Raw genomic sequence first — 72,089 nt, 5'->3', positions numbered from 1 at the left:
TTTGGCTGAAATTCAGAATGGAGATAGATAATATCCGTGATTAGCACATAGGCTACTTTTTATCCCGGAAAATCAAAGAGTTCCCACGGGATTTCGAAAAACCTGAAACCTAGCGGAAGGAGTCGCGGACGTCAGCTAGTTTAAGATAATAGTTTATTTTGATTAACTTTTTTAGGGTTCCGTACCTCAAAAGGAAAAAATTAACCCTTATAGGATCACTTGGTTGTCTGTCTGCCCGTCTGTCCGTCTGACGTGCATGTATTTTTATGCAATAATAGTTTTTGATTTATCGTGCAACATACTTCGTGCGCGAGGCTGACTCGCACTTGGCCAGTTTTTTGGGATCACGGCTGGTTTCACGTTTTGCTAAAGTTGCGCGTAAAGGCGTGTCTATTGAAAAAGTCACATTGCGGCTTTAGTTTCTGGTTTTATTCTATGACCTAAAAATTTGTACTGCCTAATAAGAATCTCATTGGAAATCTAACTCGTGAAAGATAGATTCGTGTTTACGAAAATATTGGCGAAATGTTAAACCTATTTCGTAGACGAAATTACAGGCATCTTGATTTGATGTTAAGGATCGTTGAAGAGACGTGAACGTTTCACATAACAATCTTATTAACAAAATATAAAGGTGATCGTATACCACGATACACCAATATGCACAAGAGTTGCAAGAGACGCCTGCAACATACATATACCAATGTATTTCATACAAGAACAAAGAATCCATTAAAACAGACAAATCTTATATAAGTGCAACACATAGTAATCGATAAGCAGCCCTCCTACTACTAAATACGATAGAAAAGCAACCAAACTAAGTGGTAGGCTAGTGATTAAGACATTGGCCTCCGATTCGGGGGATTTGGAGGCATGCACCTCTACCTTTTCGGAGTTATGGCAATCCTAATCTTTCTGAGAGGAGACTCGTTCCTAGTGACAATGGGTTCAGATAACGATGATGTTGAGGCAAGCAATATGCACCACCACCACTCAATACCACACAAACTTTTAAAACACTCAATTTTCAATTACTCGTATAACAAATACAATAAATTGACGGCGCGACACGTATTTGCGGGTAGGATGATAACTAGCCATGCCCGAAGCCTGCCATCAGACCAAACCAAACACCGATGACAAATTATTGTTTAGAAATTTTGGGTTCCCAAGTTGTCACTGCCGAGAATCGAACTCGGGTATTTCACCATTGAGCTCACAACTGTGCCACATGGAGGTTGTCCTACGCTGATAGTTCTTGTGCCTTCTGAGGGTCTCGTGGAGTTAGCAGCCATGTGCGATCTCCTTAACAAACACAAGTATCATTCCGTAGGTACTAGAGATTCCATTACACAGTTTCCATTGTGTAACTGGATTGATTATATCTCGCTCACTCTTGTAATTGACAAGCGTACGTTATTAGGGTAAATTAAGGCTTGCTGGGAAAATACCTTCCAGGTATGTAGAACTTACATCGTTACCCTAGTAACGAGGTAGATATAATATATTAAATTAATTATTTGCGAACAACAACCTAAACTGAGTTAGCTGAATTTATGGAACGGTTGTTTTGTATAGAAGCACCAAGTACCTTTTTGACCGCCTCCCTGGCGCTAAGTGATAAGTGCTGGCGATCTTAATAGTGGGAAGCCCGGGTTCGATTCTCGGCAGGGGTTTGGTATTATATAATTTCTAAATTTCTGGTCTGGTTTGTTGGGAGGTTTCGGCCGTGGCCAGTTACCACCCTACCGGCAAAGCCGTGCCGCCAAGCGATTTAGCGCTTCGGTACGATGCCGTGTAGAAACCAAAGAAGTATGGGCTTAAAAACCTGCCATACCCCTTTGGTTAACTGGCTGTCATCTTAGACTGCATCATCACTTACCACCAGGTGATATTGCAGTCAAGGGCTAACTTGTACCTGAATTACAAAAAACCTACTAATAATGTGGTCTGACCCTGTAGACTGGAATGTAAAGGATTCACAGGAAGACCAAAATAAAGCCCTTGATGTGATTTGTAGAAATTGCAAATTGTACAGACTGATTGGATCTCTACCGAGGCTTGTAATTGACATGCGAATGTGATTAAGTGATTTCAGACATCACGGAACGGGATACGTGAAGGATGTTATATGAACTGATAGACGTCTGGACATAATGTCTTGTAGGGACTTCATACGCCACGGTCTTAAGCCACCTGAATCCAGTGACTCGTTGGATGTCATCTGTCCACCTAGTCACTAGTGGGGACCCCAAAGTTTCTCTACGAGATATAAACCGGTCAAGTGCGAGTCGGATTCGCACACGAAGGGTTCCGTACCATCGTACAAGATATACCTAACACCTTTATCTAGAACTCTGCAAGTTAATAACGGTCTACGCCATCTTTATGTTTTTTAGTGAATTAAATTTTTTGTAAACACATTTTTTTGTATGATATAACCACAATTCACAGTTTTCGGATTTATTCCTTTACTAGCCGATGCCCGCGACTTCGCCCGCGTGGATTTAGCTTTTTTGAAATCCCGTGGGAACTCTTTAATTTTCCGGGATAAAAAGTAGCCTATGTGCTAAACCAGGATATCATCTATCTTCATTCCAAATTTCAGCCACATCCATCCAGTAGTTTTTGCGTGAAGGAGGAACAAACATACACACACACACACACACACACACACACACACACACACACACACACACACACACACACATACAAACTTTCGCCTTTATAATATTAGTGTGACTTGTGCAATAAGACCTACCTACTTGTCTTTCATGATTCTAGATCAACGGGAAGTACCCCATAGGTTTTCTTGACATACACGACAGACGGACAGACATACAGACAACAATGTGATCCTATTTAAGGGCTCCGTTCTTCCTTTTGAGGTACGGAGAGAAATAAGGAGATTATTAGAAGAACTAAAATAACAATGACGTGCATTATATAATAGGTAAGTTACAGATGTACAGTATATTGATTGTATCTCCACGGGGCTTGTAATTAACATGCGAATGTAAGTGATTTCAGACATCGGGGACCTGAACAGCCTTTATGTGGAAAATCAAACATGGCGGCAGCTACAAGTCAATAACGCTCGTAATACACATGGAATGGCCGTAATTAATATTTTGACTGTACAAATACGTCGCCCTCGTAACAAAGAGCTAATTGTTTTACCACTAGCTGTTACCTGTGACTGTCACCGTCAAATTTTATTTTAAGAGGGCTCTCTCCGTCACTCGTTTCATACAATCGTAGTTCCAATTTCATTTGAATATTAAGCGACCAAAGTCCATAAAATTTTGCAGACATATTCTAAAAACTAATATCTATGTCTGTGGTTTTCCAGATTTCTGTTAAAATATTCGGTTTCAAAGTTACGCGGTCTTAAAAATTTACATAGAAATCTTTGAGCCCATGTAATTTTAAAAATACATATTTTTAGAAAAATCTAAAACACCACAGACACAGATATTAGTTTCTAGAATATGTCTGCAAAATTTCATGGACTTTGGTTGCTTAATATTCAAATGAAATTGGAACTACGATTGTATGAAACGAGTGACGGAGAGAGCCCTGTTAACCTAGTAACATAAACAAGGACGCTTAAGGGTTCAAACTTCAAATCCTATCCCTCCTACCCGAGACTCCAGACAGAAAAAATATTTTTATAGTGTATACTTGCCTACTCATTCTTGAATTTCTCATTTTGTTGTCAAAACTTTAGTCAGAGTCCTTTCACGTTTCGCTTTTGAAACCTTTTTTTGTACCTAGTAAAACAAAAAAAAAATTGCACTCATGTCGCTCGCACTCCTATTTGTTTTACTGAGCCGAAAATTTTACTCCGCCCAAACGGACCAAATGGCTAAAATTTTGACCCTGAACTCTCTTCTGCTCCATTTGAAATCGATTCCTGGTTACGGCCTTGATTTCAACATACTTTTGGTTTTCTTTGAGACGATACCTAATCTTGAAAAAAATTGGCCTTTGGGATCGATTCAAATCGATTTGAGTCGAAGCGAATCACACACACAAAAGAACTGTCGTGAATATACATACTTACTATTGTTTCACGGCTTACTTCATGTAAGTGAAATACGGGCTATAATTTCAGTAGACTCAAAATGTATTAACTTACTTTCGGAACTATGTTAGTTTAAGCCTGATTTCCATTGAGAATATCTTGTCTAGAACGAAGAGCTAGTAAAAGCATGATGTATAAAAGTCTACCTAAATTCTGAATAAATAATATTTTCAAAGTATGGGTTACCGTGATCTCGTCAACATAATCTTCAAGAAATTCTTCTCGTACATGTAGCGTTTATACCTCTCGCAGACGTCGGATAAAAGTTGGTCTGAATTCGGAAGAATCGGTATTTTCTATTTTGAAGAAGAAAAACAGCCTTGCAAAAATTTGAGCAAATATTATGATCAATTCTGCCAACTCGATACGAGTTTTTGATGAATAATTGGACAGAATGGAACATAATATGAGTGATAATCATTCATTCAGTAATAGTAGGCGATAATACGGCCTCGGCCCGTTCACACATTGGAGTCCGTTTTACTGGTACGTTTTTAACGGATACGAATTTATGCTCTGTTCACACATAGGCACCGTATAACGTTCAACTGATCCGTCATTACTGGATGCGATGTGTGAACAGAAAACTCGCAGTATACCGCCGCCTACACCTCGCACACACCGCCCGCCACGCACATAGTATCTATCCGTTAAAATTCTACGTATCCGTATATAGCTAGTGGAAAAGGCGCATTTTGTATTCTAGCAGTGCTGATTAGAAAGCGAACGAGAAGTATAGCAAAAGTCAAAATCAAAGACATTTGTTCAAAAAAAAAAAAAAGATTCCGACGAATTGAGAACCTCCTCCTTTTTTCGAAGTCGGTTAAAAATAGGTAATAATTATGTTTATAGATTTTATATATTAGCGTATTACACTAAAACAAGTTTGTTGATCTGTGTGCATCATGGTTTTACACGAAGTAGCATCTGCTTCCAACGTTCGGACAAAATCTAACTCCGACAAAACTCGATCGTCTGCGTTATACCTAATACCAAGCTTCCATCAATCATGTCTGAAGATGCGTCAAGATGCATTAAGTTTGAATAATCCGAATTCTAGCGTTGTGAATCACATTTTATCAAAAGATTGTGAAAGAAATTAGACCAAGAGCAGGTAAATTTTGAGGTGATACAGTTTGATAACGCTTGAAGGTTTGTACCATAAGGTGGACTCTCGAGTCGAGGGTCTATGTCGTCAGTGGCGCCACGACACGAGAGCGGCAGATTAATGTACAGACCTTCTATGCAAATAATAGGGAACATCATTCAAGTGCAGCGGCACTGACGCTGGGCGTCAAACACTAATTGACTAAAAAGTCCACCTTTACAACAACTATAAAACAAATAAATAAAAATGAACCGTTACATTGTCTTGCTAAGAAATACCCATTGTGTATTTTGTGATAGAAAGCAGTCGAAGCATTCCAAAATACCGAAAATATCAATTTTTCAAGTACTTATTTTTCATTTCTTTAGGGCTTACAGACTACACGCATTCAAGGAAATCATTTATATACCTAAAAGAAAAACTGACTGCCTCACTGTCAACGTAGTAACGTATTTTTAAAAAAAAAACCTAATTCTACGCAAACCAAGTCAAGAGGTTTCCCTTGATTTAGTTCTAAAGGTCTAAAGTTCTTGAAATTCGCTAGTTTCGCTGATGAGTAGGTATGTAGTTTCGGAGATCACCTCGTACACCTAAACTTACAAACTTTAATAACATTTTCTCTCCAATTTCCCACATGCTCTCATCAGGGATTATGTGGGAATCCATTGTTGAGTAACGTTCTTTCTACGAGGATATTAATATAACCCGGTTATTTGTTATTCCGGAAAAGCAATTGTACTTTATCCATCTGAAACGCAAAAGGTTTTACTGACAGCCTGATATATCGTAGGGCTGGGAAATGTGAATCTTTAGGCTGTGCGCATACGGGCCACTCACCACAGCCACAAAAATGGGTGATGAGCTGCGGATTACAATTTCAATACATTTCGTAAGCAATATGTTCTGGTGACGGCCACTGGCTACACCACCAGTCGCTACGTAGGTACTATTTGTGGACTCCATAGTCTACAAAACCCACCACCAAAACACCAAATTTTGGCAACTATAGTTCGACGATTACTATCTCTTCTGATGCTGATACTTACTTATTAATGGCTATGATGCATTATTTTAAAAATAGTACCATGAATCTAGCCAATCATAACAATTTGCATTAATAATTTCAACGAGATAATCACAGCACAGCCCTCTGGAGACTGGATACTTGCCACTAAGGTGCCATTCTATATCCATAACTATGTGGTACAAGTGTAAGAGCAGCAGTAAAAGATACAAGTTCACAACGCCACTCAACTGGAAACTCGCGCGGTTCCGACTCTCTGAAACCGCATGTGGCCCGTATGTGCAGAGCTTTAAATTGTAAAATATATGTTTTCTCGAAGAATTCAATACTCATGCAGAAACAACCAAATGATACAAAGCTCTTAAAGTTTCGAAAAGTCTCGCTAAGCGCCGCAATCAGGCAGATTCCTCAGACATCGACGGCCTTGATATTTGTCATGAATTACCTATATTATGACACAAGCTTTATACTTGTTTGAAGTTTGTACTTATGTCTGCTTATGCTGTATGCCTTCTTAGTCGACCAAAAATCACAAAACAAAAACAAAAGTAAATCAAATTTTCACTAAGGCTTTGAATTTTTTAATGTAGGTATTTTGTATGTCTTGTAAGCAAAAATAGCTAGTTAGCCCGCTTCCATCTTAGACTATATCGTCGTCATATTCGTCAGTTACCACCACAATAAAAAAAATTATACAGAAGTAACCGATCTTAGTGATATGGGTTTAACTTTGCGATTGCCTTTGATAAATAAATTAATTACACTATTTATCGAAAGAGAAGACTGTTTATTAACCCCCGACCCAAAAGGAGTGATGTTATAAGTTTGACGTGTGTATCTGTCTGTGGCATCGAAGTTCCTAAACGAATGAACCGATTTTAAATAATCGAAGAAAATCGGTTCAGCCGTTTGAAAGTTATCAATCAGCTCTTTTCTAGTTTTCTTATAAAGTTTTTTGTGTCGGGGGTTTTTTTAATTTTAAGTTATGTTGATACACATTACACATAAAGTAATTGTAATTCAAAAGAAAAGAAAACCGGGAAACTGAATATATATATTATATTTATTCCCTGATCAATTAAGAACAGGTGTATATGACACACTTCTATAGTTATCCGAAAAAGATTTCATCAAATGTAACAAACAGTCATTCGTCTATAAATAAAGCTTTTTATCGCTATGAATGTGCCTGAGGCGCAACAAAAGCTGCGCTATAATTTGTTATGTTGAACTATTTCTGAAGCCGCATCCACGCCAGTCAAAAATTGCGTTTACGTCGTTTTATATTTTTCTCAGAGTAGACGACGTATAATGCAACTACGCTAGTTTGATTGGTTCATATTCAAATTAAACTACGTTTGCAAGGAGGGATCACCGTTGCACATTTTCATTTAATCGAGAATTAAGAGCAAGTTGAAACGAAAGTGCCTTGCTCTGTGTTTTTTACCATTTGTTCATTCAAAATATATACTCACCTCAAAATATTGTTTTAAATTCAATTCATTTGTGTGTAATCATTCATTAGTGCTAAGGCAATTCTGTGGTAATAGAGGAGATTTCAAGGGCTTTATCACTATTAGAATTTCTTACGAACAAAAGCTCCTATCATAATTTTATTGGGTGAGACTTTTCTTACTATCTTATAAAAATCTTGTATTGTTAGGCCATCGCTATTTTTAATTTTAATAATGTTGTTTTCCATAGTTAAAAGTGTATCGAAAGTTGACGCTTCATAATCTTTAATACGCATGATAATATACTATTACGATATATTATAGCTTAGCATAACTGTGGAGCGTCTGCTTTAAAAGCATCGCTCAGAGAATGATAATATCGTGGGAGGCGTTATTGAAAACACGATAATTTTCGATGACAAAAATGATTATGAGATCATTTTTTAGATTTGACCTATTAGGCACTATACACACATATTTTATTAAATGCAAAATAATTTATTTCTTCAATTAGGGTTTACGCCAATAAACTGTAAAATATTAGTTTAACAAAAATTACAAATATAGGTACTTACAATTTATTGTACTTACTATATAAGGTAATAAACAATTAAGTATAAAACTAACAAGTTTCGGTACGATTTCGTATAGAAACCGATAGTAGGTAGCTTTGTATTTTATAAAACTGCCATACTCCTTCAAAGTTAGCCCCCTCCCATCTTAGGCTGCATCGTCACTTACCACCAGATGAGATTGCTGTCAAGGAAATAAAAAAAAATGAATATAATATCCTTACAGTGTGTTATTAGCTTTAAATAATGCGAGGTCACATCGGACCACATAAGAATTGTTTTAAATGCGGTTTCATTGTTTTCTAGCAAGATGATGTCATACTGTGGTCGTTTATAGCAAGAATAAAATATTTCTAGGTAAGACAATAAAAATATTTCATCAAAATAATATTGCCTCTCTGGCGGAGGCGGCGGGTTATATATTTTTTGAATAATATTCATTTTTAAATAGGATTTATAAATAATATTACTTACTTATTTTTAAAAACGGCGTCTACTTTCCCCTACAACTAACCTTCTAGCAACTAATGTCTTGGACAGCCTCTGAATGGTCACTTCATGTAAATAATATGTTAACCGGTACGTTGGTAAACAAGTCTACATAATTTTCCTAAACCTCAATTAATAAAATCAACGTTACGTCTTTCAAACAGCTGAAACGATTTTCTTGGATTATAGCTAAGGACACTCTCAATCAAGCCACCTTTCAAACAAAAAAAACTAAATTAAAATCGGTTCATTAGTTTAGGAGCTACGATGCCACACACAGATACAGAGATACATACGTCAAACTTATAACACCCCTCTTTTTGGGTCGGGGGTTAATTAATATAACTTGTGTAATTAGGGTCTAGCCTGGCAACAACAGGCATGAGGTAAATAAATCATATCATATTCCAATTTCAAACAACTCAGCGCGATTTCGCACGAGTTCACTGATTATTATAATTATGTATGCTTACGCCGCGAATTACTGAATTGATATGTAATCGTATTAATACCTATACTTTATTATATTATAATTTAAAAAAAAAATTATAGTAACACTTGTATGCCCGCGACTTCATTCGCGTTGCCTACACAAATTTCAAACCCCTATTTTACTTGCTTAGGGGTTAAATTTTCAAAAATCCTTTCTTAGCGAATGTCTACGTAATAAGCCAAATGTTAGACCAATCGGTAATCAGTCAGCCATTCAGATTACATATTATACATTATACATACTAATATTATTAATGCGAAAGTGTGCGTCAGTCTGTCTGCTAGTTTTTCACTGCCCATTCTTTCAATTGAATTTGACGAAAGGTACTTACAGAGATAGCTTGTATGTGTATGCTATGGACGGACGTAAGTTACTTTTTGCCCCGGAAAATTAAGGGGGAACTCCTTAATTTTTACGGGATTTTTAAAGCCCTAAATCGTTTACGAACTTACGGGCATCACACAATAAAACAGAACTTAATAATTTTATAAACTTATAACTAGCTATTAAAGAGCTTTGGTGAAAATCAGTTCACCAGAACCAAGACTGAGCGAAATTAAATAGTCACGGACGAATCTGAGATCAAAAACAAGTGTTTGCTACGAATTATAGTTTTCAAGTACTTATCTAAATATTCTCAATGAGTATTAAATAGGCCTTTCTTCTCAAAATTGAAGAAGTTTTAAAAACTCTCAGTTTGTTTTAAAGTTCGGTGAAGTATTCCAAACTCTACCGTTGTTGAATGAGCGCGTTTGAGATTCTTTGGAATTGTTTTAAGCTCCCTCTAACTTTTGAGTTATTTCTTTATAGATAGGCATAACTTTCCAAACATTTCGTATACTTTACTGGCTAGCTATAAAACTTTTATTGATCGGTATTCCACTGATGCAAAAAGGGTCCATTTATGATTTTTGAAAGGGTCCATTAGAATTTTTATTCATATTATATGAGGGCCAATAGACTCATCAACTTCATTAATTCGGAGTTTAAAATGAGCGATGAAGTAGAGAATTATTCAATTCATGTAAAAGAAAGGGTGTCAGACTGACTGACAGGGTAAAATAGAGGTTTGAAATTTGTGTAGTCCACGTGGACGAAGCTGCGAGCCTAAACTAGTTATAATTATATAGAAGTAAGCCGGAACATGAAAGAAATAAATAGGTTTATGCGTAGAAGAATTATTGCATTTTTACAGTGTTTACCACTTTATAGTGTTCTATTTCAATCTGCATCATAACTTACGACAAAACTGTCATCAATAATCACAATACTCCCCGAAATGTTGCGTACGTGACCTGCAGCCTGTAAAGTGATTCATTCACGACTTGAAATAGTATGCTTCGAACTATGACACTATTTATTATTAGAATAATTATTATTATTGGCGTTGCATTAATATTAATACGAAGCTAATATAAACGACACATAATCACTGCAACTCGCCAAAAGCTCATTGAATGCATTATTGATTTTTAAATGTTTAAAAGCGTGTGATACTGGAGTAACGTTAATTTACCAAAATTGTGTGGAGATATCAAATAACGACATTTCACGTTTTGCCATCCATATTCATTGATTTACCTCTAACAAAATGTGTGGCGTGTGCCTCATCTCAAGTTTACTAGAGCCTCAACAGTTATGTCTAATAGATAGTCAGCTATGTAATACCCGGCGCTAAACTGTAAAGATTTTGGTACTATCTGTACAGTATCCTCTTCACCTCCCCTTTCATTTGATACTCATACCCATATTATCAATATAAATGCATTAGTTATAAATTATTTCAATAATTTTTCTTCTTGTTACAGGAACTCCACTAGAAGAATTGAAAATGGCGTCTTGGGGAATCCTCACGCTAATATGCGTTGCGTTCATCTTTGTCGATGCCAGACGGTTTCATCAAAAACGCGAAACCAAAACTCACCTCTGCGATCAGATCTACAACAGCACAAGTAAAATTCAGTGTTTTTGCATCAAGGACTCCCACCATCACGATTTAATACGCAGTGCTGATTGCTATTTGACAGTTGATGGAGTGACAAATGAAGATCCAATATGGAACTCATTTGAAGATCTAAAAAATGCTACCAAAATATCGCTAAGCAATACAAGAGGGATCGTAATAAAATACATCCCTAAAACTGCTCTGCAGCACACGAAAGCATTAACAAAAATTGAAGTGAAGTATGGAAATATTGAGGTCATTGAACCGTTTGCCTTCGCGAATTTGAGTTCCATAAAAGGTATCACACTGACAGACAACCAGATTAAAGTATTAAAACCCAATGCATTTGCTCATCTAAGAAACTTACTGACCATTGGTTTGGACACAAATATGATCATAGAAATAAACAGAGACGTGTTCATAGATTTACCATCGCTCGAAAAGATTTATCTCACAAGTAATAAGATAACAACCATTCACGACAAAGCGTTTGTACATCTGTCAAACTTAAGAGAACTAGAAATTGATCGAAATAATTTGTTCAGTTTGAACAGTGAAACGTTTTCAGGATTGGAAAAGTTGGAAAAGCTTGATATGAGTGGTAACAGTTTAGAAGTTATTGGCGATAACACATTTGCGCCATTGAAAAATTTACGTTTGCTAAATTTAGAGGGGAACAAAATACAAATGCTCGACGAAAAAGCTTTCAACGGACTTGCTAAATTACAGTTTTTGACCTTAGCCCACAATGGACTCATAGATATAGATAATGTAAAGACATTTAAAGGCTTAAAATCTTTAGTTCAATTAAATTTGAAAGGAAATAAGTTGAAAGCACTTAAAGCGGAAGTAATGGCGCCAATATTGCACAATTTTCACAGTAACATCAGCAGTTTAAACGTTGAAGGTAATGTTGATTAAAGTTGTTTATTCGTTTAAAATCAGTTTATTTATCCAACAGGTATCAATATTTTGTGGTTGAAAATAATCCAATTATTATATTTTATGTTTCAGATAATAACTTCACGTGCGATTGCCGTCTTGATTGGTTTGTTTCTCTTATGAACAAAACGCAAAGCGCTAATCTGAAGCTAGCTGTTGAAAACCTGAAATGTACACCTAGTGCTGAGCTAAAAGAAAAATGGATGAAAGCTACAGAAACAGAGAAGACTCCAGCCCAGGATACAGATTACGTGGAACCTAACGCAGCCGGTGGCGACTACGAATACTATGATGAAACGCAGCTAAATGGACAACTATTCTATACAGACATAAGACTTCTTCTCAATTGTGACAAAAGCTTAAATAATATGCCTATGATGACAACAATTGCAACATTGACCAGTCTAAAACCTAGTACAAAAGAATTAGCAGAAATCATGAAAGTCAGCACAATTAAAGTATCAACGACAAGGCCAATGGAATTAACTGACGGCACCACTCATAAAGTAACAAACAAAGGCCTTTTAGATTTATCGATTGAATCGTCTACTGTTGGATTAGAAACATCTCAAAGAACTGGCAATGAAGTTGTTCAGAATAAGGAGAAAAAGGCTAATTTGTATACAACGAGTCGTTTAGCTACAGTATCAGCTAAACCGATAGAAAATAAAGTATTTTACGACCAACACATGGCGTCAGATGAGGCCCAACCGGAAAAAGTTAAGGCACAAAGAAGTGTAGATGAAATTAAGGATTCTAGAGATAACACTACTAGTAACGCACATAGAAACGTAGGCTATTTCTTTATGCTTTTAATGTTATGTATTAGATACATCTTCTAAACTAAGCTACTAATAAATAAGTTATTTTTAATTAATACTCTAATTTTATCTCTTGCAGTCATTAATATATTAAATAAAAAATAAGTTATAAGATGTTGCGTTGATTTATTTACCTTCATAGCACCAACGACACCCCCTTTCAAATTACACATGCCTCTAATTTAGACTGCATCGTCACTTACAACCAGGTGAGATTGCAGTTAAGGGCTAATTTTATTTTTCAACGAATAAAATTCTTTCTATGCGTAGAAAAACATATTATTATCAAGACAGAATTAAAAACTAAACTTTCTCAACTTTACTATCCTTGTTCTTTTCCCATATTTTTCTCACCAGCTTTTCAGTTTTTATCAGGGAAAACTTATGTTAAGTATTGCCATCTATGCAGAAATATTAAAACTATCTTGCCAGTTACTAACACGTGCTTTCCAAGTTATAACATAGATGGCACTTTGTAGGACAAAATTTGAAACACGGATCGGTCTGAATTTTCAAGAAGTAATTTTATTGAATGGTTAGCAGCCAAAGCAGCTAAATAATTTGCGAGCAATTTTGCACTGACAATAAAATTGTTTTCTATGTAGACACTAGACTGTAGTGTACCATACCAGTGCACCAGCTTTAATTTACTTAAATTTAACTATTAACTAAAAGCCAGAAAAATTTAAAGTACTACATAATAATTATTTAATTTTATATTGAAGGAACTTTAATTTTTTCTCCATCCATCTACCAGCGCCATCTATTGGTTAGGTCGAAAATTTCGCAGGCCATCGTCAAATAGAAAAGGCGTGTCACAACAAAGACAGCGTCGTAAAAGCTACCGGTAAAAGATGGCGCTGAAAAGCATTAGATGCGTTTAAAAATGACAACGGGGACATCGATAGGAAAGGAAGGCAAAAGGAAGGAAGCTGTGAGTTTAACATTGGTTTAACATGATTGCTCGCAGGTTAGCGGGTGCCTTAATAAAGAAATTTATATCAATTTTATTTTATTTCCTCCCTCTTTTTATACGTGTAGTCTGGTGGAGTCACTACGCAAAAGACACACATTGCTTTGTTATATCCATGGCCGCAGGTAAGATGTGGGGTTTGGTGGTTTAAACCCTTCCTGCAATTCCAGCATCAAGCGAAAATATTTAAAAAAGTTAGATACCTTAACATCTGTTCTTAAAATGTCGCTTTTATTCGCCCATCTAGGGCTCTTCGGATTTCTTATGAATAAAAAAAATTAAGCTCTTAATGTACGGATAATTTTAATATTTAGGTTAATAGGTACTTTTTGAATAATTACTTAAAACTCCAATTCAATCTAGCCTATATTTTAATAATATTACCTACCTGTCTCCATTAAAAGTTAATTTTTTCCAAGCGTTTTCATAATTTAATTATTTCATAGGCTTTTTAAAATTAGCCACGACATCTTCAATATTATTTTCTTAGCTTGGTAACCTCTAAAAAATACTTAAGATCATTACGGATAATAAAATTTCATAAGGTAAGTATTCATTTTGAATTAGTTAAGGTTGTTATAACAATTTAAAAAGAAAATAGCTAGGGCGGAATTGGAAACCTCTTCTGTTTGGAAGTCATTTAAAAAAGATGGATTATATCTTTTTTTACTTTCTAGGGATGAAAAAAATCACGTCGATAGCTGTTGCGACGTGATCGAAGGCCAAACCAAGAAACCAATAATAAACCAACAAACAAACATACTTTCGCATTTATAATATTATTATTTTTTATTTTTATTTATTGTATTTACATAATTCTTACAGCTATTTACATTGTATTCTTAGCGCCCTGAGGTCTTGGCGACTTGTCTGGGCGCTGCACATTCCTCTAAAAATTAATTATATGAAATACGGGTGAGACTACACAGTACACTCAATACAATATTATGTCGGTATAAGATATGAGTATTGATATAAAATATTATTTTGATATATTAATAAAATACATTAAAAATCACTTAAACCGGAGTACATTTCGCTATATCAATAGATAAGTAATTAAGTACATAAGAAAGACTCATTTTTTTACATAAGATGACAATACCGAAGAGAAGGAATTTAATTTATTCCACATGGAAATGTCGGAAAATGAAATCAATTATGTATCGAAGACAATGGCGTATCAGCTGGCTCGAACGTATTTTATCTTGTTATTTTGTTTACTAGATGATTGATGTTATATGTGGCGTTCCTACATTTTTTAGAGTTCTGTAGTCCGTGCCGTGAACCGCAAGGCCTCATCGCACGAGAGCTTTTTTAACGTCCGTTAAAAAAGCGTTCAAATAGAACAAATGCATTCCCAAGTAGGATCTGTTCACGCGTCAACGCTTTTTTAACGCGCAGTTTGTATTATCAGCCAACGCCGGGTTTTAACGCAACGCTTTTTTAACACTCGTGCGAATTAGGGCTAAGCCTGTCCTGTCGTGGCCCGGTGTGGCAGTGTTTATGGCCTATCAAAAAATTATCCTAGCACGCTCCATGCCACTACGCTACGCGTCGAACCTGTGTTCTTCGCGTAGGTTTTGGGAGAACTTCCAATTAATTAAATATGTAAAACCTGCTTTTCTGACTGACGCTTATAATAGGATACGTAGAGTTATGGTGGTTTATATCATGGAAGTATGGTAAATCAATGGTACAGTGAAGCGCTAAATCCAGACTATACCTGACACAATTTAAATAAAAATTTAATTAAAAAAATAATTAAAAATTTATAACACCCCCGACAAATGAAGGTTACAGTAATAACTAGAAACGAGCTGATAACTTTCAAACGGCTGAACCGATTTAATTGGATTAGGTATAGCTAAGAACATTCTCGATCAAGTCACCTTTCAAACAAAAAAAAACTAAATTAAAATCAGTTCATTAGTTTAGGAGTTACGATGCTACAGACAGGTACACAAATACACACGTCAAACTTATAACACCCCTCTTTTTGGGTCGGGGGCTAGTTATAAATTCCGAATTCCTCCTGCCGGGAATTGAACCCAGTACCTTCCAGGCAGGTCATCGATATCAATGTCCATAATATAAAAGTGTTCCCGAAAGGCTCTTAACGTTTATTTGCTTTAAAAACTTTTGATCTCGTAAAATTCGATCCAACCATACCCGACATGTTTCGGCGGGGCTAAATTAACTTTTATCGCTTAAACGAGTTTTAAGAGCAAGCAGGTTTTATGGCGTTTCCGAAATTAAAATTTCACCTGGCGAAATTTATTGAAAAAGTTCAAGTGAAAAATTTATTAAAGGAATAAATGTTCAGTGTTGCAGGCGTTATGCGAATTTCCGTTACAATGTCGCATCAATCCGTTAAGGGTTACCTTTAAAGTATCCTTCCTACTGATATTACAAAATATGTGAAAGTGAGTTTGTTTGCTGGTTTGTTTTTTAGTCAAGCCGCAACAGAGCAGTGGATGGACTTGTTTTTTAAGGTTCCGTACCTCAAAAAGAAAAACGGAACCCTTATAGGATCACTTTGCTATCTGTCTGTCTGTCCGTCCGTCCGTCCGTTGTGTCCGTTATGTATATGTTGTGTACTTCCCGTTGACCTAGAATCATGAAATTTGGCAGGTAGGTAGGTCTTATAGCACAAGTACAGGAATAAATCTGAAAACCGCGAATTTGTGGTTACATCATTTAAAAAAAATATTTAAATGTGTTATAATTTTCAAAGTATACCAAGTGGGTTATCATATGAAATGGCTTTACCTGTACATTCTAAAACAGATTTTTATTTATTTTGATTTATCGTGCAAAATGCCGAAAAAATACCCGAGTACGGAACCCTCAGTGCGCGAGTTTGTCTCGTACTTGGCTGGTTTTTTGACTACAGGTCGATTTCGAAAAACCTGCATCAATCATTATTACAATCGCAATTTTTATGATTGGCTGAATTTATACTATTCTTATTGCAACAAAGCATTGTCGCCAAAAGTGAGCGAGCGTCAACGAATCAGAGGGCCTAGACAAAGTGACATTCTATTAGCGATATCGCTAGTAGAAAAGTCCAAAAATGTATGGGGTTGACATTAGCTAGAGAAATGTCACGTGGTCTAATAGAAACGAATCGGCTAGACAATGTTAATTTAATCGATTCCATCGTACGAATCGACAACTGTCGAACGACAATTCGACAATGTTGCGATCGTGACATTGTGGCTGTCATTCTTCAGCAAAGCCGCGAGACTAGAGAGTGGCATGATGATCATGATGATAAAAGATAGAAAAAAATAATTACTAATAGAGATAAAACACTTGTATGTACTTCAATATACTTTTATTTGACTGTTTCCTTATTTTATTAATTTACAACTATAGCACACCAGCCACTCCCATTCTACGCGTCACCAGAGAGTGTGTAGAGCACAGAGTACCATAGACTCTTGTAGAACGTCAGAGGGAGCTAGGCCACGCATAGACTATCAACAACTCCACCTAACATTACCTACGTAAGGGGCAAGCGACGGGTCTGCACGCGAAATTCAAATTTTATTTGGTTTTTCGCAATTTGTAAACTAATACGACAAAGTAGGCTTATGACATTCTAGTTGCGACAATTGCAGTATCATTTCCAGGTGTTTATATAAAAATCTTTACTTGATGAGGTCCAGTTATAGCTCTTGTATCGACTAATTTGTGACTTGCAGTCGATACTAGAGCTTATTTCTTAAACTGGACCCTTTCAAGTAAAGATTTTTATATTAATTGGTGGCGATGATACTGTTATTGTCGCAAATAGAATGCCATAAGCCTACTTTGTCGTATTAGTTTACAAATTGCGAAAAACCAAATAAAATTTGAATTTCGCGGGCAGACCTGTCGCATCTACCTTAAGTACTAAAAAGTGAAACTAAAAAAGTATGCGAATATTTTTTCAATCTCCGACGGCGATACGATTTTATAGGTTCAAAGATTTTACTGGTCCAATCGCACTTGCCAGTTTTATTGTCATTTATCAGCGAATGAAAAATGCATTGCAAACGTTTTTACGTTCTTAATCAAATACTTAATACCGTGAAAAGCTTTGAAAATCTATTTCGCTTTAACATTTTCTTTTAAAAGATTAGATAAGAATTCAGCAGTAGGTACTTTCCATCTAATTAAAGATCTTTGAACTACGACCTCAGTATAGAAAGAGACACAGTCTAATGCTTTTGATTTTGTGGTAAACAAGTGTAAATTAAAAATTTATAACATTCCCGACAAGCGAAGGTTACAGTAACTAGAAAAGAGCTGATAACTTTCAAACGGTTGAACCGATTTTCTTGGATTATAGCTAAGAACACTCTTGATCAAACCACCTTTCAAATAAAAAAAACTAAATTAAAAACGGTTCATTAATTTAGGAGCTACGATGCCACAGACAGATACACAGACACACACGTCAAACTTATAACACCCCTCTTTTTAGGTCGGGGGTTAATAAAGACCTTCAACATACTAGGGCACTAATTAAGCACCTAGGTCAGTTCGGGTAGCTCCTTCATCCCAATCTGTCTTATTTATCGACTGCTTCGTCGAACCTCTGTATGTAATATATCCTTCTTTATTCTGTGTTACGACTAACAAATGCTGTCTCGTATCAGAAAATAGATTTTTTTAAAGAGTGACGATTTTCTTTCTGGTTCTTCTTGTAAGGAAGGTTAAAATATCAACGCTAAAATAATTAATCATTTCACGCCTTTTATCTCTAATAAACTAACAAATCCCTATTTAGGTTTATTTATCAAATGCACTTGTTAAAGTTTATGACAATTATTTTTTCAATGTTTTAGGTATTACAAAGTTAGGTATTTCATTTTCTGAAAACATTAATTAAACACAGTAAGTAAAAGGAAAAACAAAATTCCATTTGAAAACACGATATTCAGGCTACGCAGTTACCAGTAATAAGGCAAAAAAAATATCGGGTACGAAAAAATTGGCTGTAAATTGACGAATCCAGGCTGAACGGCCAATATCTGTAATAACCAATCTGCATGAACTTCGGCGGAAACATAAAAATATATTGAAAACACCGCCCGAAATGGTTCCATCACAAACAATTTATATCCTCAGACTCCAGAATGAAGAGAGATGCCGTAAACTAGAGGGAGAGACGTCACACAAAATGACGGCCGACAGTGTCGGTTACACGGATAGACCTTTAAGAATCCCTTGGAAACTCTTTGATTTTCCCGGATAAAAGGTAGCCTATGTCCTTCCCCGAGATGTAAGCTAACTCTGTACCAAACATCAAAATCGGTTAAACTGTTAAGCTGTGAAAAGGTAGCAGACAGACAGACAGACACACTTTCGCATTTGTAATATTACCTAAGTATTGATTAAGTATTTATATAGGAGTTCTGATATACCTATAATATTAATTAATTACCTACCTATAATATTAATTATAATAATAATATTAGTATGGATGACTCACGATAGTTTAAATAAATATTTTTAGTTCCATTATGTCTATGTCTGATAAAGTGGGGGCGCTGTTTTGACGCCTATTATAATAATTAGTATAAAGTCTACATCTCCATGGCTCCATCACACACGATTGATAACCTCCAAGCTGCAAAAGGCATACATCAAGGGGAACGTGACGAATTTCCCCGGATCATTTATTTATCAGTGCAATTGGAATTTTACGACGCTACGCAAGGAATCGCCGGGTTCGATCCTGAAGAGCTTTTACAGTCAGTTTACGACAGACGCAGGCGATGGCAGTGAAGCTTTAGTACTAATACCGCTGTAGGATTTTTTCTTCCTTCGTTGATTTCAGTCGTTTATGGGATGAAGACCTTTCTGGCGCCACGGTGTGACAAATTGCCACTGTCAAGAAGACTTGGACCTGATTCAGTTTCTTAGATTAAATTTAGAATACTAAGTAATTAACAGGGCTCTCTCCGTCACTCGTTTCATACAAACGTAGTTCCAAACTCTTATGAATACTAAGCAACCAAAGTCCATGAAATTTTGCAGACATATTCTAGAAACTAATATCTGTGTCTGTGGTGTTTTAGATTTTTCTAAAAATATGTAGTTTTAAAATTACAGTGGCTCAAAGATTTGTATGTAAATTTTTAAGAAAGCGTAACTTTGAAACCGAATATTTTAACAGAAATCTGGAAAACCACAGACATAGATATTAGTTTCTAGAATATGTCTGCAAAATTTCATGGACTTTGGTTGCTTAATATTCAAATGAAATTGGAACTACGTTTGTATGAAGCGAGTGACGGAGAGACTCCTCTTAATATTAGTTAGGTTTAATTGCCCTGATTTTATAACCGACTTCAGAAAAAGGAGGAGGTTCTAAATTCGACTGCATATTTTTTTTTTATGTTTGTTACGCGGTTATTCTGCCGAATATGAACCGATTTAGATAATTCTTTTTTTTTGGTAGGTCATCCTTCAGATGGGGCTCACCATTTCAATTTGGTGATGATCTGATGAATATCTTGGTGATGGAGTACAGAACTCCTCAATGGATAGAGTAAATTGTTCGCGATCGCGGTGTTATTAATGTTATAATAACATTTTTTGGAGTCGGTCCCAATGAGGTGCCAATGTGGAGTCACAAACAATATTAAATGTATTCATTCAGCTAATTGGCACCGGCTCCAAAAAATGTTATTCTAACATTACCTCTTATATTGCATAATATATTCGGTAATAAATATTTTTTTTTACTTGAGTTTTTATGTTTATTGAAGTCGGTTTTTCTATATTCTGTGCAAATATATCAGTAACAGAATTTTCAGAACCGGATCATTGGTTCCCAAGATCGCCCCCAAAATCTAAACTAACAAACTTTCCCTATTTATAATATCAGTGTAGATCGTATATTTGTTCGTGCAGTAAAATAAAATCGAACTAGCCTCCAGTTAGCAGTTTACAGAGCCCCTTTAATGCTTCCCACAGGAATCCGTTTACTGCTCAGCAGTTTTATCACCAGTGGGTCACATCGACCTCTCGTTATCTTGACTTCATTTAGAGAATCTTATTTTGGACTGAAATTGTTTTATTTTTGTCTCTGATTCAAAATTCGTAAGCTTAAGGTAGCCTAATTCGTTTTGTTTATTCCTTATCTAATTCAAAAGTTCAGGTGTCTTTAACTAATGTCTTTCTTACAGTTACTTCCCCCTCTGGAATACGGACTGTTATTACAATCAGAGAAATAAAATAAAATGAAAGTGCTTTTTATTTAATTATACTTTTACAAGTACTTTTTAATCGTGAAATGCATATAACCACTGATTCGGAATGCTTTTTGTGACGTATCTATGCCTATCGGTATAAGCGGCGATGATAGACCTAGTATTTAACAGGGCTCTCTCCGTCACTCGTTTCATACAATCGTAGTTCCAATTTCATTTGAATATTAAGCAACCAAAGTCCATTAAGTTTTGCAGACATATTCTAGAAACTAATATCTGTGTCTGTGGTGTTTTAGATTTTTCTAAAAATATGTAGTTTTAAAATTACAGGAGCTCAAAGATTTGTATGAAAATTTTTAAGACCGCGTAACTTTGAAACCGAATATTAACAGAAATCTGGAAAACCACAGACATAGGATATTAGTTTCTAGAATATGTCTGCAAAATATCATGGACTTTGGTTGCTTAATATTCAAATGAAATTGGAACTACGATTGTATGAAACGAGTGACGGAGAGAGCCCTCTTACAATAATTTGGACTGGGGATAGCTTATACTCTGACTTACAGCTGTTAACACATAGGCTACTTTTTATCCCGGAAAACCAGAGTTCCTGTGGAATTTGTAAGATCCTATTTGTATAATTTCCGAGGATAAAGTCGCGGCCATTGTATGGTTGTGTAATAAATAAAGCCGGTCAAGTGCGAGTTGGACTAGCATACGAAGGATTCCGTATCATCGTCCAAGATATAAATAACACTGCAAGTTAATGACGGACTGCACCATCTATGTGATTAAGTATTTTTTTGATACTTAACCACAAATTCCTTCCACTAAGGCTTTCGGTTTCTTTTACTTGTGCCTATCTTCCTTTCATGATTCTAGGTCAAAGGAAACTACTCTATAGGTTTTGATTCTTTTGCTGTACAAACACGACAGACAGAAAGACAACAAAGTGATCCTATTATGGGTCTCTTTTTTCCTTTAGCCCTACGGAACCCTAAAAGCTGATTTAAGTGTATTAAAATATATAAATTCCGTCACAATTGCTCAAATATTTCAGAGATTACTCCTAATCTGTTCCCCGACGCAAACTTTTCCATCGGATTTAACTCGAGTTTTATACAAACAGCTTACGATACTTAAAGGAGAGCTTATGCTATCGAACAGGGAATCGGCATCACTTTGAAAGGCAAAGTAAAAGGGTGAGAAGATAACTTTATTAAAAGTATAATAACACCTGAGCTATTAGGTTTTATTTTATTAATTGTGATATAGGATTGCATTTGACGACAATCATGCCTGAGAAACAGCAATGATGAGGTCTAAGATGGAGCGCGCTTGCCTAGAAGATGCCTATTCATTTTGAAAGTATTCAAGTACCTTACTATACATATAGTATAAGAAAAGAAGAAGATATACTATAGGTATACTTGGCAGGAAACACGGACGCCGGAAGGGCATTCCTCACCTTAAGAGGAAAACCTATGCGAATGACATTGACGATTTCCCCTTCAAACTAGCAATTTCGACATGTCATGACCCTCTATTGACAATTAATCAAGCAGACATTTCAATCTGCGAAATTTACGCGGACTTTTAGTATTTTGACGTAGGAGGGTAAAAGATCCAGTAAATGAATGACTACCCTGACTTTGACCTAAAATTAAGATATATGAGAATCGTTCTATATATAATTTTTATATTTTTTTTTATCTGTGTCTATACACAGTAGGTATACACTCTTAAATTATTTAAATATCAAAAACGCAAAAAAATGCGTGGTATTAATTATTATAAATTATTTTATTTAACAAAAGGATAAATTGCCAGTAAATGAACTGGGAATTTCAGTGAATGAACAAACTCTATCTAGTGCATAAACTCTCGATTCCTATTAATAAATTCTTAAGTATATTTTCGGCTTGGAATTTAAAAAAAATGTCAGATTTTCAGTTTTTGACTTATTGTATATTTTTTTCTACATTTTGCGCGATAAATCAAAAACTCTTTTACATAATAATAATAAATAAAACCTGTTTTAGAATGTATAATAGAGCCCTTTCATATGATATTATCCCCTTTGGTATAGTTATCTTAGTTTGAAAGTCACCTAAATTTTCTGGAAAACAGTCCAAATGACTACAGAGAAAATGAAACTTAACGCTCTTGTTGCATCCAAGTCGCTGGAAGTGCAACATCAGCTACTGAATGTGTTAAGAGTAGTGAGAATAATATACCGTAACACAAGTGTCTGATGTTATCAGATTTGTTCCTTTGAGCCACATGTTCTGATGCTTTTTAGACAATCTAAGATCTCTCATTAAGTGATCCAAATAATTTTGATTGAATGGTCTAAGTTGAGATGTAAAAAAGTCACTACATTGTCACTACCTTCTGAAAGTTCTTGAAATGGTAGATTAGAGGTACTGGGTTGGGGCTGAGGTACAGATTTATCACCAGAAGTCAGAATCGTTCAAATTGCAGACTGCAAGTTACAATAGAGCCGCTTGGAACAATTTTTTTTGCTGTTTCTTCTGGTAATATTCACAACGCAGAAATAATAATCATCATGGTGTTTAGATGGTTCGCGCCAAATAATAAAATTTTTTTTTAGTAAAAGTAGTTAACTATTCTTATTTGCTCATAAACGCAACGAGGAAATACAGCTTCCACATATAAAAATTGGAGTCCAGGCCTTGCTGTTAGCTGCTAATGGGTTCTCAAAGTAGCCCGAGTATGCTTGTTTTACTGGGCACAAAAGGAAAGAATGAAAGGAGCTTACCCAGTACATCTTAAAAGATCCGTTATAGATACATGCATCCTGCCATGCCTTACCTATGCCAGCCAAACATGGGTCCAGACAAAGAATATAAAAAGAAATAGTGACTTGCTAAAGGGCGATGGCAAGGTGCATAAATTAAGCAAAAAATATTCAAAGTGAGAATTGAAGACATAAGAAAAAAGACAAAGCCTACAGACACCTTGAGACATGCCCTAAAACTGAAATGCAAATGGTCATATTGTATCGATTTTTACAGATGAAAGAAGAACAGGTAGGTAGACCGAAGACGCGTTGGTCTAATGCTATTGTGCAAATCGCGAGAGAAAATTAGCTTGATAGTACCAAAGACAGAGAGAAATGGGGATACCCAAGAGGGATCCATATCCAAGAAAGAAGAATACCAGAATAAATATGAAAAAAATTCAAAAGAAAAATAAAACCGACTTCAAAATCACAAACACTAAAAAGTAAAAAATAATTTAAGTTATTGTGGTTTTTGAAGTCGGTTTTATTTTTCTTATGAAATTTTTTTATTTCAAAATTTTTAGTGGCCCCACTGTACTATAATAATGTGCCATGCCCAGCTAAAACCCTACTGTTTACTAAGCAATTACACTGATCGCGAGCAATTTGCTCTTATCCATTGAGGAGTTCTGTTCTCCATGTCAGAAGATATTCATCAGAACTTCATCAAATTTATATGGGACCACCTGCAAAATATACCTAGCTTTTCAAAAAAAAAAAATCCAAATCGGTCCAGGCGTCTTTGAGCAATCGGTGAACATACATTAAAAAAAAAATTGAATTTGCTCTTATCCATTGAGGAGTTCTGTTCTCCATCTTCAAAGATATTCATCAGATCTTTACCTTTATATGGGACCACTTGCAAAGTATACCCTATCAAACAAAAAAAAAATCCAAATCGGTCCAGGCGTCTTTGAGTAATCGGGGAACATACATAAAAAAAAAGATACCGACGAATTCAGAACCTCTTCCTTTTTTTAAAGTCGGTTAAAAATATACTAAGATTTACTAACATGGTGTTATACCACAGAGTAGCAAACAGAGGCAAAATTTATAACTATTTTGGTAGGGTTGGCACTGGAGGATACAATTTAATTAACAATAGTTATTTGTTCAACAAGATGGTAAAGTTTGTTTTTGTTGTGATTGCCTAGTTTAAATATCGATCTTTAAATATCGATCGATAGATCTAAATATCGATTTTGAACGAAATCAGTCAATTTAGAAAGAATTATAAATGGTGCCAACTTTTTTAAATTTTGGTTACAGTTTCCTATTTTGTGATCCCAGGGAGCTCTAAATATCGATTTTGAACGAAATCGGTCAATTAACAAAGAATTTCAAAATGGCGTCGACTTTTTTAAATTTTGGTAACAGTTTCTTATTTCGTGATCCCAGGGAGCTCTAAATATCGATTTTGAACGAAATCGGTCAATTAACAAAGAATTTCAAAATGGCGTCAACTTTTTTAAATTTTGGTAACAGTTTCTTATTTCGTGATCCCAGGGAGCTCTAAATATCGATTTTGAACGAAATCGGTCAATTAACAAAGAATTTCAAAATGGCGTCGACTTTTTTAAATTTTGGTAACAGTTTCTTATTTCGTGATCCCAGGGAGCTCTAAATATCGATTTTGAACGAAATCGGTCAATTTACAAAGAATTTCAAAATGGCGTCGACTTTTTTAAATTTTGGTAACAGTTTCTTATTTTGTGATCCCAGGGAGCTCTAAATATCGATTTTGAACGAAATCGGTCAATTAACAAAGAATTTCAAAATGGCGTCGATTTTTTTAAATTTGGTAACAATATCCTGTTTTGTGATCCTAGGGATCCTCAGATATTGATTTTGAACAAAATCTATGACAGTTCAAGAAAATAGATTTTAAACACTATTTAAATTATTATCATTAACATTAAATTAAATGAAAACACGACGCGCGACGTGTACTGCAGCCCCTGAGCTTGAGCACAGGCCGAGCCGGTATAAACCGATTTCTCTCCGTACGCGACGTAGCGCCTGTGCTCACGCACACACGCGCCTCAAGCTTGTAGTAGTGTACCTATCGTAGCGCGCTTGTATGAAGCTTTGACTCTGTTCGCTACTCATGTGGTTATACAACGCAATACCACACTAACAAACACTCGTACAAACATACAGACAAGTATATACTCACACACACTCACACACACACATGGACGCACGCACACGCACTTTTGAACGGTTTGAACGGAACACGGTTTTGAAATTGAAATTGAAAAAAGTGTAAGAATTTGTAAGAAAATATTTAAAAAAGGTATATCAGCCGGTTTTTTATTCCAGCTCTTAATACATGTAATAACGTCCAATCTGTTCATTTACTTGAGCCTTTACCCTAGTACCTAATTATATCGACCGCCCCATATCAAAACAAAGTAAAAGTCATTTTTCCGAAAATCGTTTTATGTCATAAGCCTAACTTTCATAGTATGTCCCGTTGTATTGTAAGGACACCCACATTAAAGTAAAATTAAAAGCTAGTAAGTCGCTTTGACCATTTTAAAACATAGTAAGTCTATGAACTGGCTAGGTTTTTTATAGATTAATGCGCCTTACTAAGTTTTTCAAAGGAATTAGATTAAATAAAATAAATATCACCCATTATCTAAATACCATGTCAAAACAGTAAATACTTAATGATGCATTAAAACTTAAAAGTAAGATAGGAAAAGTCAATGACCTCTACATGTCAACTGTTAAATATGGTTTGCAAGGGAAATACTTTGCATACTTACATAATGTTTTTAGGGTTGCATATCTCAAAAGGAAACACGGGACCCTTATAGGATCACTTTGTTGTCTGTCTTTCTGTCCGTCTGTCCGTCTGTCGTGTCTGTCAAGAAAACCGATAGGGTATTTCCCGTTAACCTAGAATTATGGGCAGGTAGATAGGTATCAACTCTCATAGCCCAAGTAAAGGAATAAATCCGAGAACAAATTTCGTGATACTAGATCAACGGGAAGTACTGTATAGGTTTTCTTGACGGACGGACGGACAAATGGACAGACAACAAAGTGATCCTTTAAGAGCTCCGTTTTTCATTTTGAGGTACGGAACCCTAAAAAAGAAAGTGATGCACATCTAATGAATAAATGTGTAGGCCAGTCTTCACACTAAAATATTTAAACCCCTTTAATTTAAAAACTGTCATAGCCTAGTGGTTAGAACGTCCGCCTCCTAATCGAAGGTCGGGGGTTCGATCCTGGAATCACGCACTACTAACTTTTCAGTTATGTGCGTTTTAAGCAATTTAATATTGCAAAGAGAAGAGAAAAAAAAATTGAAAAGAGCAACCGCCGAGTTTCTTGTTGAAGACTACGGCCTAAACTTCTCTTGAATTTAAACCACTTACTAGGTTTTGATCTGAGAAAGAAATTTGACATTAATTGACAAAATTGAGAGACCTAAGCTTGTATAAGAACACAGAAGTGTCATAATTCGTGTTCACTTTGCCTAACGTCTCTCGGAGAGCAGAGAGAGATTTAAACTGTTTCTTATAATTATTGGCCATATTTCAAATGCGAAAGTGTGTTTGTTGGTTTAATATTCAATCACGCTGCAACGGAGCAACCAGTCGACGTGGTTTTTTGCATGGATACATTTAAAGACCTTGAGAGTGACATCTCTCTCCGCATCGTATTCTTTATTGCTGAGGGTTGTGACCTCTTTCCATTATTCCTACATCTAATGGTAGGTTTTCTTGGGATGCGATGAGTTCAAAGAGCCTACGGAACTCGACTAGAAAAACGAGATTTTGACTCTTAGGTTTAACGGTTATGAATTAGTTATTATTATCAGTGATAAAATTGATTAGGGCTGCCAGGTAAAATGACATTTATCTCGGAAAATCAAAGAGTTTCCACGAGATTTTTTCCAAGTTTTCGCTACTAAGTACATATATTATGAAGAGGAAAGGTTTGTTTGTTTGTTATCGATAAACTCTGAAACTACTGAACTACTTGCATTAAAGACATAATCATCAACATCAACCGACAGACGTCCACAGTGAACATAGGTCTTTAATAGGGTCTTTCACATGCTACGGGTTTGCGCCGCCTGAATCTTTGCGCTTGCGCTTGACGACAATCATGCTTTAAAGAAAGCAATGATGAGGTCCAAGTTGGAGCACGCTTACCTGGAAGATGCCTATTCACTCTTGGCTTGCAGGTATCTATGGTATATATGGCAGGAAACACGGCCGCAGAAATGGCGTTCCAACCTTTAGGCTCTCCCCATTGCCCGCAGCATGAATCTGAGCTTCCTTATGATGGTTATATTATGTACATATAATATCTCATAAGAAATCTCTAACACACAATCCAGCTAAGTAGGTCCAATTTCAAAAAAAGCTAGCTAGCCGACAAATCTAACTCAGTTAGGCAGCCTTCGGGAACCTTCGAGATGTCTCTCGTCCAAAATTCCTCAATGCTTGAAGACCAGTCTTTGAATAGTGCATGATGTCAGTGATGAAAAATGGATCCGAAATATAGGTCTTTTTTTGTACACAGGAAATGCCTGACGCATACCCCTCCGTCATGTGGGACTTACACCAAACTTGCACTACTACGAAATCCATTTCGGAACACGGCGCCCGAAACGAGGCGCGCTATCTCCTAAAAAACATAGGTATAATACCTATTTAGAACACTTACTATCTGTCATCATAATCTATGACAACCTCCGAGTATTTACCTGGTAAAACCGTAACTTTCGAATAAATTTTAGTATATAAGCAGGCTTCATTTAGAAATGAAAAAATCCCTATTTTATTTTTCAACGATTATAAACACAACTTTCATTCAAAAATAAAAAGCTTAAATTCATTTTAAATAATATTTTGCGACGAAATGACGCGCACAGTCCTTCCGCCATGACAGTCCAGTGGACACTGAATTCCATAGAGCGCCTGCAAGAAAATAAATAGCACAGGAAGTTTTTTGGTTAGTTTTAGATTATTTAAGAAACGAAAAACATTTAGTATAAAACTAACAGTTAAAATTGATTGCTAAACCTAAACATATCATTTTCTGGAGGTTGGCTTCAAAGTATCAAGATGTTAAAGAAAACTTTTACAGAACAAGTTGCGAACAGCAATGTTTTCAACTTGGTTTTTTTTTTATTGGGATAATGTATACTAAATAAAAAGAGGCCCTTATAATCTTCACAAACTGAAGTTTTTAATTGCATGTATTTAATAGCTGTTAATGCTTTAGAAAAATAAACAATTTACTTCAAAGTACAGCATTTTTGCGATTTGTCAAATAGTAATTACCTTAACAGTTCGTATTTGAAACGTTGAGCAAAAACGCTTCATACGAGTAGATTGGTCTACGTTTTCCGACTTGAACCACTCAAGTTAACGTTACCACATAAGTATAGCGCTCCGGATATCGGACTCTTATTCGGGGGATTTGGGTTTTAATTTTTCAGAGCTATGTACGTTTTGATCACATGCTTACTATCTTTACGTGTTTTTTAACCCAAAAAGAGGGGTGTTATAAGTTTGACCTGTGTATCTGTGTATCTGTCTGAGGCATCGTAGCGCCTAAACGAATGAACCAAATTTATTTATTTTTTTGTTTGGAAGGTGGCTTGATCGAGAGTCTTTTTAGCTATAATCTAAAAAAATTGGTTCAGCCGTTTGAAAGTTATAAGCTCTTTTCTAGTTACTGTAACCTTCACTTGTCGGGGGTGTTATAAATTTTTAATTTACACTTGTATCTATTCTTATTTCTCACGAAAACCACCACTGCCTTACTCCAGGCTACTCCGGAGAAGTCCTAGATAGAAAAACTAACAACTTTTTGTTCCGACCCGGGATTTGAACCTAGGACCTCATGTTTCTCTACTTAACAAACTAGCTCATTGGTCTATAGTGTACTGTATATGTGTGTTGGTGATTAGGTAGTCAAGTATAAAAGATTTGTTTTGTCAACCCAGCTTTTTTTTTTTTGCACGAAATACCTACCACTTATCGAGTGCCAGCCATTGTCGAAAAAAGGGATACATCATTCGGTATCCCTTTTCCGACAATAGCATTTCAATCCTTTGCATAAAACGGGTTCCAGTGTGATAACACGGATAACCCCTCGCGGTATCATTGTGGGAAACTATTTGAGCTGTAATAAAAGTTTTTGTTGTGGGTTTTCCGGATTTGTTAAGATTTTCTAACGGAGATTTGTTTGTTGCGGCTACATTACGGTTACGGGTGAACGTCAATACCCAACAACGCCATATTTATCGTGATAATCAACGCGTTAAACTGAGTGGCCACACTTCTACATCTAATGACAATTGAATTGGGGTTAAAATCATCTAACGCCAAACGGTATTGTGAATGCCGATGGGCGTTGATCGTGGCTACATCTACGTTTAACGGGAAACGCCGTTGAACATCGCGTTGTTGGCCGTTAATGTGGCCGGACAAAGCAGTCGGTAATTATCTGTAATCATCTGAATAAGTAAGTAATAAGTAATTATCTGAATTTTTGTTGTAAACATTTACCTACACGTTGTTAGCTCATGGTTGGCTGCTTAGAATGGAATCAAAAAGTTGATACTTTGTGTCTAACGTTAGTGTAAGGATCATTAATGATTCGTATAATCTTTATTTATCCATAAATATAGAGTGGATAGATAAAAACAGATTAGGATATAAATAACAATTTTTTTTTATTTTTTTTTTATTTTTTGTAGAATGGAAAATAGACAATTTATATATACTTACAATACTTAATCAAGAATATATTATCAAATTGAACTTCAAGTTTCATAACCATTTCCTTACAGAGAGAAAAAAAAGCTTTTGAAACTTAAGGAGCAACTTAAAGCGCTATCTAACTTAAATCCTCTTCCGTAAGTTACACCATTAACTTACAATTTGAACCACTCTCACCGTAAAACTGGCTAAACTTGGCGTTTCTAAAGCCGATCAGATTCTTTTACACGAAAAACTCGAAAAAGGGCTTTAGAATTTTCCCATACACCGTGATAAAGGGTTGAAATATGAGCGTTTTGTTCAAGCGGATAAGATACTGGTGGGCAAAATTTTTGCTCCTCTGCCTTCGTACTTATAATGTCTTATGAATAAACCACCAAGTTATTTACTTGTTCTTCTCGGTAGGAAGGGCATTCTGAGCCAGTGGTAGATTTGCTTGATGATTCAAAAGCACCTTTAAAAGTTTATGTCAATAAAAAAAAGTGGCATTGCGACTCTTAATTCGAGTTACATTGTTGTTCCTTGCCGTAAAGACCCTGCGACCATGGAGTCTTAAGTGCTAAAAAATTCTTATGATACATTTCATCCTGGTTAATTATCTAATTTAGTGACAAAAATGCTGACTCATTATGTGTCGTGTAAAGGATCAGCTTGGCTGTCCTGCGCGGAAATGCAGCCAGTTTTTTTGGCACCATTCCAAGCGGGCATTATTTGTACAGTACCTTCCTAATTGGATTAGACTAGCTTTAAGTTTTATTCTTCAATCTCTAAGTTCTGTTTCAAAGAAAATACGAGTGACGTCACCAATTGTACCGTAAAAGCCGCACGCGGCTAAATGCGGCTGCTGCTAATGACATTATACGCATTTCTTCGACGCTTGTGATGCGGTCGACTCGTACTAATGACACCATCCACATATTTAGTGCTGAAAGAATACGTTACGTATAGCTTGTTTTGTTCTAAAGAGCGATCAGCTTAAACTTACCAATTTCAAATCCAAACAAATTCCATTCCACAAAAACTCGAAGATAGATTTTAGAATTTTCCCGTACATCGTAATAAAGGGTTGAAATATGGGCGTTTTGTTCGCATAGATAAGATACATTAAATTCTCACTCTTTCGCCCCTGTACGTACGTGTTATGAATAAAGAAAATGCCGTCTGCGTTCATTTTTGACTGATTTAAAATATCATTGTGCGAGATAAGCGAGATTTATGCTCGGACATGACTTTCGGTTAGAAATAATGTGAGAAAGAAATTGGTATTTAATGAATTTGAATCGTAAAGCTTTTGTGGCGTGTGATAAGGAGCTTTATTATATTGCCTCATTTTGGAGGTAGTTTAAACAGAGAGTTCGTACCTACTCGCCTATATAGTATTATTATTATGATAGTTTATGCTTTGAATTTTTAGGGGTTAGGCCATAGTCTAACATACTGCCGAAGTGCAGATTGGCAGACCTCACACATTTTTGAGAACGTTATGGAGAACTCTCATGCATGCAAGTTTTCTCACGTCGTTTTCCTTCACTGTGAAATCAAGTGAAAACAATTAAATACATCATTATCATCATTTTCATTGCCGGCCCACTACTGAGAACGGGTCTCCCCTCAGAGTGAGAAAGGTTTAGGTCATAGTCTGCCACGCTGACTCAGTGCGGATTGCAAGACTTCACACACCTTTAAGAACATTGTGAAGAACACTTAGGCATAACATTGTGAAGAACACTTAGGCATACTAACAGGTTTCGATTTCATTGCTTAAAAGTTAAAACGAACATAGCTTTGAAATACTTAGGATTACAGGTGCCTGCCCGGGATCGAACCTTAAACCTCCGAATGTGAGGCATCCTAACCACTAGGCAATAGGTAGCTAACAGGTTATAATGTACTGCGTCAGACGTTTCAACTACACGCGAAAATGTTGCAGTGTGTAAAGACTCTAACCAAACAATAGGAAACAATAATTACAATTAGTGTAAATTAAGAATTTATAACACCCCCACTCGACAAGTGAAGGTTACAGTAACTAGAAAAGAGCTGTTAACTTTCAAACGGCTAAACCGATTTTCTTGGATTATAGCTAAGAACACTCTCGATCAAGCCATCTTTGAAACAAAAAAAAAAAACTAAATTAAAATCGGTTCATTAGTTTAGGAGCTACGATGCCACAGTCAGATACACAGATACCAGATACACAGATGCACACACGTCAAACTTATAACACCCCTCTTTTTGGGTCGGGGGTTAACTAAAAACGGTACAATATAATACATTAATTAAAGTTTCTATGCTATCAAATTAATATAAATCGCAATACTTCGGAGTGAATGCTAATAAATAGGTTTTAATTGGGCTTTGACGTTTATTGGCGCGGAGTTTAGAGAGCGCTCGCGTTTATTGCAGTTGCCACCTGTTGAGAGGCGACCACTTGCTAATTTACCACTTTATTGGGTGAGGAAATGGAATAAGTACGTTATAAAGCACTTGCAAATGGTATGAATGAAATAAACGGTCTTCTAAGGCGTCATTTATACGAGAGCTTTTTAATGTCAGTTAAAAAAGCGTCCAAATAGAACAAAAATGCGTTCCCAAGTATCTGTTCACACGTGAAAAAGCGTTGACGTGTTATATGTACCTAAAATATTGTAACAATTAATTTGGGTCTAAGGCCTCATTGACACGAGAGCTTTTTTAACGTCCGTTAAAAAGTGTCCAAATAGAACAAATGTATTCCCAAGCATAATATGTTCACACGTCAACGCTTTTTAACCCCCGACCCAAAAAGAGGGGTGTTATAAGTTTGACGTGTGTATCTGTGTATCTGTCTGTGGCATCGTAGCGCCTAAACGAATGAACCGATTTTATTTTAGTTTTTTTTTATTTGAAAAGTGGCTTGATCGAGAGTGTTCTTAGCTATAATCCAAAAAAATTGGTTCAGCCGTTTAAGAGTTATCAGCTCTTTTCTAGTTTTCTTGTAGAAAAGAAGGTTAGATAACCGTTAGGTTCATAATATTATGTCAATTGACAAATGTCAAACTGTCAAGATGGACGTTGCCTAGATACATAAATAATTATTTATTTGAAAATAATGTTTTGGAAAACTCAAATACTTTGTCGGGGGTGTTATAAATTTTTAATTTACACTTGTTTACGTGTGAACAGATACTTGAGAATACATTTGTTCTATTTGGACGCTTGTTTAACGGACGTTAAAAAAGCTCTCGTGTAGATGAGGCCTAAAGCTCTGGTCTGGTTTGTTCTTACGGGGGGCTTCGGCCATAGCAAGTTGCTTGCCCGGTGCTTCGCACTCAAGAGGTCAAGTTAGGCCATAGGTTTCCATTTAAAGACTTTGTGTCATAAATTACAATGTTATTTTAGTAGGTAATTACTAATTACGTATGTTTATTGTTTGAAACTCTGACAGATAGACAGATGGACAGATAGGCAAAGTGAAAACTTACTTACCTGCCGGCAAAGCCAAAATTGCCAAGATTTTAGATTTTGCGGTACGATGCCGCGTAGTATTATGTTTATCATTTTAGAAGCCTCTGACAGACGGACAGATGGATGGACAGACTAAGTGAAAATTCACCTTAGTAAATTCAAAACCTCGCTTTGCTTGGTACCTAAATAATAAATAATTATAATAAATCTAGGCATCCAAAATGGTAAGAAAAATGCATATCATCTATCTTAATCCTAATCCTAATCCATACTTAATATTATAAATGCGAAAGTGTGTCTGTCTGTCTGCTACCTTTTCACGGCCCAACTATATAACTGATTCTAACGAAATTTGGTATAGAGTTAGCTTATATCCCGGGGACGGACATAGGCTACTTTTTAACCCGGAAAATCAAACAGTTCGCACGGGATTCCTAAAGACCCATCCGCTTAACCGATTTGTATGATATTTGGTACCGAGGTAGCTTGCGTCCCTGTAATTGACATTGGCAACTTTTTATCCCGGAAAATCAAACAGTTCGCACGGGATCTTAAAAACCTAAATCCTCTAGTAATATTATAAATCTGAACGCGTGGATGTTTGGGTGTTTGTTACTCAATCACGCAAAAACTACTTAACGGATTTGGCTGAAATTTGGATTGGAGATAGATTATACACTGGATTAATACATACTACATAGGCTACTTTTTATCCCAGAAAATCAAGGAGTTCCCACGGTATTTTGTTTAAAATTAAAGAACAAGATAAAGAATCGGTTCCTTTTAATTGCATCACTTCTCACGGCGGCACTATTACCGTAATCTTTTTAATCCGGCTTTTTCCGGTCCGGTCCGTCCCGGATATTGGCGGGCGACTAACGGCCCAGTTATCCGGATCTATTGAATGGCCGGCTGGACACTTAACTACTGCTCTCCGAAATCCTGAACGGTTTTCACCCGATAATAGATTTCGTGTAATGTACGGTAACAATTTATTTAAGCAGTTCGGTAGTTAAAGTGATTAGAAGTAGATTATCTAATGTTTTTAGGGTTTTGTGATAAATAAAGTTATTTGTATGACATCTTAGATACAGATAAGTTTGAGGCCAGGCAGGCATTATTTATCCCTTTTTATTAGCAGGTCTTAGTGCAAACTATGATAAGCAGTATTTTTATGCTTTTATAATCTGCACGCCACTGCTAGCTGAGCCGCCCAGCATATCTCGGGTAGAATTTCTGAAAATCCTTTCTTAACCTGGGTCTACTCTACATGATAGTGAAAGCTTAGTTCGGTACATGCCCAGCGATTTGTGCTACACGTCAATATGTCAGTCAGTAAGTTTTTTCTTTTCACTAGGTGATGCCTGCGACTTCGTCCGAGTAGATTTAGATTTTTAAAAATGCCGTGGAAACTGTTTGATTTTACTAGATGAAAAATACCCTATATCCGTCTCTAACATGCAAGCTATCTTTTTACTAAGTTTCGTCAAAATTATTATACAGATGAGCCGTGAAAAAGTAACAGACAGATAGACAGACAAACTTTGGGGTTAATAATAATTTTAGTAACGTATAGATTCGATTCTCAACAATGAAGTTGGCCTTTCGACCTCAAAATGTTAAGTAAATAACAGTGGTAAATAATCTATTTACTTTAAGCGACCCATTCTTATTCTTTCATTGGAAGGTCAGTCTGAAAGTCAATGTTATATTTAAGATGTTCAGGATTTAGTTTATCAGCTTAATTTTAAAGTCAAATTCGTAATCCGCAAAGTATGCGGGGCACGTTTGGCCCGAGCGGACTGTTTTGCGTTGCTAATACCTACCCCTGTTGTTGCAGGGCTAAGGTTTGTTTATTATAAAATATCTCTCAAATTTCTTATTGCAAATGACATGAAATTGTATTCTTTGTTCTGTCTTTGTTTGTAAATGGCCCATTGTGTTTTTTTTAAATCATTTGTATGAAATTACGTAACAGAGAGAGTCCTATACTAACTTTTGTCCCACATTATATAATAATATTACTGTTTAGCAAAGAAAAAACACAAAACCATCTAGATACAATATGAATAGTATTTTAAACTAGCTGATGCCCGCGACTTCGTTCGCGTGGATGTAGGTTTTTAAAATTCCCGTGGGAACTCTTTAATTTTCCGGGATAAAAAGTAGCCTATATGCTAATCCAGGGTATAATCTATCTCCATTCTTAATTTCAGCCCAATCCGTCCAGTAGTTTTTGCGTGAAGGAGTAACAAACATACATATACACACACACACACACATACAAACTTTCTCCTTTATAATATTATATAGTGTGATGTGATATGAAATTACGTAACAGAGAGAGAGTCCTATACTAACTCTTGTCCCACATTATAATATTACTGTTTAGCAAACTAGCAATACAATACCATGTAGATACAATATGAATAGTATTTTAAATTGTGTAGGTATATATGGAGACATTAAAAAATCTATCTAAGTAAATCTAAATTATTATTAAATTTAATATCATATTTTGTGTATGTAATAGCTACTAACACGTTCGTACGGTTAACCTTTACAAGCAAGTAATATAATGGAGATCTCAGTAGAATCTCACTAGATAGGCGGTTGCAGCAATTTTAAAGTCAAATCCGTATCGCAAAATATATTCAAAGCTACGCTCCCGCCGCTCCGACTTGCAAATCGTAACGCCCTTTGTACTACAATGACTTGATGTTTGAGGGACAACACACACTTTTACGTAAGAGAAGCTTTTACAAAGAATCATCTTTGAATAGCAAAATATTCTCAGCTTCACTGTTCGTACTTCTGCTTGCAAATCGTAATGCTCCATGTACTAAAATGACTTGATATTTGATGGAGACTATTGACTTTTACGCACAACATGAAATATTCAACTTAATTGCTTAAATGCCTTTTGATCGTCTGAATTATTAGATTCGTAAGATGATATAGTGGTGATAATTAATTACGTAAACTTAAAACTAAAGCTACGAGGGTTCCAAGGGCTCAATACACAAACCTACGCTGCCGCTGCGCTGCTGCTCCAACTTGAAAGGGTCTCTACACACTTTCACGCACTCTTCAATCAACTTAATTGCAACTTGCACTAATCATAACTTAATTTTGGAAGGGGTAAGGGAATAGCCACATTTGCGTAAAGTTCTGTTTTGCCGTTGTCACTATCTCAACCACTGATGTCGAAACCTCCGTGGTCTCAACAGTAACACATAAGTCTTTTGACAGGACTTCCATAATATAATAAGTACCTAGGAAACATAATAGGTACCTATCTTGTAACTTAACTAAAAATCGGATGTTTAATATTTGAGACGCTCTTAAACATTATGAGACCGCGTTTTTCGGCTGAAAGTACCTAATTAAGTGATATCCATAGAATTTTGTTCTCACTTTTTACGAGTTAATAAACTTAATATGCTAAAAGTAACTTTATCAAAGTGAGAAATAAATGCTCACCGTATGGAACAGAGTGCAGGCATTATAGTGCTGACACTGTTTTTACAATTCATTATAAAGCCACAATGGCTCTTTTCGTAGCGAGATGGGCTGAGATCCGCCGAAATCGAGCCTCAAGAGAGATAATGCTTTGTTCCTTATATTTCCCTTTTCATACAGAGATGAGATCTTAAGGAAATATTCTTAAGTAATTTCCTCTGTCGTTACGGTCCCGGAGAGAGGCAGTCTCTTCCATTGTGTTACGTCTTAACTGCGCTCTTAATATTTTTCTTTATTGCGTCAGTCTGTATAAAATTTCGAATTTGCAAAGAGTTCTGGGTCAAACTTTTTTATGTTTTTTGTTTGTTTGATCTTTCTACTTTATTCTGTACTGTGTTGTTAGTTGCAGTTGTTTCCTATTTTACGTGGTTATTTTTTGTGCAATATTTTTCGATGTTTTTATTTTTATTGTGATTTTTATTTTTCGTATGTACTAGGCAGATATCTGTGGTACTATAGTTGGGTACTAGGTATTATATTATTACAACAAATATAGGTAGGTATGAGGTATTGAGCGCTAACTCGCCAACAAACTGTGATGCAGTTTGACGAGACATATTTTAAAAGGATTATTTTGTATCTAGAAATTAATAAATTAAATAAAAGCAATTTCTTGAGGATCTCTATCTTACTTATTGAATTGAAAGTAGGAATTTTTTGAGGTACTGGCAGGTTTGTACATTGAACTTTAAAAAGATTTCAGCTTTGTTTCGTAAAGAGTCGTCTCAATGTGACATTGTGTGACATTTTGTCGGCCTCAATGACAACGTATCCGTTATCTCTTTCCAAAGTTCAATTTTCGATGTTGCAATATTTCCTGCCGGGCACTGTACCTGCCTGGATTTTTGAAAACTTTTTGAAATATAAAATTTGTTTGTATTAATTGGATCTGCAATGTGTATAAAATGATATAATCCCGAGGTTTCTTCGCTTTGCCCTTTGAGAGTGGAGGATTTAGCATCATTGTCTAAATAAGATACGTTTGTCACATTTGCAATTTGATAAATCGTTCGTATAAAGTATAAGACGGGCAATTTCCAAAGCTCCCCAACGCAATTATGCAACGAACCTTTCATAATACACTTCGCAAATCCGCTTTATATCAAATGCGCGACATCACGCGTGCCTCTCGAGGAACTGCTCAATTACATTCTAATCTTTTTGCCAATTCGCAATCTCAGTGGGGTTAGTATGAGATTTTACATCTCACCAACGTTGATAGGATTCGAGTATCGAAACCTTGTCGAAACATAATAAAGTTGAAGTAAATAAAAAGGAGTGTAAAAAGGATTTTAAATTTAAAAAATCAGCAGTGCGGTTCTTTTCCGTTGGTTAGGGTCAGATGGAGGTAAGGGCTTCGAGGCGTGGCCTCTTTGCCCAAGTGGTGTTCCCAACTTATTACCCTGGTGGGCAACTTCATACGCTCTAGGCCAGTATTTCATCGACTTCATATTAATTAGTACTAGTGATGCCTGCAAATTAGTCTGGATTTAGGTTTTTAAAAATCCCATAGGAACTCTTTGTTTTTCCGTGATAAAAAGTTGTCTATGCCAGTTTCTGGGATGGAAGCTACCAAATTTCATAAAAATTGGTTATACTGTTGAGCCGTAAAAAGGTAGCAGACAGAGTACAGTCGTATCCTCTTGTACTCCGCCCTGTGGGCGATCATCTCAGCGCCGCGCGCGGAGATAATGTCAGTCCAATGATGATGATCACCGCGCTACGGTGGTGATGGGTTCGCCGTCACGTGCGGAGACATTGTCTAGTCCGGGTGAAAATATTTATTACCCAGTAGATCTTAATTTCGTAAAGTTTCGGCTTGGAGTATTGGCTGTAGATGCATGAATTTGGGCTTTAAAACTAGACACTGTAAGGTCAATTTTACTGTGATACTAAAGTGTTTAAACGCTCTTATTTTATCAAAGTTGGCGAGAAGTAAATTCTTATACTAAAGCCAGTACGTGGAGACATCAGATTAAGGGCCTCGTAAATATACGAGATTTTGAATCATTTAATTTTAGCTCGTTCCATTTTACATTTTCTTTGTACGATGTACATACTACAGACTAGGTAGTACAGAATGGGATCTGCATTTTAAATTGTTATTAACTTTTGCGCTTGGCTCCAGCCGCCTAAAATTTGGGTCTCTCGTTGTTCTAATGGACCGATTTGGTCCCAAATTGGAGTTATAAGTATTTAAAGTCTGAAACTTGATGATTTGCTTTGTTAATTCCATCCAATTTTTACACACGTACGTGCGCGATCACGCTTTAACTTGACATTATATGCATTGTGTGTGTGTTTCATTTTGAGAATAATTTCACAGTTCAAAAATCTAATAATAATTTGCATCTTTGCATCTTTTATAACCATTTAAGCTGAAACTTTGTACAGTTGCTGTTGGCACTTTCTACATGGTTTTTGATTATCTTTAAACATTAACTTTCAATTATAATTTAATTATTAATAAGTGACGCCATGAGAGGCATTGCAATACCACGCAATTAGCTAATTAAATGTAGAATATCAGTATCTCCTGTAAAAAAAATTCGACACTTTTTAGGTGAAGCAAAAACCTGACTAGGTAATAATGATTTATACTTAGTATTACGTAGTTGAAATCATTAAACGTTAAATAGTACTTTTGCATTCAACTGTGAAAAGAGTTATGTTATTGGTTCCCCAAAAAAAAAAGCTTGACTCTGGGTACTGATATTTTGAAATGCAGAAGCACAAAACTCAATCGATTTTTTTAATTTTGGCATAAACGGACCAGCTATTCCCATTTTATAGTCTCTAGCTCAAGCGGTATATCATACACATTGTCTAAAATCCCTTTAAAAAGTCTCATCTTTTTGCATTATTTAACAAAGGAAACCCAACAATGCACTTTCACGTTGTCTGAGAGGCTTGCAAGGAGGCGCGCTAGGACCCTCCACGCTTTTGTTGTAAGCTTTAGTATAGCTCTAGTACAGCTCTAGTGCTCACGGGGCTTAGAGCGCCCTTCAATTTCAAGGATTAGCCATGGTGCTCGTCTAAGAATAGGTATTATGATTTAGAAAAAAAATATCACAAGAACGTTGCTTTATGGAAATTTTCTAAGTGACGGCTGCGTTGGCTTGGAAATCTACAGAAGAAGTAAGAGGAAGCGATACCAATAGATACTTTTTAATACAGTTGCTCAAAAAGTGGCGTATTGCAGGGACGTATAGCGTTCGGGATGTGGGCTATTACATACTCGTGCTTTTTCTTTACCTTTCCCGCACTCGTGCTTTTTCTTTCCCAACTGTCAAAATATTAAAAAGAAAAACCAACCATGAAGTTTTTACTAAAAAAATTCATAGAAGTTTTTATGATTCATGCAAATACGTATTTCTAATAAGAAGCTACTAATTTGATTCAATATCAGATTTAATGCTTTGATTGAATGAGTTTGGTTAGGTTTCATTTCATTTCATCTCATTAAATTTCATTTTCATTTCATATCACTAAAAAACTTCTACTGAAGACTTGGCTGTATGGCATAGTTCCCTTTGCCTACCAGAATGGGTGAAGAAAAAAAAAAACTCTGCTTATATTCTACGGTTGGCGCCATTTTTCAGAAATTTTCTTTGCGAGTTTAGTTGTTGGTTGCCTAAAATGAGTAATTTCGACCCTAGTTTTTTATACCTATTAACAATAAAGTTGTTTTAAATTAAATTAAATTAAGTTAGTTGAGTTTATTGTGTTTTTATTATTTTATTAAATTGCTTCATTTTTTCGCAACTGTATTAAAAATAGGCGTTCAGTACACGTGCGGAACCGTCATTGCAACTCGTTCCGACTGTCAACCCTCGCCTTCAGCTACGCCTCGGCTCGGGTAGACATTTGTCGGAACTCTTTGCAATGACAGCCTTTCCGCACTTGTAATGAAATATACTATTTTCACTCTGTCTTTGCTTTATTTTTCATTATTGAAAGTTGTGAGCCTTTTTAACCCCCGACCCAAAAAGAGGGGTGTTATAAGTTTTACGTGTGTATCTGTGTATCTATCTGTAGCATCGTAGCTCCTAAACTAATGAACTGATTTTAATTTAGTTTTTTTTGTTTGAAAGGTGGCTTGATCGAGAGTGTTCTTAGCTATAATCCAAGAAAATCGGTTCAGGCGTTTGAAAGTTATCAGCTCTTTTCTAGTTACTGTAACCTTGACTTGTCGGGGCTGTTATAAATTTTAATTTACACTTGTTTTATATTTTATATTTAGTGGTCGGTAATGTTATCAAAGGTGTGTTTAGTTTGTCATTTGGCACTTGACCAGCGTGGTGGACAATGGTCCTTTTCTTTTGAGAGGAGACTCAGGTCCGTACCCGGCGATGTGTTTCTGATGATGAAGGAGTATTCCTGGGATACTAATGTGGTGGGCTTTAAGTTGCTTCCGCATATGACTCGATTAAGAGTAGGCACAGAGATTCTTAGGTTTTCGGGACCGTTCAAAGAAAGGTAAATATGATCAAACCCTTTTTGGTACCTGAAGAAGGTTCTTAAGGAAAAAATAAAAACACTCAAGAAACCATCTGTAGGTATACAAAATGGTCCATGAAAGCGCAAAGAGTCCCTACATAACAGACTGCTTGTCATTACACGAACGTATCTGAATAATAAAGCAATAAATATTTCACATTTCACTATGAATCGAATAATATTGGAGTTTGCGACAATGATAATCGTTGTCAAAATGTAGATGTACTAAATAAATTTAGAGCCTCGATAGCTCAACGGTTGAGGAGCGGACTGAATTCCGAAAGATCGGCGGTTCAAACCCCTCCCGTTGCACTGATCATCATGATCAATCACTTCATAATTAGTATGGCTAATATTCTTTCTAAAAAAAGGCTAGAATATTTGGGAAGTACATCTTAATTTTAACGTTGCTTACGTTGCTTTAAGCTATAAGGCCGGCTTTACATACATTTGTTTTTAGTCTATAGCTTCTTGTTTTATCTTGCCTTTTTCTTGTTTTGTGTACAATAAAGTCTTCTATCTATTTTACTTTCTACTTAGTTACTTCTATAGTATAATTGTTTATTGCAGCAACATATTAAACAGAAGTTAAACTAACTTCTGTTTAATTTTTAATAGGCATTTAATAGACTCAGTTTAACAGAGTTTAGAGGCCTATATGTACAATCCGGGTATCTTTAAAACAAGAACGGATAGACTATGATTATGGTCTATGACCTAAGCCCTTCAAATTTTGGGAGAAGACCAGCCGTGCAATTACGTTAGAATGACACCTACAGTGTCATGATTGCAATCACTTCTGATTGGTTGACACTCGCTGCCTATTGGCTGCAAAGCATTGCTACAAGAATACCATAAATTCAGCCAATCACAACAATTGCGATTGTCATAATGTTTGATGCAGGTTTTTCGGAATCGACCTACCGGACCCGGGAGTTCTGCAATAAACTGAGATGAAAATGATGATGACGATGTCCATCATTCTAGATGACAACTTAGACATTATCATGACATTAGCGTGACTGTGGTTAAGGGATAAATTACCAGAATCATCTAATATTAAAAGTATTATAAGTGGCCGGCAAAGAACATTAGTTATGCTAACGACACCAGATGTCGGTTCAATAAACCTTCGGCTAGCCGGAATACATACATATTGATTCACTGGATGGCTCATCAAAAGTGGGTTTCAATAAAGGCTGAGTGAGGCTATAGAGCGTACTTAGTCTTAACTCGGACTTAAGACTAGGTTAAAACAAAATAGACTTATATAAATAAACGGCCCCTAAAATGTTTTACTTTCTTTTCACTACAAGAGATCAAGAGAAGATAGGGAGTGTCAAAGAGATGGCAAGTGATAACTGGTAAGTCTTAATTTAATCCATATTATAAATGCAAAAGTGTGTCTGTTTGTCTGTCTGTTTGCTAGTTCTTCACGGCCCAATAGTTTAACCGATTTTCATGAAATTTGGCACAGAGGTAGCCTTGCATCCCGAAAATTGGCAGAGGCAACTTTTTATACCGAAAAATTATAGAAATCTCACGGGATTTTTAAAAACCTAAATCGTTGGTTTATTGGTTGGAAAGTTGGTAAACTATGGTATGTAGGTAGAATATGATTAACTTTCGAGGTCCGAACATGACCTGTTATTTCCTCTGCCTCTTTTCACACAAACATAAGCATACCTACTGTCTTTGTCTTCACTTTTTAAAATACAATGAGCTTTGTCTGAGTTTTATAAGATCTCTGCTTACTATATAAAATCTGGCTTAAAGGATTTAATATCACAAATACACCTCAAAATATAAATTTATCTGGCTAAGCGGCTTATAGCAAAATTTAGACAGCGCGACGATAAAATCCAAAGTAAACAAAAACCAATAAACATCAAAGCTGGTTTCATCCAGCCACGAAGCGAAGCAAGCAAACATTTTAATAAACAGTTTGACCCTCATCCCGTCCGATGCTTTATTTAACACCCAGTGCCGGTTTCGGATATATTTTATGACCTCCACTCAAATCCCAAATCGCATTCGATGGTTTTCAATTTCCCGCGCGCCGAGTATAGGCTTCCCTGTGACCACACGTTTACTTGGATATTTAAGATATTCCCAGTGGATATTCCCTCAGTATAAAGGTGCCCACGCACTTGAACTGAACTGCAGCTGAACTGCGCGTCGCGGCAGCGCCCCGCACGATATTCTCTCCAGCCGCGATGCGCGGCAGTGACGCGCTACGCGGTACGCGTTTACTCTCTGCTCTCCGACGCGACGCCTCATAGTAAATGACTATCACAACGACTCTGCCATAATACAAGGTGTAACCAGAACGCGAGCGAAAACGAAGACAAGTGATAATAGGTACTGCTAATTACTGATGAGGTAAAAAAAACAAACCCGGCCAAGTGCGAGTCAGACTCGCGCACTGAGGGTTCCGTACTCGGGTATTTTTTAGACATTTTGCACGATAAATCAAAAATTATTATAAAAATTAATTACTAGCATTGAATAGTGCGTATTTGGGATTAATAGCTGTTTATAAGAAACAATACTGTAGTGTATCTACTGTGATATTTTTGGGTTTGTCCATAAAACCCCGAATGCATGCTCACACCAACGGACAACGTTATGCAACCTCCTATATTATATAATATTGGCGCAAATAAGGAATCCTGACGTAGAACGCTAGCCTCAAGCCTGCACGGAATCGTCGCCAGACTTTCATTTAGATAAGCCGATATACCTACTTAGTTAAATATTGAGATATCTTTCTTCTATTCTTTATAATATGTTACTAGGTAGATGATTTCTGTGATGTCATCCGCGTGACATTAAGTTTAAAAAATTCTGTGGGAACTCTTTGATTTTTCGGGATAAAGTCTCAATACCAAACATTAAGACGCAAGAGCCATGAATATATTTTTTGGATAAAGAGAATTCACGCGTTAGCGATAAATAGCAAAAATAGTTAGGAAAATGGACATTGTCTGGTTACCTTGTGGATATCATGAAAACCTTTGTGTCATGACAGACGTCTACTGGAGTCACACTAGTCTGTCGTGGCGCTCTGGTGTGCTGATATTTGAGATACGCTACATTTTTTCTAAATTCCCATAGACCATTCACAAGTACCCATCAGACCAGACCAGAAACCATTTAGAAAATATAAATTCCGAACCTCCCCTTGCCGGGAATCGAACCCGGGACTTGTCACTTATAAGACCACAGCGCTCACCACTGTGCCAGGGAGGTAACGAATTGGTGACCGTTGCTTCAAATCGATTGCAGCATACCACAATACAATAAGTGTTTACGCCATAACAATTTAGACAAATTGTGTATCTTCCATGCCCCAGAGACTCGAGAGCACGGCAAGTCGGCCGCCTCTGTTTATTATCTCTAAGCACCACGTGCTCCCTTGCCAATGTACGTACTCACTACTCAGAGCTGGATGAATAATACTGCAGCCGGCTATTGCCTTTAAAAATTTCATACCCTTATTCGTCATAAACTCTAATGTTTTATGTTTGCCGTTTTCTCTGTTGTTTTTGCTGTTCAGAAGAATACTTTATGAGTTCTATGAGTTGGTCAATTAATGTATCGACCTCGATAAAGCATGAAGTCACAATTACTTACTTATTTTGCATTTTGTTAAAAAAAAATCCACTCTTAAAGTTTAGCATTTTTACAGTTTTTTCTACGTGTGTTACAGAAAAAGGCTCTGTTAAAGTATGAAGTTCTATTTTCACAAAAAAGAAACATTCAGCACACACACAGACACATATCACAGATCCTGTACAGATCACTTCTAGAGTACAAAAGGCAGTTTCCGTTTTCGTCTAATACTGGAAATTTGAATACCTATAATAATAAGAATCTTGCAGTATTTTTTTGAGATGATATTGTATTGTATGATATATGTATTTTTTGAAACTGTTCATCGAATTGTAGGTCTATTACAAAAGTTGGACTGCTACAATATGTGACGAACCGCAATCACCTTAGATTGACTGGAACTTTTGACTAATACTCATGATTGCAGCAATAATTCCAGTTACAACTGTAATACCAGCGTCATTCCCTCAATTTTGAGGATCGTGGCTCCTCTTCGATGCAATCTTTGCTACGATGTTCCTCCATTGCTGTCTATTTCTTGCCACGTGGATTACATCGCAGATACTCGTAGGTGTGTCGACAGCTTCTTTTATTTGGTCTGACCAAATTACCAATAGAGAAATCTGCATTACTTATTACCGAACAGAAAACACGAACACTCCTTTTAAAAAAATTGGAAGAAAAGTTATTACGTAAGTAGATAAGTATATAGGTATAAATTTTTGTTTTCTATAAAAATTTCATAACGCCGTTCGTCACAACCGTTTGCTTTCCACCGGAACGAGGCCCCATGAGAGATATTGTTATATTATTCAGCTCTTTTGCCTCGGAACAACAAAACAGCATGTAAATTGTACGAATTCTTTCCGCTTTTATGGACTTCTGCGTAGGTATTTTGTATACACACGCTACAGGACTGTTTAATTTTAATGTGTGTGGTTTTTTTCAAATACAGCTGAACCTGAGCCTCTCACGTACCTACTTCAGCCATCCAAGCTCATTACAGAAGCTGAGTAGACCGCCCAGATTGCCATGGGTTTCCTGGAGTAAGACTAGGGATAAATAAAAATAAATAAAAAAACAAAATTTAATACTTATATATTTATTCAATTAAACTATTACAAGTACTTTTGAATCGTCAAAAAAAAAGATTCCGACGAATTGAGAACCTCCTCCTTTTTTTGAAGTCGTTTAAATAGCATCTGCCATTGGTTCGGAATGCCTTTCCTACCGAGAAGAACTAGCAAGAAACTCGGCGGCTGCTCATTTCAAAGGTTTGATATACAATATTGTCATGAATAAAAGTAATTGAAGTCCCGCGCATTGCTGGAGCGAGCTGCAGGTCACATCCACGCTCTTTTATCATTTACACAATCCTCGATTGTATAATATGTTTTTCTCAAACTAGAAAAATCTATTAAAACTATTAATAGGTAGATTTTTTTTTGAAGGCAAGCCCAAAATTGATTGCTGAATTTTGTTATAAAAGATTATTCCCACAAATGACTTTTGGACCTTCCTGAGGCGGAGCGTAGGAATCGCTATCCTATTATTGTGTCTAGACTCTAGTTAACCTTTTATGTAGATCGCCAATTTTCTCGTAACTACGAATATCAAGTAGCGCTCGCGTAGTTCCACCACGCCCGTTCACTCTAGCAGAACGTACCTATACGTTGGTGTTTCATCTACCTCCATGCCCTCCTAGCCTGTACAGAGGACTGTCGATAAACTAGGTACTCACGATAGTTTATATACAACAAGTGAAAATTAAAAATGTATGACACCCCCGACAAGTGAAGGTTACAGTAACTAGAAAAGAGCTGATAACTTTCAAACAGCTGAATCGATTTTCTTGGATTATAGCTAAGAACACGCTCGATTAAGCCACCTTTCATACAAAAAAAATATTAAAATCGGTTCATTAGTTTAGGAGCTACGATGCCACAGACAGATACACAGATAGACACGTCAAACTTATAACACCCCTCTTATTGGGTCGGGGGTTAAAAATACGTTTAAAGACTTGTTAACTAAAAACTTTGTAACATTTTTCAACACATCAAAGCGGTCCCTTGCAACAACAACGATACGTCGACGGCGAATGAAAAAGCGTTTCGAAAATACGAACACAAGTGAATTTCCATGACAATACGCGACTATGAAAACATGCTTCATAGTTCGTTACGTCGCGGTTACGACGTTTTATACGGCACATAACGTGCTGTAATATGCCAAGAGTTCTTTTCGGTTTTTCTTTTTAAAGCGCTTTGTTTATAAAGTGAATAAGGTTTTATCGTGGTTTTATCTCAAAAATGTAATTTAACAGGGCTCTCTCCGTCACTTACTCCATACAATCGTAGCTCCAATTTCATTTGAATATTAAGCAACCAAAGAAATTTTGCAGGCATATTCTAGAAACTAATATCTGTGCCTGTAGTGTTTTAGATTTTTCTAAAAATATGTAGTTTTAAAATTACAGGCGCTCTAAGATTTGAATGTGAATTTTTAAGACCGCGTAACTTTGAAACCGAATATTTTAACGGAAATCTGGAAAACCATAGGTATAGATATTAGTTCCCGGAACGTTTCTATAAAATTCCATTGAGTATGATTGGTTAGTATTCCAATGAGAGACGAACTACGTTTGTATGGAGCGAGTGACGGAGAGACCCCTCTTAAGTATATAAAGAAACTTGGTCCTATTTTTCAGAAAGTACCTACCATACTTTTTTATATTTATGTATTGTAAGATTACTAGATGAAACAGGCTAGCCACTCGACCAAAGAATGGACTCGACCGCTATCATTATTATTAATGGAAAGCAATGATGAGGTCTAGATTGGAGTGCGCTTGCGTATAAGAAGTATGATTTGTTTGTTGTGAACTTTTTATCACACATTTAGGTATACATAGGCGAACTTAATACCAAGAGTTTTTTTTCCCAGTTCGCGTCCCAACGTCCTGTCCGAAGTGAAGTGCCGGACAGGACGTTGGGACAAGTAAACATTATTTTGACAAACCCAACGTCCGATGCGGCAAAACATTTGCACAGGATGGCCCGTAGAAATGTAAGTCTTAGAAGTAATTGTTAATGTGGATACAGTTTTAAGTGTTAGAATAAGAAAAAATGGACCTACCAGAGCTACGTGGTCGCACTAGTGACCCAGCTCTTTAAATGAGAAAAAAAAATTACATTGCGTAGGTAGATAGAGAGAATGGAGTAAGAAAAACATACCTACTTACATTTTATGTGGCCTTTTACTGAAATGATATTCAGGGTTCCGTGCCCGAAGATTGTCAATGGGACCCTATAACTAAGCCTTCGCTATCCGTCCGTTTGTCTGTCAGAGGGATGTATCTCATGAGCCGTAATGGGTAGAGAGTTAACAATATCTGAGTGTGTAGATATTTCTATTTCCGCTATAACAACAAATAATAAAAAATTCAATACAAACTAAAAAAAAAAATAGTACATGGTTTTATATCTTGTACAATGGTATGGAACCCTTGTGTGCTAGTTTGACTCGCACTTGACCGGTTTTATTCTATTCAAGGAGACACAATACAATGTGGCTGACTACTCCTGGGACCCCAAGAAATTACTTAAAGATATCCTCTAACTTCTTAGCTCGGAAATTTAAAAAATAAAAGAACAAAGTATTATCTCTCAAGGGGTGCGATTAAGAGATTTCTGGCTGTTTTTTTTTTTTGAGAAAAAAACCTGCTAATGTAGATCTTAATTAATTAAAGAATTGTTTTCTTATCTGTCTGTATTCATGTTATGTTTTGCTAGATACCTGCGACTTTATTCGTGTAAGTTTAGATTTTAGTAAAATCCCGTGGGAACCCTTTGTGTTTCTGGGATAAAAAGTAGCCCTTTCCCATCCCTGGGATGCAAACTATCGCTATACCAAAATCGGTTTTAAATAGATAGGCCGTGAAAAGCTAGCAGACAAACAGACACAATTTCGCATTTACAATATGGATTCTTTGTAAAAGCCCGTGCAGCCATACATTAGAATTTGTCTTACATGGGTCTAATGGTTGCGAAAGTTATACTTATTATGGTTTTGAGAAAATTTCACCAAAGCGGCAGGGCTAGGAGTCTGGCTCGCAACCTACGGTCTACCTAAGCGTTAACAGCGTATTTTTCAATAAGTACTGACTGTAACATCAGTTTCTACTCATACCCTACTGAGCGATTCGAAGAAATATAGGTAGCTACTGAAGTCCTTTAGCCAAAGATAGTTTCGCCTTGATTTCATTAAATAAGTTTAAAAGCATGGTGAATTAGTGCTGTTCTCCTGTCTTTTTTGTATTTTTCATGTGCGATCTCCTAAAATCGCAAAATAACGCTAATAATAACTACTTACATAAGTAAAGTTATATAGCAATTAGCAATCGGTTCATTTATGCACTAACACAGCTCGGAACAGTTATCTTCTAGTTTAATTTCATCATCTGTCGGGAAGTTTAATTGTAACTGCGCGTAATGTCGCTCTTACACGCGGAAATAGAACAGTTCGGTGCTGTGTGACGCTGCAGTATAAAGTTAGCGACTATTAAGGCAATGATTTGGTTTGAAATGAAATAAAAATACTCTTTTATTCCATTCAGAAACGACCTCCTGAAGACCATAGCGGTCACCAATGCCCCAAAAATCCAAAAAAAGTTCATTTGTTTAAATAGTGTATAATATCCCTAACTAGTTTAGTTTTTGAGATAAATGGTCTAAAACTGACAACTTTGGTCTTTGACATTCCCCCATTTCTTTATTTTTGAAAGAATAAAAATTATACTTAATGGCCTCTAGACAATGAATCTCACCATGATATTATTTGGTTTTTAGTCAACGTTCTATTGGGTCATATTTCAGGTTTGTAGCTCATTCCTTCTATGAGCTAAATACCCGTGACACACGGACAGACAGTATGGTTCCGTTTTACCGTTTAGGTATACCTAAACATACATGGAACGCTACAATCATATCGATTTTTGATCCGAAACAGACCTCGACTTTTGCGACTTTTTCATGAAACCTACAGTCGTTTGAACGCCAAAATGTTATTGCTCTATTCTATGTAATTATACAGTCTCATTTTATTATCTGTGAGAACGCTTAATTATAATGTCGCTCTTTGGCACCGTTGCCACGACTCCGCTACAATTTAAAGTTAGCGTCTATTAACCCCTAGCTAGTCGCTGTGCTTTGTTCCAAGTTATAGTTTAACTAAGTCTTAGTAGATAAGTACTTACCTATTCCCTAACTTAGTACATAATGCATCTGTAAGGTAATCACTTATTTTTATAATTAAAAATATGTAATTATAATTATATTTAATAAAAATTTTGACTAATTCAATAAGTTCTGAAGAAAAAAGGACAAAGATGAACACACTAAAGAATAATATTTAAAAATTATTGAGTAAGTTTAGGTATCTACCTAATACGATAACCCACCCTGGGTTTATCTTATTAGGTACATACCTAAAAGTAAAAAACCGGCCAAATGCGAGTCAGACTCGCGCAACGAGGTTTCCGTACTCGGATATTTTTTCCGACATTTGGCACGACAAAATAAATAAAATCTGTTAAAGAATGTACAGGTAAAGCCCTTTCATACAATACTCCACTTGGTATAGTTATATTATGTACTTTGAAAATTGAAACATATTTTAATTTTTTTTTCGTGATGTAACCACAAATTCACGGTTTTCGGATTTTTTCATTTAGATACTTGTGCTATAAGATCTACCTACCTGCCAAATTTTATGATTCTAGGTCAACGAGAAGTGCCCTATGGGTGTTCTTGACAGATACGACGGACGGACGGATATATAGACAGACAGATAGACAGACTGACAACAGACTGATCCTATAAGGGTTCCGTTTTTCCTTTTGAACTCTAAAAAGGTTTTAACAGTAAGTATTGGTAAACCGTGCAGTATTGAAGATTTATTACCTACATAATCTAGGAAGTCACTTTGTCTTACAAAATTAAAATTAAGTATGCAGTATGCATGGCGACGCGGACGGGTCGGGCATATTTTGTGAAGAGAGCAAAGATACGCTTTTCAAGTTGCATTTTAACTTCCAATGGTAGCCTGCTGGTCAAAGGAGCCGAACAACACCTGAAGGAGGTCCATTGAAATAGACTTAGAAAGGGTGGCTTTTTTATAACCGTATTTTCACGGATTCGTATTGGATGAGTGCGTAAATGTTCTCATAAAAAAAAATCTGCGGCGCTTTATGTAGGTATGTCTGTTTTCCAGGGCTCTCTCCGTCACTTACTCCATACAATCGTAGTTCCAATTTCATTTGAATATTAAGCAACCAAAGTCCATGAAATTTTGCAGACAATATTCTAGACACTAATATCTATGCCTGTGGTGTTTTAGATTTTTCTAAAAATTTGTAGTTTTCAAATTACAGGGGCTCAAAGATTTGTAACGTCGTCTTAGAGTGAAAACCTCGGGAATGCATTTTTGCTCAAATTTATTTTATTGCGTTTCTAGGAAGAAAACCTCGCAACGCACATCCTGATCTGACTAATTTGTTCATTCGATACTCGTAACGCCATCTATGACAATAAATGAGAAACTCGTAAATACTCGCTTCTAATTTTACAGCACGAAGTTTTTTCTTCCTCCTGAAAAGTTACTTCTTTTACACTTACGAGGTTTTCACTCTAAGCCGTCGGTATGTGAATTTTTAAGACCGCGTAACTTTGAAACCGAATATTTTAACAGAAATCTGGAAAACCACAGGCATAGATATTAGTTTCTAGAATATGTCTGCAAAATCTCATGGACTTTGGTTGCTTAATATTCAAATGAAATTTGAACTACGTTTGTATGGAGCGAGTGACGGAGAGACCCCTCTTAAGATAAACTCAAGTTTGTGGATACTTACTTATGTGTTATTAGTGCGAAGACGGAGCAAGGCACTAGTTTTATTATAACTGCGGGAATGCGTGAAAGAAGTGTGTAAGTAACACTAAAAACTAAATGAAAAACCCACGAAGAGCAACGAACGGTAAAAGGGTATCACTTTCGAACGATCGATTTCTTGTAATTGCATCACTTTTCACGGCAAGCCCGTTAAAGTAACCCTTTAATCCGAATTCCCGGATATTGGCGGACGAGGAGTGCTCCACTTAACCGGATCTATCGACGGGGCGTTTGGACACTTAACTCCTGTTTATCGAACTTCTGATCGTTTTACCCGGGTAACAGAAAACCTAACTTTAACTTGAGCCTCAAAAGCTCAACGGTTGAGGAGCGGACTGACTTCCGCAAGGACGGTGGTTCAAACCCCGCCCGTTGCACTATTGTCGTACCCATGCTGGCATGGTATGGGCATGTAATGCGGAGGAAAGAGAGTCATATCACTAGAAGAATGTTAAATATGCATGTGGAAGGAAAAAAGAGAAGAGGACGACCAAAGAAAATGTGGATGGTTTGCGTGAAAGAGGATATTCGCATAAAGGTCTCGGCACACATATGGGATCGGAAAGGGATCGTCACCGTATCGCCTCGAGCCGTTCAGAATGATTTGTATTAAACTCCCTACTGCAACGCACACTAATCGTAATCGTAACGTAATCGCCTCGCCTCGGAACAGGCTCCGAACTTGCAATTCCCGCGCTTAGGGCTCATCGTCCCCGCGCTTACGGCTCATCGTACCCGCGCTTACGTCTCTCCGTACCCGAGCTCACATCTCCACATCTCCACCAGCGGGCGGCGAGGCGTAAGCGCGGTGTCGCCTAGCCGTAGCCGAGTTGACGTACAGGCGCTGCTGATACGCTTTCGTTACGTGCATACGGTAGGTCGACGCCTGGTTGACAGCGCGGCGAAAGGCGGTACGGTTACGATCCCTTTCCGATCCCATATGTGTGCCGAGACCTTAAGAGGGGTAGATGATAAGTTGATGGATGACAGAAGAGAGTGGAAGAGGAAGACATGTTGTGCCGACCCCACGTAGCATGGGATAAGGGCTGGAAGAAGAAGACTAATATCATAATGTCTGTCGTGTCTATCAAGAAAACCTATAGGGTAATTCCCTTTGACCTAGAATAATTAAACTTACAACTAAATAATAATATATCAGCAGTTACATAACCTTATAATACGAACACGTTTACATTTCTGATTCCGCAATCCGGGCACAAATATTACCGTGAACATAAAACCCATTTAGGCTTCGTATATGTTTGTACCTGTTTTGTATAGATTTTGTATATTTGTTATTCTCGAGGCGTGCACGGATAAATTACACTCACCGGCTCCAACCCTTATCCCAATCAATAAATACCTTTTATGGGGTTTTGATTACGCTACAACTTCTATACAAGATTGGAATTTACGGCCGTATTCACAAACGTTACTATGAGATCTCACAGTACGCTCGAACGCATAGTGTAGGTTCCACCAATCAGATCATTGTAAATTGACGTGATACAACCATCTGATTGGTGGAACGGACACTGTGCGTTCGAGCGCACTATGAGACCTCATAGTAACGTTTGTAAATACGGGCGTTAGTTAGTATTAGGTAGTTATAGTACGCGATAAGTTGAGATGGCAATCGAGGTATGAGGCGAGGAAACGCCCCGCACACCCGCACGTCACCCGCGCTATCCCCCACCAGGTTTGCGCGAGCGCTGTCATCACCCCGATTGCCATCTCGCCCTGTCGCATACCATGTATACATCGTAATTAGAGAGGGGCCTCTCCGTCACTCGCTCCATACAAACATAGTTCCAATTTCAATTGAATAATAAGCAACCAAAGTCCATTCTAGAAACTAATATGCCTGTGGTTTTCCAGATTTCTGTTAAAATATTCGGGTTTCAAAGTTACGCGGTCTTAAAAATTCACATACAAATCTTTGAGCCCCTGTAATTTTAAAACTACATATTTTTAGAAAAATCAAAAACACCACAGGCACAGACTTTAGTTCTAGTTTACTATTAGTTTCTAGAATATGTCTGCAAAATTTCATGGACTTTGGTTGCTTAATATTCAAATGAAATTGGAACTACGATTGTATGGAGTAGGTAAGTGACGGAGAGAGCCCTGTTAAGAATGAATAAACTTTTATGTAGAATGTTGATAATATTTACAAGATATTTGCATACACACACATTTTCACAGAGTGAAGAGATCCTCCACAGCTGTTGAGACTGCCGCACCTGACACCTGGAGTGGCGACCGACTTACGCTGGCACCTCTCGACTCATGACGAGTAGAAATGTTTACCTGTCACTATTTCCATTTGCATGGTAATTATTATGATTATTTTTTAGGGTTCTGTATCTCCAAAGAAAAAAAGGGACCCTTATAGGATCACTTCGTTGTCTGTCTGTCTGCCGTGTCTGTCAAATATCCTCAAGGGAATCAAAACCTACAGGGTAAGTAGATACTTCCCTTTGACCTAGAATCATGTTTAGCATATTGTATCACAATGTCTCATAGCACAAGTAAAGAGAAAAATCCGAAAACCCTGAAGAAGAAACTCCAGTAGGTATGTTACAATCATAATATTCCCTTTGCTAGAAGTCCCAGGTTTGATTTTCAGCGGCGATTGAATTTATAGGAAATCATTTTTATGAGTTACTCAAAGTTACTCGATTGAGATAACCCTATGATAATTTCTAGCTAGTTCCTTTTTGTCTTTACTTTTATGTTTTGTTATTTTTTATTTTCCTGTTAGAGTGAAGCCACACAAAGCGTTACGTTGCCGGTGCGACGCCCGAGCAGTGCCGTTGCGTCATCGTACATAGAAATCGCTGTACCATGCCACACGATGCGTCACGACATTGTGCGGCGCCGCACCGCACGAGCAACGGACTTGGGACCAGAGAGACGAGCCGGGGAGGAGTGGTGCGCTGCAACGCCATACTTTCTGCCGGCGGAGCGGCAACGCAGTGCCCGCATGGCACCCAATTTCAATTGCAATTGCTTGTATAGTATGGCATTTATATCTGCATGCCAGAAATGGTACATTGGACTCATTATATGCTCTTTGTACCAACTTTTGTACCTGTACTCAAGCAAATAAATAATATGATTATGATTATTACTGTAAATTGAACCCTTGGAAAGAACAACCGCGGAGTTTCTTGCTGGATCTTCTCGGTAGGAACGGCATCCCGAACCAGTGGTAAATTATTTTCACGATTCAAAAGCACTTGTAAACGTTTATACTTGAATTAAAATATATTCTATTCTATTCAATACTCAAATCCACAGCGGTGCGGCGCCGCAACGCACTAGAAATGCATCGTGCGGCGTCAACCTTAGGTATTATAACCTAAAAAAGCTCTCTTTTATCACATGCACAGCCTACTTAAACATTCTCGCGACTTTGCCTGTTCTAATATTAAATTCATTACCATTTCAAACCCCGCCGCACCGCTTCGGAATATTTATGCGGAGCTTGCCCGTACTTTGATAAATAACCTTTGGTAGAGTTTTCGGATACAATTTGGTAAACCGTTAATAAGTTATTGATATTATCAGCGTTTTAGCGTTCTGTACCCGAAGGCTGCCAACGGGACTCTATTACTAAGCCTCCACTGTCCGTCCGTACGCTTTCTGTATGTCAGCGGACTGTATCTCATGAACCGTTATAGATAGAGGGTTGAAATATTCACAGAGGGTATATTGCCGCTATACCAAAAAATAATTAAAAAAATCAAAATGGCCGCCTAAAAATTAAAAAAACAAAAACTCCCAATAATTTTCAGTTTCAGTGAAACACACAAATACACCTTTCAGCAAAGGTTGCCTGGTAAAGATGGCTCTAAGCAATAAGGCCACTTTTGCACACAATTGTTTTTTTCTGTTTTCTTCTTTCTGTGTTGTGTTCCTTTACATGTGTTTTTGTGTTCAATAAAGTGCTCTTTCTATCGATCAATCTATCTATCTATAATCTTTTTATAGACAGAAGATAGTATGTTCCACTTTTATTACTCTAGTATTATCCAACCAAATTGCTATTTTTCCAACAATAAACTACACAGAATAGAGTTTATACAATGCATAGATATAAAAGCCTTTTGTGAATCAAAGTCAAAATTTTTCACTACATTGTGTACAAAAATCGTTTGTCTCGAGCCAAAGCATCCGAAAGGGAACGAATGCGGAGGCCGGGCCTCGAGAATAGGCTTTCAAACTATGATAAAGAATAATATACAATGCAATCTGAATTTTTTCATGGCTACTTACCAAGTCTAGTGTACTTTATCGACAAAGAGTTGGGTATTTCATGATTTTGTAGTCTTCGTTATGGCTTCGTTATTTTGAGCGATACACATTGGTTATTCTATTTATTTTTAACCCCCGACCCAAAAAGAGGGGTGTTATAAGTTTGACGTGTGTATCTGTGTATCTGTCTGTGGCATCGTAGCACCTAAACTAATGAACCGATTTTAATTTAGTTTTTTTTGTTTGAAAGGTGGCTTGATCGAGAGTGTTCTTAGCTGATCCAAGAAAATCGGTTCAGCCGTTTGAAAGTTATCAGCTCTTTTCTAGTTACTGTAACCTTCACGTGTCGGGGGTGTTATAAATTTTTAATTTACACTTGTTATTTAAGCTATCTATTATATAACTTGAAAAACTCGTAACTAATAACATTTACTAAAATTCATAATTATCTATTCATTTCTAGATGATGCCCACGACTTCGAGTTAGTAGTAATAATACTACTAAACTACCATAATAATACTAAAGAGTTAGTAGTAAAGGTACTAATACTACTAACACACTACTAGAGAGTTAGTAGTAATAATAGTTTTATCGCGTCGATGTATGTATCTTTCTATTTCTACACTTCAAAGTCTAGATGTTAGTACATAGTACCAGAGTAGTAGGTACTACGGAAAGCGTTTAGTTTCCAGTAGTTGCTGCATAGCTCTGCATCGCCGAACGCATCCATCAGCAACGCGCCGCGCAAATATAAACTTCACTCCAAATCTACGTTAGGTATTCGGAGGCTGGAGCTCTTAGGAATCGACTTGCAATTGCTAGACTATTTCGCTTTAGCCCACTTAAAACTATTTGTTTGTTAGTAACTAGCAATGATAAAATAAATCATCATCGACATTGCCGGCTCATTACTGAGCACGGGTCTAGCACTTAGGATAGGTATGGGGACATACATAGGTAAGGTAAGTAGGAAGGGGATCGAACCTCGGCCTCCCAAATATCGGATCGACGGCCAAAATACCTACACCGGCTAAGAAAGCAGCTGATAATCCTCAAACGGTTAAACAGATTTTCATCAAACATAGCAAAAAACCATCTCGATTAAATAAACTTTCTAATAAAAGAAACCGCATCCAATTCGGTCCATCAATTTGGCTATAATGCCACAGACTGACACACAGATACTCAAGTTAAACTTGTAAATAGCCTGACGGATAGAATTAACTTTCCGACCCGACCCTTCCGATTTTAGTATGGCTTCGAAAAATGAAACTCCGGTCTATTGCATAACCCCTCTTATATAGTAGGTACGAGTATTATAGTTACCATGGAATGAAAATTCTCGGATTCGGATCGAATACAGTGCATCCTTAGGCCTCGTTCACATTCGTTCGTTTACAGGGTAAATCGTACTTTGAGTATAGAACCATTTAAACATTGTAATTGCACTGCGAAAAAACGTACCCACCTACACAGTATACTCAATGTACCTATGCGCCACTAAGCATTCAGCAAGATTTGTTGATCATCGTCATGTATAAAAAAAGTTTTCTTTCTTTCTTTCTTTCATGATCAACCCATCGCCGGGTCACTACTGAGCACAGTTCTCCTTTCAGAATGAGAAGCATTTAGCCATAGTCTTTCACTTCGTCCAAGTGCGGTAGACCACAAACATTGAGAACATTATGGAAAACTCTCAGGCTTGCAGATTTCCTTCACCGTTTTATCAATTGCTTAAAACGCAAATAACTTCGAAGAGGTGCGGGCCCGGGATCAAACCCCGGACCCCCAACAAGAAATCGGACGTAACTTCTAGTGTAACAGAAAGATTTATCCTGCAAAAAACGTGCGGTGCTAGTGCTGTGATAAGTGAAGTCACACGATGCGTTGTGTTGGTGGTGCGGCGCTACGTCATCCTACATAGAAATCGCTATACCCTTGCCACACGATGCGTTATGACGTCGTGCGGCGCCGCACCGCACGCGCAACGGACTTGGGACCAGAGAGACGAGGCGGGGAGGGGTGGTGCGTTGCAACGCCATACTTTCTGCCGAAGCGGCAACGCAATGTCCGTGTAGCATCCAATACTGATATCCGCAACGGTGCGGCACCGCAACGCACTGAAAACGCATCGTGTGGCTGTAGTCTAAACGGGGTCTGAATGTCTAGATGTATGTGTAAAGGTATTGTAACGATCTCTATGTAGATACTATGCATTAGATTGGCCATTGTTTGGAATGTTTGTTGCGAATTGATGGTCATGGTGAGTCTGAGTGTCACGTTTCCTTTGACAGCTTTATGGAACACCATTTTTGTTCGAAATTGCTATCTATCGATTTACAATAGGGTCTTGGACTGTAGTAATAAAATGATATTGTTATGTTTTGTATAGCGGTAGTTTATAGCGGCTATTGTGTTTTAGGTACTTTTTGATAAAGTGTTGTGAGAAAAAAAATTGATCGATCCACAAATGTGGTATCTTTCTTATCTTAGAATTCGAATATGTCATAAAATACGAGTAGGTAGGTAGGAATAGGAGACGGTATGTATCCGTCACAAGAGATGTAAACACGAAATTGAAGTGAGCAAAAAAAGCCGGCGAATTCTGAGTGATTGTTAACATTTATTTCGGAAAGACGTCTATTTCGAGCGCCTTTTATGAGGGTAGGCAAAATAATTCCTCAAGCGAGTCAGGTATTGTCAGCGAAATGTCTCACGTCAAAAGGCGATTCATTTGTGTATTTTTTTCTTCTACTAGGCACTAGGCGTGACTTCACCCGCGTGGATTTAAGTTTTTGAAAAACCGATCTAACCGAGAGCTACCTCACTCTAGTTCACTCGGTCACAGTCAACTGTTAGCTAGTAAAATAGCAAGGTAAAAGTACCTACAAAATTAATGAGGACGAACGTTAGACGTCTCCGGATTTCGCTGACTGAGTAAAGCTGTAGTCGCAAAAACCAGATGGCCAGTGATTAATGAGCTGGAAAACGCCAAGAGGTCCTTTTTGAAAATCAATTAAGGTCGTAGCATACGAAATGCGAAGTTTCTAGTTCTGGAGAATAGACTAAAATATGGAACTACTCTCGGAGTTTTATTTTTCATTTTTATTCCATGAACAAGATATAAAGTTCATAAATGACACCGTCACTTCGGGTAGGTACAGACCTACCTACTCATCTTAATAAACGCTGAAATAGGTATATAAATTGTTTTTCCGCCACTTGGTATATTTTAATGTTGTACTATATTTATATTTATGAAACTGAGAATTTTTCTTCTTTCTTTTGATATCTCACACGATACGATAGAAAAAAAAATCCAGACTCCAACTTTTTTGAATGTGGATATCATCCGTCATATTGATTTGTTTGATTGTCTGTATAAAATGTAGCTTATATTACCGGACAATTTGACCGATTGACACCTCATTCATTAAAATTATTAATTTGGGCGCTACGCTGGGACATAAATACAAACTGTACATACACTGTAAAAATTATAACCCTTTGTTTTGGCTTAGTCATAGACCCCAAAACCGTAAAGCCACTTAAAAAAATATTGTAACAGGACCTAGAAGTTAGGAAGAAGCACGAGAATAAAGAAAATATTGCCAAAACAAATTGTCTGAGATATCCATCTTGGTACATAATATTTTACCCCGTGTTTCTTAGACCCTACGTCAGAAACTCGTTATCCCGTAAAGGAACCCTCCCCTCCACCCGCCCCCCCACAACCTAATACAATCAATCGTTTCCATCATAACTTTTGACAGCTGAAGGAGATTATTTATGTCGGCGGTGAGACTTCAAAGAAAATATGTGTGTACCTCTACCTACCAGACTACGTATTTAGCAGAGCATTAATTTTTGCGGTGAAAAGATGTATTGGGAACGGTACTGTAATTTTTTGGTTTTATGATAAATGGGACCTGTATGAGGATATGTGAAGGTTATTTATGAAAACTCATCTCAGAATTGCTGTTATTCTATCTAGTGAACCAAAAGTTTCAAATTGATCGCTTACCATACTTGCCTTAATAAGGGCTGATTTTTCAATCGTTATATACCTCATAACTTGAGGTTTTCACCATTTTTGTATAGGAAATCTGTCAAAACGTCTTTATTCCTTAGATAAAAGTTATTTGACGGTTAAAAAATCTACCCCAAGTAATACAAAATAGTCATTTTCCGGAACGAGTTTTCGCGCAACAAGTTGACGGGCGTGATAAAGTTTTATGCTGCTTATAAATTTTTCTTCTACGTAGCACTCTTGGAAGTCGTTGATTTGCTCAGCGACGCAGTTGATGTTATTCGCCTCACTAGCATATACAACTTCTCCATATCTCCCTAGGCTGACAGCCTGGTATCATGCTAAGAACCACCCACAACTGCAGTCATATTGTCATCAAAACTTTGAGTGGCCGAGGATTGGTCAAGCGAATTTCACTCCAGCAATCCAACAGCCCGTTAGGTCTTCCTTGGCCTTTACGCCCTTTCCGTTTGCTGTCATAGAACGTTTCTCATTTACCTTAGTGCGTTCTATGAGTTACATAGTAATATGAATGTTCTGCTTTTCTTCTGGTTCACATTCTTCACGTCTTAAGGTCTCTCCGTAGTGCTATCGTGGCGTTAATTATATTAACATCGATCCTTGCTCCGTCCTCCGCCTTTCGAATTGCAGTTGTAAGAGAGAGATCACTAAGCAACTTTATCATCTAGTCGCTTTCCCACTACCTTACCTTCAATAAACACAAGTTATTGGGCAAGTCTTGGGCAATGTGACTAAAATACCCAAGAACCTCTTGGTAACAAACCTTGAAACTTGTAGTGCTAATACGAAGTTTCCCCAGGACTGACTTCTTTATTCTCCTGTCCATCATGACAAATGTATTTTTCAAAGCTACATATTCTAGCCTTATTCATACAATCAAAGAATTGCAAAAAAAAAAAGGTTTTTCATATGAATACGATGAATCCCACGACCTCATTGTACATAATGGCGGGCGAGGGAATGGAATAAACTGTCAATTTCCACTTTTATCATTGTAGTGACCTCAGGAGCGTCCATTAGTTATCCTTCTTTGGGTTAATGCTACAAACGATTTGGGATCAACAATTTTTGCACACAATGGTAGGAAAATTTCGGACATTGATTTATAACAGAGCAGAGTCCTTGTGTATATAGGTACATTTCTAATTTTATATATTAGATAATAACGAATTATTTATCTTCTATAAAAATATTATAAGTTGTATTAATTGCCTTATAACATTTCAAATTCATAAAAGATCTCTACCATACAGGCTACATTTTACATGAACAAATTCAATATGGCGGGTGGTAGGTACCTGATTTTTTTTACTATTGTATCGATTGTATCGAGTGGAGCGTCTATGAAATAGGAGAAAATTCTGAATTCATAAATCTACATATACTTAATAAATATAATATTAAGATAGCTAAATAAACCATGTTACTAAAATGTAGTCGGGTTTTAGTTTTGAACTTTATCTTATGAAAAATAAACATATTATTCATTCTTTTTCTTCTAAGACAGGAAGCTAAATAGTAATAGGTATTTAAGGAAATTGACACTCGGGTGTAAGAAAGAAAGAAAACACCTATCCAACGATATTGATACTTGAGTTTTATGAGTATGGCCTCTTATGGCTGATAAAAAAGCGAATATCAAATCGTGGTTTTATCGAAAAGCGTACATAGCATGTAGAGTTGTTAAGTATTTATAAATCTTTTATAAACACGTTTTTTTCTCATTTTCTAAATAATTTATTAATACTAACGGAATTTGAAATGAAATGATTTGTGGTAGAGAAAAAACTAAAACTCAAACTCAAGGATTTATGCAAAATGTGTACACTAAAGTTTTTGATTGTCAATTGTTGAATTTTCGATACTTTGAATTTGTTGTTGAATTTGTCAATTGTTGATAATGATGTAAGTAAGAAATTAAGTAAACTTAAAAATAAAGCTACGAGGGTTCCAAATGCGCCTTGATTTTAGTAGAAGCCAATGACAAACTTAACCGGGTATTCTTTTTATTATCACCATTTCACAACATCAGTTAAACTTATAAGAACTACCAAAGCTGTTAAGTGACTCATTCTAAAACGCATTATCAAAGTACATCTATCAACGCACAGTTCAAACTGAAATTGGCATGCAGACAGCTATTATGACGTAGACACCTAGACGTAGACGACACGTAGACGTGAATAGGCACCTTCTAGGTAAACGCGTTCCATCTTCGACCAAATCATCACTTTCCATCAGGTGTGATTGTGGTCAAACGCTTACCTATAGTGAATAAAAAAAAAAGATATCCGCTAAAAAAATATTTTGGAAATTTCAACCCCTAGAAGGTAAAATAGGGGTTTGAAATTTATCTACTCCACGTGGACGAAGTCGTGGGGATACGCTAGTCTTTAATATGTATTCTAGGAGATGGAAATGTTTTGACAAACTCTATCTCATAAGGCTTTTTTTTCGCAATCAAAGTTTTTAACCTTTAAAATCCAGCATTTACGATCACTGGGCGTGTTTTGGCAAAAGCTAAATTAACTGAGTCGTTTGAAGAAGTTTTAAGTGAAGATCTTTATAGTATTTTGGGAGTTTAAATTCACCTCCTAGTTTTTATTGAAAAAGTTAGGAAAGTAGGTATAAAATGACTTCGGAGAAACTTTACAATTTAAATAGGAGTTTTCGTTTTACAGTAGATATACTGCAGTACAATAAATTCTTATTTCAGACCCCAATGGCTCAACGCACAAGAAGCGGATCGGTTTGAAATTTCGGCGATTCAGATCCCACCCGCAGCACCGTAACCACTCCACAGAAACTTTAGGCTTAATTGTTTTGTTGATTTGTCCTTCAATCACGCCACAATGAAGCAATGTTAACGTGATTTTTGAGTGACTTAAATTATAAGTTACTCCCCGAGATTTTCAAAAACCTAAATGCGGAGCAATCTTGGAAATCATCTAGTGACACGACAAAGTTAACTTTTTAAATAATATTAATTCCTAAAAAAAATAAACTTTAAAAAAATGTACTTTGTCGTGTCGTAGTAAAGTGACCAAATGCCTATAGATATTTGGGTAAAGATGCGAATAAAGCCACTAAAAGCCTCTGCACAAAATAAATTCAATTCCAAGATAAAATCTTTAACGGCTTTGGGTACGACGCTAAAAAAATTAATGAGAGAGCATGGCTCGAAGACTTGCGGTCCGGGTAGCTCACGGCTGGATTAGTGCAAAAACCCGGATGTTCCGTGATTAATGACCGGGGAAGCGCCGAGGTTGGCTTTTTAAAGACAAACCACTCAGTTAGTGTTGGTGCAAAGTAGTTTATGAACCAACTTAGACAAAGAGTTTGACTTCATGAAGATTAAGACCGTAAAAAATGATAGAAGTTTGACTCTAGTTAAAGTCAATTAAGAGTAATAAAGCTTTTTGAAGTAATAGTTTTTAAAGTACTAAAAAGCGTCATGAAAAAAGTCACGAACAAAATCCCCTGGAAAACATAAATTCGATTCCAATATAATACCTAAAGGCATGGAGTACCTACGATGGTTAAAAAATTAATGAGAGAGCATGGCTCGAAGACTATTGCGGTCCGGGTGCTCACGGCTGGATTAGTGCAAAGACCCGGATGTTCCGTGATTGATGACCAGGGAAGCGCCAAGGTTGGCTTTTTAAAGACAAACTACTCAGTTAGTGCTGGTGCAAAATAGTTTAAGAACCAACTTAGACGAAGTGTTTGACTTCATGAAGATTAAGACCGTAAATTTAAAGTGGTAGACATTTAAGTTAGGCCATATTTAAAAATACAATTATCATTATGATCAACTCATCGCCGCAACTGATCTTCTCTCAGAACGAGAAGGGCTTACGGTATAGTCCACCACGCTGGCCCAGAGTGGATTGTCAGACTTCTGAAAGCCCCCCCCCCCCCCCCCCCCCCCCCTCCCCCTTCCCGGTCTCCTGTAGAGGAGGCCAAGATGTCTGGACCATTTATTTATAATTCTGAAACTTTTATCCGTGGAGTAAAGAGATTTTTAGTTTGAGAAAACGTCAAACCTAATCGTCCGTTAAAGTTTATCTGGTTCTTGAAAAATCTGCCCTTAGAAAAACATTGTTACCTATGTCATTAATGCCTCTAATCTTGCTACTAATTAACTAAAAATATAAGATAAACTTGTTTTTTTAAATAAACATGCCTTATTTACATTCGCTGTTTAACATAAACGAGGACGCAAGTGGCACATTTGAAGGCAACCAAGCTTACTGGTGTACATGTTACATTCTTACTCTGTGAGCACGCGTACGCCGTGCTCCAGCCGGGCGTAATAAAACGTTAAGTCGGTATTACCAGGTTTTACATACTATCTATTTAGATCTATACTTATATAATAAATGTAACGGTTATAATATTTTGTATATGTCTACTCTCTATTTTAACCTGTACTCTCCATGATAATATGTTCCCAAATTTGTAAACACACACAAACAAAAACACACAATTACCTATTTTAATCTAGGTAAGTACTTTCAAATCAAGAGTATTTTTTTTTCAAAACATTTCACGTAGAAGTTTGATTTTTCGGAGCCTATGCCTGTCTACGGAATGCCACCTAACTCTCTTTCATCACGATCGGTTAAACTGTTGGGCCGTGAAAAGCTAGTAGACAGACAAACAGACACACATTTGCAGTTATATTATTAAGTAAGGATGTATGGATAAGATAAAGGCTACTCATAGGCCTGTACATCGACTTATAGTAATCTTCACAGTATTTATAATGATTATATCCAGAAGTTGCGATAATAACCACTGCTGAGGCTAATGCTCTTCGAGAGTTATGTTACTGCTTAAATACAGCATTAATTACCCACTTACGATGCCATTATACGGGTATAGTATAATGCGCGGTTTGATTACATAATCCAGTCCTGATTCAAGTACATTTTACAAGGTATTTTTTACTAAAACCAGGCTAGACCAAAATTTGCATTAAAAACACCTTTACTTGCCAAACTAAATAAGGTGTTTTATTATGGCACGCTTTTGAATAAACATTTGTAAAGTTTAAAAAAAATTTGGTTAAGTTATTAAAAAGTTGGTTGAATGATGAGCCATTATGTAAATATAGGAACGTGGGGTTCAAGAATTAATGAACTAATAATGGTTCCGTAGCCATACTAGTTGATATTCTTGAATGGTAGTTTTTTTTTTCAAAACAATATCGTTTTTCTCTGTTTCTACAATTTTTAAGAAAAAAAAAAGATACAAAACTCCGGATTTCCTATGCTAACAATGATTTATGTAAAGATAGCAAAAAAAACATATTTTATCCCTTATTGCATTTTTACAGCTCTCTTTTTAAACGGTACTGTTCTCGATATGATATTTGTGTATAATTTTCTTTTTCTTTGATGTAAGCTTTCCGAAAAAAAAAAACAAATAAACAATCCAACTATTCATATGAAATCTTACTGCAGTTTCATAAAGAGAATATAACGATACATAAATAGGACTCAGGCGGGACGTATAAAAGCAGCGAAGCGTTCAAACGAGCATGCTTGGAGCGCCCTCGTATGTCTTGACAGTACAGAATATTTTACTTACATATCATTTTTTATAAAAATAAATAATTGTGTACAAAATGAGTTCTCAAACACCATTAGAGTTGACAAATATCATGTCAAAAGTAATTACTATTTTAGTACTTACTTATTTTAAAAGTGGACCGTACTTTTGACATGATAGTTGTAGAGTTCAAATGGCGTATTACAATTTTCATAAGGATCTCTTATTTTTTGAAAATAAAATATAGTCTCTGTCACTTGACGATTCAAAAGTACCTACTTGTAAAAGTTTATTTAAATAAAAATCTATCTATTTCTACATGCAAAATCTCAGGTTTCTATACTCCACGACTTAAGTTGTACTTTGATAATAGGTAGGTCAATCAATTCATCCTTTTGATGTAGGATAGATGAAATAAGATAGATAAGGAAAATAGAAATAGCTAAAGTATCAAATCAGTGCCGTTCGTGAAAATATATTATTTACCGAACAGCGCTGAAATGGCTTCACGTCTTTTCTATCGAATACGCGAAGAGCTCTACAATCGTTTATTCCCATCACAGAGGTCGTAAAATTAGAATTGCACTATAAATAAATGATCCAAAGGAATCCGTCACGTATCTGCTACATACCGAGTGATAGATACAAATTGTTTATTGGAGCCCTTTACTTCTATGTATTTTATGTTCATGAGACCTCGCTATTATGGTATGCGGACCGACGATATTGGTTAAAGGAAACCCGAAGCTTGATAACCAAGGTCCAAGCAGGTACTAATTATACTGTTATAGACCTGAGAATATTAGGTGAATGTGTCACTTACTATATTATAAATATGTTTGTTTGTTGGTTTGTCCTTCGATCACGTCGCAATGGAGCAACAGATTATCGTGATTTTTTGCATGGGTATTGTTTAAGAGCTGGAGTATGAGACCTGAAGTGGCACAGGCTTATCCTGGAAAATCAAAGAGCTCCCACAGGATTTTTGAATAAGTACCTAAAGCCATGGGGATGAAGTCGCAGGCATTAAGTTTATAATATTCTTATATATGGATTGGGATAATTTCTTAGTTTATGTAAAACTCAACTTAGGTGAGCCATACCTAAATGCCTGAGAGTTCTCCATAATGTTCTCAAAGTGTGTGAAGTCTGCCAAGTCTGGCATTTGGCCAGCAAATCCAATCGGTAACAGACAATAGCGGCTTCAACTCCAGTATTCCAAGCAGTCTACGAGCCCGCGATCACTACCTGTCCTGGCCACCGCAACAGCCACTCGGCACGCTGGAGCGTAATTCTTAAGCCCTCTACGGTTAAACCCTTTCACTCTGAGAGGAGAGCCGTGCTCGTAAGCCGGCGATGGGTTAATGATGATGACTAGGCGTAGTCGAATTAACCCTCGCTTCTTTGCCTCTCTATAAGTTAATGATATAAGAAAACGCTGTAAGTAGGCCTATGTATTTCCAAAAAGAATAAAAATAGAACGGATCGCCGCTGGGAGAAGCACTCAAACTCCAACAATTAAGTAGTGGAATTCAAACATCAGGCAGATGTAATGTCAGCATAATTCTGAGTACATTTCTGTGTACAAAGGCCCCATTGCAAGACGTCTTTGGGAAATAACAAAGGCGTTTTCGAGCACTTTCAACAACTCTTCGAAATATCTTGCGCAAGAATTAATTCACTTTTTTGCCTCGATATCCACAAACTTGGAGTCGGGCTCTGATGTAAACCGTTTGAAATTTGACAGACGGTTCGTGTTCAGATAAAAGTCGGTAGGATTGAAGGGATTGAAATGAAAAGTTTTTAATGATGTTATTGATCCGATATTCGTGGCAAATGTTTTGCTCGGCGATAGTTGGGGATAAAAATTAGTATTATAAAGCTATATTTTTCTCATACTTTGATGAATAACCTACAAATAGTAAAGGATATTATATTATGCCTCTCCTATCGAGAGTAAGATTTTTGTTCCGTTTGCCGTGGAGACACTGGGGCCATGGAGTCTTAGTGCTGAAAAAAATTCAAGAGATTTTTCACCGCGGTTAGTCTCATTTGGTGACAGAAGTGCTGGCTAATTTTTTACTTTATTTTTTTCAATTTTAAAGAAAACTGAAAAAATAAAGGATAAATTGATTGAGTGATATACTTATTTGAGATATTGGGATATAAAATAGACCAACTAAGTATCATTTTGAGCAATTCCTTCTCAAAAATCTTTAAATAAATCCTAAATCCACATGGATAAAGTGGCGGAAAAAAGTAAGTACCTAAGGCCTCATTCGCACGAGAGCTTTTTTAAAGTCCGTTAAAAAAGTATTTCAAATAGAACAAGTGCATTCCTAAGTATCTGTTCACACGTCAAGGCTTTTTAACGCGCACTTTGTATGTTCAGCGGAACGCCTTTTTTAACATATAATAAAAATATAAGTAACTGATAATTGGATATCAGTATTACATAACTTGAAAGCGTAGGTTTTCTTTGACAATATCCTCACAAAATGATTTTCGACCCGAGCGGTTCATTATGGGTATATTTTTTAGGGGAAAAATAACAACTTCCTAAAAAAATCCCGAAAAACTTTGCCATTCAATTATTCACAACATGATGTTTTATCGTAACTTGCCCTCCCTGACTCGGGAAGTTGGGAAGACATTTCAGTTTTTATAGCCTTCTCAAAGTTAAAATCAAAGCTGGCACTTTTTACTCAAGAAATTGCGAAGAGCATCAAGCCTGATCTATGCAACATGCATAATGCATTAGTCTACGTGCTTACTATTTATACGCTGGAATATTAGCGTCTGGCCAGCGATATAAATGTTCCACTAGATAGGGCGCATTATAGTAACAAGATGTTCCAAAGAACATCGGTGTCCGCTCTACTGTCAATCGTGATCCGTTTTAGATCCATAACACACGGTCGACTAGTCACCTGGCAACTCTTTTATATGGAATTATATGTAGTTAAAATGAAGGCACTATGGCTGAGATCCAGTGACGGATTAAGACTACTCGGTGCCCTAAGCAATCCATGCCTATGGGCCCCCATATCCGTATGTCAACTTGAATCGGTCTTTAAACCTTTACCGCCTAAAACATTAGTTTTTTGTAAAATAAGATGATGAGATGTAACGTACTTTAGAAATGGAGTAGTTAGGTGCGACAACAATAAAAACCAAAGCATAATTTATTTATTTATTGAAATACGTCTTGCGGCTTTCGAATGCACAAGCGGGCAGCGAGTGGGCAAGCGGGAGTGGGGTTATGACTCTAGATCGGACTCTATGTCAACTTAAAACGCGCGAATTTTCAAATTAGTCCTAGAAACTCTTTTTGGTGTGGTTTTTGGTGACGTGAGTGAGACGTGATGCCCTAAGGGCGGATTTTTTTTGTGCTTCTTCTTGTGCCCCCTCAGACGTGATGCCCTAGGCAATTGCTTAATTTGATTAAGGGTTAATCCGTCACTGCTGAGATCTATAAACCGCACTTTAACTTTGCTCAGACTTAAGACACTGTTAAAACGAGACAGCGTTATACCGCTGGCATAAATCTGTCTCGTTTTAACCGAAACTAAGTCTAGGCAAAGTCAAAGTGCGCTCTATAGATTTCAACCTAAGACTTCCATATAAATTACAGATTCTAACGGTCACCGTTGATTGAGTTGCCGGGCGAATAGTCAACCGTGCTTAATAGGTTTTAGAGCAGTCCGTTTCTACGAATACATATAGGTAGATAAGTTAGAATAGACTATACCTACTATGTGAATAGTAATTTATTTAGAGTTATCGTGCTAGTTTAATTTTTACAACTGGATTGCGTCTAAAGCGGAATACCATTTACAGCAATGCGGACACCATTTACAGCAATGCGGACAGTTGACATCAATGTTCGTTGGAATATGTTGTAACTATGAAGCGCCCGATCTAGTGGAACATTTATATCACTGCATTCTGGCAAATTTTTTAGACTGGAAAAGACCAGTGCACTAAATTAGGATAATTAGATATGACGTGGTTTTAAGCGCAGTTCAATAGAAGTGTTTACTTTCGGCATCTCACAATTATTATTGGATCCACAACAGTATAATAAGTGTACAGGTAGATAACACATACAAAGTTACGTCGGAAATTCAAAATTAACACGAACCCTTATCAGAATTTCGGGGTGATAAGACAGTTCGCAGCAGATGTAGGTATCGGCGCGGTTCGTGCCATGAATTAATTGCTCCATTGACACAATATGCTCCTGAGTTACGACTCTGTTGAACAAGGATTATTAAGCAGTTTATGACCTCAAGATTACGCAACTTTGACTCTGCATATCTTTTATTATTTTCACAAGAATGTCATAAAACCGTTTCACGCTCACCACTTGTATACTGTGTGTATATATGGGGGAGGGGGAGGGAAATCAGAATGGGGAGGAGGAGAATGGTAATAATATAATAAGATCAAGTTTTTAAATGGGCTACGCCAGAAGACTTGCTCCATCGCCCCTTCATTCAGCTCACCTTCTCGAACATCGTTGCCTCTATTATTCCGCCGTTTCTGTTTAATGAAACTTAATTTAGCTGCTTGTTTGTTTTTAGCCGCCGGAAAAATGAATAATTTCCCGATCTATTAGCCATGCATATACTTACATTTAATGTAGGACTAATTCCCTTCAGCGGTGTAACCACTAGATTTCAAAATATGGTGATTCTAGGAACGGATCAACAAATTCCTGAAAAGTCAGCAACGCATTGGCGGTTCCTCTGGTGCTGTAAATGTTCATGGGTGGCGGTCGAGACAAGACAAGATTCATAATGTTCTTCATAGCCGATAACTATAGATAATAAAACTGCAGTAATAGGTATCAGGTTTTCAAAAAAGTTTACAAATTAAACAACATAGCTACTTAGAATAATTATTACCTCGATTTGATATATAGATACCAACTCAAGGTGTGGCATGGTAACGGAACGCTAAATCGTTTGACGGCGCAGAAGGCTAGTAACCAGCCACGACCGTAGCCTTCCTGCAGATCAACCAGAGATAGTGCAAAAAATAATTTTAAAACGCCACTATCGGGTATCAAACTTCCCACTTATAAGAACACAGAGAACACAGCTCCAATCACTACGGCAGGAAAGGCATCAAATGACCTCAGTATCTCAATATCTGGTTATCAAAACAGCCAGCAAATCAAAAAGAATTAAATAAAAAAATTTCAAAAGAAAAATAAAACCGACTTCAAAAACCACAAACACTAAAAAGTAAAAAATAACTTTTATTTAGCTACACGTGTAATGTACCTAGGTATGAAGTCGAGCGAGCATATTAAAACAAAATTAGAAATCCAAGAGTGAAGCTCGCCCGACTTCATACCTAGGTACATTACACGTGTAGCTAAATAAAAGTTATTTTTTACTTTTTAGTGTTTGTGGTTTTTGAAGTCGGTTTTATTTTTCTTTTGAAAATTTTTTATTTCACAATTTTTAGTGGCCCACTGTACTATAAT

General features: G+C 36.6%; 1 protein-coding gene and 1 long non-coding RNA gene across 3 annotated transcripts in view; both read left to right on the top strand.

Moving 5' to 3' along the window:
• LOC123872998 (connectin-like) overlaps nucleotides 1-13,053 on the top strand; it is an 87,056-nt gene extending 74,003 nt beyond the window's left edge. Inside the window, exons 2-3 of one of the 2 annotated variants that reach the window (XM_045917640.1) lie at nucleotides 11,033-12,082; nucleotides 12,190-13,053. In XM_045917640.1, coding sequence (XP_045773596.1) covers nucleotides 11,062-12,082; nucleotides 12,190-12,959 — 1,791 coding nt within the window. In that variant the 5' untranslated portion in view covers nucleotides 11,033-11,061 and the 3' untranslated portion in view covers nucleotides 12,960-13,053. The remainder of the gene's footprint in view (nucleotides 1-11,032; nucleotides 12,083-12,189) is intronic. The other variant, XM_045917639.1, reaches the window with a different exon arrangement.
• A 29,184-nt stretch (nucleotides 13,054-42,237) lies between these two features.
• LOC123872926 lies at nucleotides 42,238-68,980 on the top strand. Its single transcript, XR_006797567.1, has 3 exons — nucleotides 42,238-42,248; nucleotides 53,728-53,737; nucleotides 68,853-68,980. It is a non-coding gene; the product is annotated as an uncharacterized LOC123872926 (long non-coding RNA).
• The last annotated feature ends 3,109 nt before the right edge of the window (nucleotides 68,981-72,089 follow it).

The sequence above is a fragment of the Maniola jurtina genome, chromosome 16 (genome assembly GCF_905333055.1).
Source record: "Maniola jurtina chromosome 16, ilManJurt1.1, whole genome shotgun sequence".
In the NCBI taxonomy this organism is placed as follows: Eukaryota; Metazoa; Arthropoda; class Insecta; order Lepidoptera; family Nymphalidae; genus Maniola; species Maniola jurtina.
Note: the sequence above shows the minus strand (reverse complement) of the source record. Positions and strands in the feature narration are given on the sequence as shown.